Consider the following 72,089-nt stretch of genomic DNA (forward strand, 5'->3'; position numbering starts at 1 on the left):
CGTGGAACATGCTACTGTAGTACTTACTTTCGGGTGTCTAAATTGCAGCTCCTTCGGCAGTCCCGGAGCTTTTCTGGTGAATTTTCTCCAAACCCTGCCGAACAAAGAAAACAATTACTTGATATATCAGGAAATGAACAAAGTTGCTGATATGGTGGATAATGATCGATTTAACTTACTTCTCGAGTATTTGAGTCATGTCTGCGTAGTCCTGGGGATCTTTTCGTCTTGAATCTAAGACGGTTACTAGTCCCTGCTCAAGCTTAATCTCTAGGAGAATATAGTGGAAACTGCACACGCATGCATAACTCATCAATTACATTACTATAACCTTGACTAATATATAAGGGAAACCGAATACGCACAAGACAGTAACACTCACTTGAAGTTGTAAGGAAAGAGTATTATATCTTTGTTTTCATTTATTACCAACGATCGTAGCAAGTTGGCCTCGGTAGCAGCGGCATGAAATTTAATCTGAGTTGCATCTATGAGATATGTGTTAATGAACCCAATATCATCGACTTGTCTTTTCTTCAATTCGGCGATCTTCAATCTGCATAATATAGTGAGGATGATTATAAATACATGCAATGAAAAAGCTGAGCTATATAGAGAGACTTAATGACAGAAGTAGTACTACTTACAGACAGTAGCAGGCGACCGTTGTTTTATCGAGGGCCAATTGATTGAAAAACTGATAGAACTCCTCAAATGGAATAGGCAACAGTTCAATTCCAACGAGGTCATGCTCCTTTTTAACTTTCACATACAAAGTACTCGCCCCCAGAGTCTCTGCAGATTTTCAAGTATCAATCATGCAATCTTCGCATCATCGTTGATAAAGATCTTTCATCTTTGACGAGAGGCTTCCCGTACTCGTATCTTTGTATCTGCACCTCCATGGGTTCATAATGTACATCGTCGGGCAGGTAATCTGCAAGATTGCTATAACCGGGCACCATCCTCGGATCATTAGCGACGTTGTGGCTAGGCACCTTGAGCGGGGGGCACGATTGCTTTGCTTGTTCACCGAGCTGGGCAATTTGTTTCCCAGCTTGTCATTCTTTCAGCCTTTGATCACTGACAGTACTTCCTGACCGCTCCGCTTCGGCAAATTCCTTTCCAATAATACGCTCATAGTTTCCTTTCGGCGGAGACTTGGGTGGTTTTGTTAGGGAAGCCAGAGTGCGCTTCAATTTCACCGGATCTACCTTCTCCTCCGGAAGTGGATGTCTCTTTGCTTTCAACCCTTGAAACCAGTCATCCACTTCGGTTCGTGCGATCTCGGCGTTCTCCTCCGGGGTCCTCTTGTATGGTAACTTCTCTGGAGTCTTCAGAGAAGGACCGAATCTGTATGTCCTCCCACCTCTGGTGGTACTGCTAGACGCCGGCCGAGCAGACGGAGCGTTTGTCTTCTTTACTTGCTTACGAGGCGGAGGAGAAGGACTACGACGCGCCGGAGCAGCCGGAGCGGCGGCAGGTCTCTTCCGTCCTTGCTGACGAGGCGGAGAAGGAGGAGGCTGGCTGCTCGGGCGCGTCGGCGTAGGCGGAGAAGGAGGCGGATTGCCGCCACGCGCTGGAGAAGGAGCCGGTCGAGTGCCCTGATCGTCACTCGCCGGAGGAGGAGGCGGTGGAGGAGGCGGAGTGCCCTGACTCGCCGGAGGAGGAGGCGGAGTGCCCTGACTTGCCGGAGGAGGAGGAGGAGGCGGAGGCGTCCAGTTCGAAAGGTTGATGAGCTCCTTCCGCCATAGGCATGGAGTCTTCAGAGCAGACCCTAGCCTAGTCTCCCCTTCAACGGTAGGGTGGTCAAGCTGGAGGTCCTCAAATCCCTCCGTTATTTCATCCACCATCACCCTAGCATATCCTTCTGGAATCGGCCGGCAGTGAAAAGTTGCGCCGGGTTCAGTAGGATAAACAGAGCCAACAGCCGCCTTGACCTTCAAATTCATCCATTGCGTCATAAGGTGGCAATTTTGAGACTCCGTGATAGCATCCACGGGATAGCTGGCAGGAGCCGTCAAGGCATGCTCCAGCTGAAGCAGCTCGGTGGAAGCCACGCTGCTTCTCCGCTGAGATGGCGGGGTAGCTTTGGGGGAAGCTTCGGCAGTACGTTTGCTGCGATTTGCTTCTCGTTCCTCTATCGCTTGTACCCTTGCTTGCAGCGCCTGCATTTGGGTCTGCTGCAATTTTTTCCTCCTCTATTGGGATTTGTAACCGCCTGTCTCCGGAAACCCAACCTTCCACGGAATGGAGCCTGGCGTGCCTCGTGTCCGTCCAGGGTGCTCAGGATTCCCGGGGGCCATTGTGAGCTTGTCGCTCTCTATCTAGAAAGAACGTCCCTTGTTGCGCTGCTTCAATATACTGCTGAAGCTTCCTGACTGGTATGTCCATTTGATTGTTTGTCCAAATGCACTTCCCTGTTACAGGGTCCAAGGTTCCGCCAGCTCCGAAGAACCAAGTCCGGCAACGGTCTGGCCAGTTAATTGTCTCTGGTTCGATCCCTTTATCAACCAGATCATTCTCAGTCTTGGCCCACTTAGGCCGGGCTACGAGGTAGCCACCTGACCCCGTGCGATGGTGATGCTTCTTCTTTGCAGCATTTTGCTTGTTTGTCGCCGACATCTTCTTACTCTTTTCCGATGTCTTGTGGGCCACAAATGCGGGCCAGTGATCTCTGATCTTCTCATATCTTCCCTTGAATTCTGGTGTCTCATTATTTTCGACAAACTTATTCAGCTCTTTCTTCCACCTCCTGAATAGTTCTGCCATCCTCTTAAGAGCAAAAGACTTGATTAACTGCTCTTTAACTGACTTCTCTAGATTATCCTCTGGTGGTAGGGTGAAATTTGACTTCAGCTCAGTCCAAAGATCATTTTTCTGCATATCATTGACATAAGACACCTCAGGGTCTTCTGTAGCCGGCTTAAACCATTGCCGGATGCTGATCGGGATCTTGTCCCTAACCAAAACCCCGCACTGAGCAACAAATGTGCTCTTTGTCCGGAGAGGTTCAATCGGTTGGCCGTCGGGCGCGATTGCTATGATCTCAAACTTTTCATCCGAGCTCAACTTTTTCTTCGGGCCTCGTCTCTTTACCGAAGTTGTGCTCGATCTGGAGGGCTAGAAAAAAGAACAAAGACTTAATTAATATGTGTACATACCAAAACAATGAATGCATCAATTAGCCAGTCAGCAGAAGCTTAACTAATATATATACCTGGCCGGACTCGGTTCGGTCACCGGAGACGTCATCATGGTCTCCTTCTTGCACCGGCATTGGGTCACCTGAGCCGTCCTCACGGTCTCCTTCTTGCACCGGCATTAGGTCACCGAAGCCATCATAATCAGCTGCTTCCAGACCATCGGTCTCGTTGAGAAACAACGAGCAGATGGCATCACTTCCTCGTGCGATTATGTCCCCCAACAACTCTTCTTGTACTTCGTCTCGGGCGGTGTCCATAGTTTCTACAAATATTGACAACATGGCAATTATTATTCAAACATGACAGATGGATATATTAGTGGCAAAAACGTAGAACTAATATTAATTAGTGGCCTCGACGCTACTTCTCTAGGGTTTGGGGTGGCCTCGACGCTGCTTCTCTAGGGTTTGGGGTGGCCTCGACAACGCTTCAAGGATAAGAAAAGAAGAGGAAGAAGAAAAAAAGAGGAGAAGAAAGAATAGAGGAGTAAGAACTCCAGAATAGAGGAGTAAGAACTCCTCTATTCTTTCTTCTCCTCTTTTTTTCTTCTTCTTCCTCTTTTTTTTTATCGGGAACGAGGGTCGTCGATGGTCACCGAGCGATAGAGGAAACCCTAAATAGCAAGTATCGTGGGTGTGAGATACATGTGGCTGTCGGTGTCGGACACTACATCCACGTCCCACAAGTGATGTGGGCGTCGAAGCCCGCGCCACTTGTGGGACGTGGATGTAGTGTCCGACACCGACGGTACATGTATCTCACACCGATGATACTTTCTATTTAGGGTTTCTCCTCTACCGCTTGGCGACCCTCGACGACCCTCGTTCCCGATAAAAAAAAGAGGAAGAAGAAGAAAAAAAAAGAGGAGAAGAACTCCTCTATTCTTTCTTCTCCTCTTTTTTTTCTTCTTCGTCTTCTTTTTTTATCCTCTTCTTCCTCTCATGTTCGAGAGGATCGCCGAGGGGTCGGGAGGTTGCCTAGTGTCAAAGGATTCAACAAACCATGTCTTCATCATTAGGCGAAAGTAACAGGTGCATGACGGTACGAAGCTGTCCAAAGTTATTTTGGAACGAAGTCCCAGATAAGATAATTCGCTTTTTGGTACAAAGTTCAGCAAGAACCTTCCAAATATCGTTATTTGGAAGGCCTTTGCTGAAATTCATACAAAAAGGCAAATTATCCTATCCGGGACACCATTCCAAAATAACTTTGGAGGACTTCGTCATGCCCTGGTTACTTCTGGCTAATGATGAAGCCATGGATTTCTTCAATACTTTGACACTAGGAAACCTCTCTCGACCCCTCGAACCCTCGACGACCCTGGAACCCTCGACCCCTAGACGACCTTGGAACCCTCGACCCTCGATCCCTCGACCCTATAGAACCCTCGAAGAAAGGAATAGCTAGAGGAGAAGATCGAAGAAAAAAAGAAGAAAAAAAAGAGGAGAAGAAGAAAGGAATAGTGGAGAAGAAGAGAAAATAGAATATTCTTTTCCTTCTTTTTTCTTCTTCTTATTTATTTCTCCTCTTCTTTTCCTCTCCTCTTCTTCTTTCTTTCCTCTTCTTATTTTCTTCTTTCCTATCCTTCTTTTTCTAAAATTGTAACTTTTTCCTATATAAAACTTTTCTAAAATTGTAACTTTCTATATATGAACAAAAAACTTTCTATGAACAAAAAAATATTTTTAACATATATATTTAGCAAATTCTAGCCACATACATCACATACACATATACATTATAGCGACATACACATATACATCACATATGAACAAAAAAATAAACTAGTAAAAATAAAAAAAACATATTGCAACATATGAACAAAAACATATAGCCACATACATACACATACATTATATATATATGAAAAAAAATAAACTAATAAAGGCAGGGGCGCGGGAGTGGTGGCGCCGGCGGGGCAGAGGGGCATGGCGGCAGCGGTGGCATCGGCGGGGCAGGGCAGGGCAGGGGCGCGGGAGCGAGGCAAGGCAGGGGCGCAAGGCAGGTGCTCACAGAGGGGTGGCGGAGCACGGCGGGCGGCGTCGGGGCGCGGGGACGACGGTGAGGAGGCGGGCGGCGTCGGGGCGGCGGCGACGGCAAAGTTGAGCAGCCTGACGGCGTCGGAGGCGGCGACGACGGTGAGGTGGACCAGCCTGACGGCGTCGGAGGCGGCGGCGACGACGAGGTGGAGCAGCCTGACGGCTCGGCGGCGACGGCGACGAGGCAGAGCAGCGGGCGTCGGGCGGAGAAGAAAGGGATGGATTTGGTCGAAAACTGCTAAGTGCTGTATATATAGCAAGATCATTGGCCTCGGTTCGTGAAACCAACCGGGACTAATGCCACCTTTAGTCCCGGTTGGTGCCACCAACCGGGACCAAAGGCCAATTTTCAGCAGCCCAAAGGGCGGGAAGCGGCGGCCTTTGGTCCCAGTTGGTGGCACCAACCGGGACTAAAGAGGGGCATTGGTCACGGTTCGTGGCACCAACCGTGACCAATGCCCCCTTTAGTCCCGGTTGGTGCCACCAACCGGGACCAAAGTGTTGGGGAACGTAGTAATTTCAAAATTTTCCTACGCACATGCAAGATCATGGTGATGCATAGCAACGAGAGGGGAGAGTGTTGTCTACGTACCAACGCAGACCGACTGCGGAAGCGATCACACAACGTAGAGGAAGTAGTCGTACGTCTTCCCGATCCGACCGATCCAAGCACCGTTACTCCGGCACCTCCGAGTTCTTAGCACACGTACAGCTCGATGACGATCCTCGGGCTCCGATCCAGCAAAGCGTCGAGGAAGAGTTCCGTCAGCACGACGGCGTGGTGACGATCTTGATGTTCTACCGACGCAGGGCTTCGCCTAAGCAATACAACGATATGACCGAGGTGGAATATGGTGGCAGGGGCACCGCACACGGCTAAGGAACGATCACCAAGGATCAACTTGTGTGTGTAGAGGTGCCCCCTGCCCCTGTATATAAAGGATCCAAGGGGGAGGGGCTGGCCGGCCATAGGGGGTGCGCCAGGAGAGTCCTACTCCCTCTGGGAGTAGGATTCCCCCCCAATCCTAGTTGGATTAGGACTCCTCAAGGGGGGAAAGAGAGAGAGGGGGCCGGCCCCCTCTCCTAGTCCTAATAGGACTAGGGGAAGGGGGGCGGCGCGCGGCCACCTATGGGCTGCCCCTTTTCTCCTTTCCACTAAGGCCCATTAAGGCCCATATGGTTCCCGGGGGGTTCCGGTAACCTCCCGGTACTCCGGTAAAATCCTGATTTCACCCGGAACACTTCCGATGTCCAAACATAGGCTTCCAATATATCAATCTTTATGTCTCGACCATTTTGAGACTCCTCGTCATGTCCGTGATCACATCCGGGACTCCGAACAACCTTCGGTACATCAAAATGCATAAACTCATAATAACTGTCATCGTAACGTTAAGCGTGCGGACCCTACGGTTCGAGAACAATGTAGACATGACCGAGACACTTCTCCGGTCAATAACTAATAGCGGGACCTGGATGCCCATATTGGCCCCTACATATTCTATGAAGATCTTTATCGGTCAGACCGCATAACAACATACGTTGTTCCCTTTGTCATCGGTATGTTACTTGTCCGAGATTCGATCGTCGGTATCCTATACCTAGTTCAATCTCGTTACTGGCAAGTCTCTTTACTCGTTCCGTAATACATCATCTCACAACTAACATATTAGTTGCAGTGCTTGCAAGGCTTATGTGATGTGCATTACCGAGAGGGCCCAGAGATACCTCTCCGACAATCGGAGTGACAAATCCTAATCTCGAAATACGCCAACCCAACATCTACCTTTGGAGACATCTGTAGTACTCTTTTATAATCACCCAGTTACGTTGTGACGTTTGGTAGCACCCAAAGTGTTCCGCCGGCAGACGGGAGTTGCATAATCTCATAGTTATAGGAACATGTATAAGTCATGAAGAAAGCAATAGCAACATACTAAACGATCGGGTGCTAAGCTAATGGAATGGGTCATGTCAATCAGATCATTCAACTAATGATGTGACCTCGTTAATCAAATAACAACTCTTTGTTCATGGTTAGGAAACATAACCATCTTTGATTAACGAGCTAGTCAAGTAGAGGCATACTAGTGACACTCTGTTTGTCTATGTATTCACACATGTATTATGTTTCCGGTTAATACAATTCTAGCATGAATAATAAACATTTATCATGATATAAGGAAATAAATAATAACTTTATTATTGCCTCTAGGGCATATTTCCTTCAGTCTCCCACTTGCACTAGAGTCAATAATCTAGATTACACTGTAATGATTCTAACACCCATGGAGTCTTGGTGCTGATCATGTTTTGCTCGTGGAAGAGGCTTAGTCAACGGGTCTGCAACATTCAGATCCGTATGTATATTGCAAACCTCTATGTCTCCCACCTGGACTAGATCCCGGATGGAATTGAAGCGTCTATTGATGTGCTTGGTCCTTTTGTGAAATCTGGATTCCTTTGCCAAGGCAATTGCACCAGTATTGTCACAAAAGATTTTCATTGGACCCGATGCACTAGGTATGACACCTAGATCGGATATGAACTCCTTCATCCAGACTCCTTCATTTGCTGCTTCCGAAGCAGCTATGTACTCCGCTTCACATGTAGATCCCGCTACGACGCTTTGTTTAGAACTGCACCAACTGACAGCTCCACCGTTTAAAGTAAACACGTATCCGGTTTGCGATTTAGAATCGTCCGGATCAGTGTCAAAGCTTGCATCAACGTAACCTCTTACGGTGAGCTCTTTGTCACCTCCATATATGAGAAACATATCCTTAGTCCTTTTCAGGTATTTCAGGATGTTCTTGACCGCTGTCCAGTGATCCACTCCTGGATTACTTTGGTACCTCCCTGCTAAACTTATAGCAAGGCACACATCAGGTCTGGTACACAGCATTGCATACATGATAGAGCCTATGGCTGAAGCATAGGGAACATCTTTCATTTTCTCTGTATCTTCTGCAGTGGTCGGGCATTGAGTCTGACTCAACTTCACACCTTGTAACACAGGCAAGAACCCTTTCTTTGCTTGATCCATTTTGAACTTCTTCAAAATCTTGTCAAGGTATGTGCTTTGTGAAAGTCCAATTAAGCGTCTTGATCTATCTCTATAGATCTTTATGCCTAATATGTAAGCAGCTTCACCGAGGTCTTTAATTGAAAAACTCTTATTCAAGTATCCCTTTATGCTATCCAGAAATTCTATGTCATTTCCAATCAGTAATATGTCATCCACATATAATATCAGAAATGCTACAGAGCTCCCACTCACTTTCTTGTAAATACAGGCTTCTCCGAAAGTCTGTATAAAACCAAATGCTTTGATCACACTATCAAAGCGTTTATTCCAACTCCGAGAGGGTTGCACCAGTCCATAAATGGATCGCTGGAGCTTGCACACTTTGTTAGCTCCCTTCGGATCGACAAAACCTTCCGGTTGCATCATATACAACTCTTCTTCTAGAAATCCATTCAGGAATGCAGTTTTGACATCCATCTGCCAAATTTCATGATCATAAAATGCGGCAATTGCTAACATGATTCTGACAGACTTAAGCATCGCTACGGGTGAGAAGGTCTCATCGTAGTCAACCCCTTGAACTTGTCGAAAACCTTTTGCGACAAGTCGAGCTTTGTAGACAGTAACATTACCATCAGCGTCAGTCTTCTTCTTGAAGATCCATTTGTTCTCAATTGCTTGTCGATCATCGGGCAAGTCAACCAAAGTCCATACTTTGTTCTCATACATGGATCCCATCTCAGATTTCATGGCTTCAAGCCACTTTGCGGAATCTGGGCTCACCATCGCTTCTTCATAGTTCGTAATTTCATCATGATCTAGTAGCATGATTTCCAGAACTGGATTACCGTACCACTCTGGCGCGGATCTCACTCTGGTTGATCTACGAGGTTCAGTAGCATCTTGTTCTGAAGTTTCATGATCATGATCATTAACTTCCTCACTTATTGGTGTAGGTGTCGCAGAAACAGTTTTCTGTGATGTACTACTTTCCAACAAGGGAGCAGGTACAGTTACCTCGTCAAGTTCTACTTTCCTCCCACTCACTTCTTTCGAGAGAAACTCCTTCTCTAGAAAGGATCCATTCTTAGCAACGAATGTCTTGCCTTCGGATCTGTGATAGAAGGTGTACCCAACAATCTCCTTTGGGTATCCTATGAAGACACATTTCTCCGATTTGGGTTCGAGCTTATCAGGTTGAAGCTTTTTCACATAAGCATCGCAGCACCAAACTTTAAGAAACGACAACTTTGGTTTCTTGCCAAACCACAGTTCATAAGGCGTCGTCTCAACGGATTTTGATGGTGCCCTATTTAACGTGAATGCGGCCGTCTCTAGAGCGTGTCCCCAAAACGATAGCGGTAAATCAGTAAGAGACATCATAGATCGCACCATATCTAGTAAAGTACGAGTACGACGTTCGGACACACCATTACGCTGTGGTGTTCCGGGTGGCGTGAGTTGCGAAACTATTCCACAATTTTTCAAATGTACACCAAACTCGTAACTCAAATATTCTCCTCCACAATCAGATCGTAGAAACTTTATTTTCTTGTTACGATGATTTTCAACTTCACTCTGAAATTCTTTGAACTTTTCAAATGTTTCAGACTTGTGTTTCATTAAGTAGATATACCCATATCTGCTTAAGTCATCTGTGAAGGTGAGAAAATAACGATATTCGCCACGAGCCTCAATATTCATCGGACCACATATATCGGTATGTATGATTTCCAACAAATCTGTTGCTCTCTCCATAGTACCGGAGAACGGTGTTTTAGTCATCTTGCCCATGAGGCACGGTTCGCAAGTACCAAGTGATTCATAATCAAGTGGTTCCAAAAGTCCATCAGTATTGAGTTTCTTCATGCGCTTTACACCGATATGACCTAAACGACAGTGCCACAAATAAGTTGCACTTTCATTATCAACTCTGCATCTTTTGGCTTCAACATTATGAATATGTGTATCACTACTATCGAGATTCATCAAAAATAGACCATTCTTCAAAGGTGCATGACCATAAAAGATATTACTCATATAAATAGAACAACCATTATTCTCTGATTTAAATGAATAACCATCTCGCATTAAACAAGATCCAGGTATAATGTTCATGCTCAACGCTGGCACCAAATAACAATTATTTAGGTCTAATATTAATCCCGAAGGTAGATGTAGAGGTAGCGTGCCGACCGCGATCATATTGACTTTGGAACCGTTTCCCACACGCATCGTCACCTCGTCCTTTGCCAGTGTTCGCTTAATCCGTAGTCCCTGTTTCGAGTTGCAAATATTAGCAACAGAACTAGTATCAAATACCCAGGTGCTACTGCGAGCTCTAGTAAGGTACACATCAATAACATGTATATCACATATACCTTTGTTCACCTTGCCATCCTTCTTATCCGCCAAATACTTTGGGCAGTTCCGCTTCCAGTGATCAGTCTGCTTGTAGTAGAAGCACTCAGTTTCAGGCTTAGGTCCAGACTTGGGTTTCTTCTTCTGAGCAGCAACTTTCTTGCCGTTCTTTTTGAAGTTCCCTTTCTTCTTTCCTTTGCCCTTCTTGAAACTAGTGGTCTTGTCGACCATCAACACTTGATGCTCCTTTTTGATTTCTACCTCCGCAGCTTTTAGCATTGCGAAGAGCTCGGGAATAGTCTTGTTCATCCCTTGCATATTATAGTTCATCACAAAGCTCTTGTAGCTTGGTGGCAGTGATTGGAGAATTCTGTCAATAACGCAATCATCTGGAAGATTAACTCCCAATTGAATCAAGTGATTATTATACCCAGACATTTTGAGTATATGCTCACTGACAGAACTGTTCTCCTCCATCTTACAGCTATAGAACTTATTGGAGACTTCATATCTCTCAATCCGGGCATTTGCTTGAAATATTAACTTCAACTCCTGGAACATCTCATATGCTCCATGACGTTCAAAACGTCGTTGAAGTCCCGATTCTAAGCCGTAAAGCATGGCACACTGAACTATCGAGTAGTCATCAGCTTTGCTCTGCCAGACGTTCATAACATCTGGTGTTGCTCCAGCAGCAGGCCTGGCACCCAGCGGTGCTTCCAGGACGTAATTCTTCTGAGCAGCAATGAGGATAATCCTCAAGTTACGGACCCAGTCCATGTAATTGCTACCATCATCTTTCAACTTTGCTTTCTCAAGGAACGCATTAAAATTCAACGGAAAAATAGCACGAGCCATCTATCTACAATCAACATAAACAAGCAAGATACTATCAGGGACTAAGTTCATGATAAATTTAAGTTCAGTTAATCAAATTACTTTAAGAACTCCCACTTAGATAGACATCCCTCTAATCTTCTAAGTGATCACGTGATCCAAATCAACTAAACCATAACCGATCATCACGTGAGATGGAGTAGTTTTCAATGGTGAACATCGTTATGTTGATCATATCTACTATATGATTCACGCTCGACCTTTCGGTCTCTGTGTTCCGAGGCCATATCTGCATATGCTAGGCTCGTCAAGTTTAACCTGAGTATTCTGTGTGTGCAAAACTGGCTTGCACCCGTTGTAGATGGACGTAGAGCTTATCACACCCGATCATCACGTGGTGTCTGGGCACGACGAACTTTGGCAACGGTGCATACTCAGGGAGAACACTTCTTGATAATTTAGTGAGAGATCATCTTATAATGCTACCGTCAATCAAAGCAAGATAAGATGCATAAAAAGATAAACATCACATGCAATCAATATAAGTGATATGATATGGCCATCATCATCTTGTGCTTGTGATCTCCATCTCCGAAGCACCGTCATGATCACCATTGTCACCGGCGCGACACCTTGATCTCCATCATAGCATCGTTGTCGTCTTGCCAATTTTATGCTTCCACGACTATCACTACCGCTTAGTAATAAAGTAAAGCATTACATCGCGATTGCATTGCATATAATAAAGCGACAACCATATGGCTCCTGCCAGTTGCCGATAACTTGGTTACAAAACATGATCATCTCATACAATAAAATTCCGCATCATGCCTTGACCATATCACATCACAACATGCCCTGCAAAAACAAGTTAGACGTCCTCTACTTTGTTGTTGCAAGTTTTACGTGGCTTCTACGGGCTTAAGCAAGAACCAATCTCACCTACGCATCAAAACCACAATGATAGTTTGTCAAATAGACTCCGTTTTAACCTTCTCAAGGACCGGGCGTAGTCACACTCAGTTCAACTAAAGTTGGAGAGACAGTCGCCCGCAAGCCATCTATGTGCAAAGCACGTCGAGGGAACCGGTCTCGCGTAAGCATACGCGTAAGGTTGGTCCGGGTCGTCTCGTCCAACAATACCGCTGAACCAACGTATGACATGCTGGTAGGCAGTATGACTTATATCGCCCACAACTCACTTGTGTTCTACTCGTGCATATAACATCAAACCATAAAACCTAGGCTCGGATGCCACTGTTGGGGAACGTAATAATTTCAAAATTTTCCTACGCACACGCAAGATCATGGTGATGCATAGCAACGAGAGGGGAGAGTGTTGTCTACGTACCAACGCAGACCGACTGCGGAAGCGATCACACAACGTAGAGGAAGTAGTCGTACGTCTTCCCGATCCGACCGATCCAAGCACCGTTACTCCGGCACCTCCGAGTTCTTAGCACACGTACAGCTCGATGACGATCCTCGGGCTCCGATCCAGCAAAGCGTCGAGGAAGAGTTCCGTCAGCACGACGGCGTGGTGACGATCTTGATGTTCTACCGACGCAGGGCTTCGCCTAAGCACTACAACGATATGACCGAGGTGGAATATGGTGGCAGGGGGCACCGCACACGGCTAAGGAACGATCACCAAGGATCAACTTGTGTCTCTAGAGGTGCCCCCTGCCCCTGTATATAAAGGATCCAAGGGGGAGGGGCTGGCCGGCCATAGGGGGTGCGCCAGGAGAGTCCTACTCCCTCTGGGAGTAGGATCCCCCCCAATCCTAGTTGGATTAGGACTCCTCAAGGGGGGAAAGAGAGAGAGGGGGCCGGCCCCCTCTCCTAGTCCTAATAGGACTAGGGGAAGGGGGGCGGCGCGCGGACACCTATGGGCTGCCCCTTTTCTCCTTTCCACTAAGGCCCATTAAGGCCCATATGGTTCCCGGGGGGTTCCGGTAACCTCCCGGTACTCCGGTAAAATCCCGATTTCACCCGGAACACTTCCGATGTCCAAACATAGGCTTCCAATATATCAATCTTTATGTCTCGACCATTTTGAGACTCCTCGTCATGTCCGTGATCACATCCGGGACTCCGAACAACCTTCGGTACATAAAAATGCATAAACTCATAATAACTGTCATCGTAACGTTAAGCGTGCGGACCCTACGGTTCGAGAACAATGTAGACATGACCGAGACACTTCTCCGGTCAATAACCAATAGCGGGACCTGGATGCCCATATTGGCTCCTACATATTCTACGAAGATCTTTATCGGTCAGACCGCATAACAACATACGTTGTTCCCTTTGTCATCGGTATGTTACTTGTCCGAGATTCGATCGTCGGTATCCTATACCTAGTTCAATCTCGTTACTGGCAAGTCTCTTTACTCGTTCCGTAATACATCATCTCACAACTAACATATTAGTTGCAGTGCTTGCAAGGCTTATGTGATGTGCATTACCGAGAGGGCCCAGAGATACCTCTCCGACAATCGGAGTGACAAATCCTAATCTCGAAATACGCCAACCCAACATCTACCTTTGGAGACATCTGTAGTACTCTTTTATAATCACCCAGTTACGTTGTGACGTTTGGTAGCACCCAAAGTGTTCCGCCGGCAGACGGGAGTTGCATAATCTCATAGTTATAGGAACATGTATAAGTCATGAAGAAAGCAATAGCAACATACTAAACGATCGGGTGCTAAGCTAATGGAATGGGTCATGTCAATCAGATCATTCAACTAATGATGTGACCTCGTTAATCAAATAACAACTCTTTGTTCATGGTTAGGAAACATAACCATCTTTGATTAACGAGCTAGTCAAGTAGAGGCATACTAGTGACACTCTGTTTGTCTATGTATTCACACATGTATTATGTTTCCGGTTAATACAATTCTAGCATGAATAATAAACATTTATCATGATATAAGGAAATAAATAATAACTTTATTATTGCCTCTAGGGCATATTTCCTTCACAAAGGCCTTGTGCTGCCCCGCGTCCAAATGTTTAGTCCCACCTCGCTAGTTGAGAGGGAGCCGCACCTGTTTATAAGGTGCGGTGCGCCTTCCCTCTCGAGCTCCTCTCTAAAGTAGGCTTTCGGGCCTAACCGTGCAATCTGTGCCTGTGGGCCTACTGGGCCTCCCGCGGGCCTGAATCCTGGCCCATGGTAGGGTTTCTAGTCGTATTCAGGCCGTGGGTGCCCAGTAGATGGCACTTTTTTTGTTTTTTTGTTTCTACTTACAACAAAATACTTATTGTTGCTATATTTAATTTTTTTCCAGTTTTTTTGTTTTGTTTTCTGCATTATTTATTTTCTTTTGTTTTTTGCTTTATTTTTTAATTCTTTTTGCTTCTAGTTTTAGAAAAATTATAAACTTTCTGTTAGTGCCATTAGTTTTCAAATTTGAAAACACTTTTTTTGTTTTCTTTGTTGCTTTATTTATTTTATTTTGTTTCTACTTACAACAAAATACTTATTGTTGCTATTTTTATTTTTTTTCCAGTTTTTTTGTTTTGTTTTCTGTATTATTTTTTTTGCTTTATTTTTTAATTCTTTTTGCTTTTAGGTCAGCAAAATTACAACTTTCTGTTGCTTTATTTATTTTATTTTGTTTCTACTTACAACAAAATACTTATTGTTGCTATTTTTTCCCAGTTTTTTGTTTTGTTTTCTGCATTATTTATTTTCTTTTGTTTTTTGCTTTATTTTTTATTCTTTTTGCTTTTAGTTTTAGAAAAATTATAAAATTTCTGTTAGTGCCATTATAAACTTTTTGCTTTTAATTTGAATTCTTTGAAAATTGTTTGAATCACAAGTTTGTGATTAACTTACTAAAAAATGAGAATAGATGCGCTTATAGAGAAAATTCAACCTAAATTCCTAGTAAATTTCTATGAATTTCAGAGAAATTCACTATGAATTTAGGTTAAACTTTTCTCTATTAGGGCATCTATTTTCACTTTGAGAGGAGCTCAACAAGGCAGAGAGGGAAGGGCTTATAAACCAGTGTGAGCCCCCTTCGGTTGGCGAGGTGGGACTAAACTCTGCCCGCAACGAGGACCAACCCTTTAGTCCCGGTTTGTGGCACATATCGGGACTGATGGTCATGGGCCAGGGGCGAGGAGCAAAATTATAAACTTTCTGTTAGTGCCATTAGTTTTAGAAAGTTGAAAGTTGAAAGTTGGCATGGGCCAGGGACTAATGGTCATGGTATTACGAGGGCCGAACCATAAGACATGAAAGCATTTCAAATGAACTCTGAAAAAGTTGAAAGTTGGCATGGTATCATAATTTCACCCACATAGCATGTGCATGTACAAAACGGACAATGGTAGCATGTTCGTGTGTTACAAAGTTGGCATGGTATCATCATAATAGTTGCGGGAGAAAGTCTTCACTTTTTCTTCGCTTGTGTCATTTGCTTATTGCGCCGTAACCATGGATAATCTTCATTGTTTATCAGGATGCTTGGGTCAGCCTTGACATTGAAGGGAGGAATTTCATGAAACTTTTCATAATCTTCAGACATGTCTGTCTTACCGTCCCCTCCCAGGATGTCCCTTTTTCCTGAAAGAACTATGTGACGTTTTGGCTCATCGTATGATGTATTCACTTCCTTATCTTTTCTTTTTCTCGGTTTGGTAGACATGTCCTTCAGACAGATAACCTGTGCCACATCATTGGCTAGGACGAATGGTTCGTCAGTGTACCCAAGATTTTTCATATCCACTGTTGTCATTCCGTACTGTGGGTCTACCTGTACCCCACCGCCTAACAGATTGACCCATTTGCACTTAAACAAAGGGACCTTAAAATCAGGTCCGTAGTCAAGTTCCCATATGTCCACTATGTAACCATAATACATGTCCTTTCCGCTCTCGGTTGCTGCATCAAAGCGGACACCGCTGTTTTGGTTGGTACTCTTTTGATCTTGGGCGATCATGTAAAATGTATTTCCATTTATCTCGTATCCTTTTTAAGTCAATACAGTCAAAGATGGTCCCATGGACAACAAGTACAACTCATCACAAACAGTGTTGTCACCTCTGAGACGTGTTTCCAACCAACTGCTGAAAGTCCTGATGTGTTCACATGTAATCCAGTCGTCGCACTGCTCCGGGTGTTTGGAGCGCAGACTGTTCTTGTGTTCATCGACATACGGGGTCACCAAGGTAGAGTTCTGTAGAACTGTGTAGTTTGCTTGAGACCAAGAATATCCGTCCCTGCATATTATTGAGTCTCTTCCAAGAGTGCCTTTTCCAGCCAGTCTCCCCTCATACCGCGATTTAGGGAGACCTATCTTCTTAAGGCCAGGAATGAAGTAAACACAAAACCCGATAACATCCTCTGTTTGATGGCCCATGGAGATGCTTCCTTCTGGCCTAGCGCGGTTACGGACATATTTCTTTAGAACTCCCATGAACCTCTCAAAGAGGAACATATTGTGTAGAAATACGGGCCCCAGGATGACAATCTCATCGACTAGATGAACTAGGACGTGCGTCATGATATTGAAGAAGGATGGTGGGAACACCAGCTCGAAACTGACAAGACATTGCGCCACATCACTCCTTAGCCTTGGTACGATTTCTGGATCGATCACCTTCTGAGAGATTGCATTGAGGAATGCACATAGCTTCACGATGACTAATCAGACATTTTTCGGTAGAAGCCCCCTCAATGCAACCGGAAGCAGTTGCGTCATAATCACGTGGCAGTCATGAGACTTTAGGTTCTGAAACTTTTTCTCTGGCATATTTATTATTCCCTTTATATTCGACGAGAAGCCAGTCGTGACCTTCATACTGAGCAGGCATTCAAAGAAGATTTCTTTCTCTTCTTTCGTCAGAGCGTAGCTGGCAGGACCTTTATACTGCTTCGGAGGCATGCCGTCTTTTTTGTGCAAACGTTGCAGGTCCTCCCGTGCCTCAGGTGTATCTTTTGTCTTCCCATACACGCCCAAGAAGCCTAGCAGGTTCACGCAAAGGTTCTTCGTCACGTGCATCACGTCGATTGAGGAGCGGACCTCTAGGTCTTTCCAGTAGGGTAGGTCCCAAAATATAGATTTCTTCTTCCACATGGGTGCGTGTCCCTCAGCGTCATTCGGAACAGCTAGTCCACCGGGACCCTTTCCAAAGATTACGTAGTGTAAATCATTGACCATAGCAAGCACGTGATCACCGGTGCGCATGGCGGGCTTCTTCCGGTGATCTGCCTCGCCTTTGAAATGCTTGCCTTTCTTTCGACATTGATGGTTGGTCGGAAGAAATCGGGCATGCGTTCAGATCCTTGTATGCACCGCGGTAGAGGATGCAGTCATTAGGGCATGCATGTATCTTCTCCACCTCCAATCCTAGAGGGCATACGACCTTCTTTGCTGCGTATGTACTTTCGGGCAATTCGTTATCCTTTGGAAGCTTCTTCTTCAATATTTTCCGTAGCTTCTCAAATCCTTTGCCTGCCACAACATTCTCTACCTTCCACTGTAGCAATTCCAGTACGGTACCGAGCTTTGTGTTTCCATCTTCGCAATTGGGGTATAACCCTTTTTTTTAATCCTCTAACATGCGATCGAACTTCAGCTTCTCCTTTTGACTTTCGCATTGCGTCCTTGCATCGACAATGACCCAGCGGAGATCATCATCATCGGGCACATCGTCTGGTTCCTCTTGATCTTTAGCAGCTTCACCCGTTGCAGCATCATTGGGCACATCGTCTGGTTCCTCTTGATCTTCACAAGCTCCCCCCGTTGCAGCATCACCGTATTCAGGGGGCACATAGTTGTCATCGTACTCTTCTTCTTCGTCGTCTTCCATCATAACCCCTATTTCTCCGTGCCTCGTCCAAACATTATAGTGTGGCATGAAACCCTTGTAAAGCAGGTGGAAGTGAAGGATTTTCCGGTTAGAGTAAGACCTCGTATTCCCACATTCAGTGCATGGACAACACATAAAACCATTCTGCTTATTTGCCTCAGCCGCATCGAGAAACTCATGCACGCCCTTAATGTACTCGTGGGTGTGTCTGTCACCGTACATCCATTGCCGGTTCATCTGCGTGCATTATATATAATTAAGTGTCCAAATTAATAGAAGTTCATCATCACATTGAAACCAAAGTGCATACATAGTTCTCATCTAACAACATATAGCTCTCCAGAGCATCTAATTAATTAAACCATACATTGAAACTATGTAAAACATTTCAATGCGAAAACAAATGCGATCATAATCGCAACCAAGGTAACAATTGATCCAATGGCATAATGATACCAAGCCTCGGTATGAATGGCATATTTTCTAATCTTTCTAATCTTCAAGCGCATTGCATCCATCTTGATCTTGTGATCATCGACGACATCCGCAACATGCAACTCCAATATCATCTTCTCCTACTCAATTTTTTTATTTTTTCCTTCAACAAATTGTTTTCTTCTTCAACTAAATTTAACCTCTCGACAATAGGGTCAGTTGGCATTTCCGATTCACATACATCCTACATAAATAAAATCTATGTCACGTTGGTCGGCAGAATTTTCATAAACAATAAATGAACCAATAGTTATAAAGATAATATATATACCACATCCGAATCATAGACAGGACGAGGGCCGACGGGGGCGGATACCAAAACCATCGCACTATATAAGATGCAATAATAAAAGTAAGAAAATAATACAAGTATCTATGTAAACATACAAGTAAGAATATTTTTCCTTTCAGAAAGAAGATAAGAACAAGAGGCTCACCACAGTGGTGCCGGCGATGAGCTCGGCGCGGGTGATCGACGGCGGTGAAGACAGGGACGGGGCGTGACGGACCGCTAAACCTAGACAAATATTATGGAAAATGGAGCTTGGAGGTCGAGCTTGGAGAGGAGAAAGCTTAAGTAGTGTGGCTCGGTCATTCCATCGAACACCTTGTGTGCATAGGAGGTGAGCTAGAGCACCACCAAGCCCTCTCCCCCTCGGCCAGAGAAAAACAGAGCACTGGGGTGCTCTGCTCGCGAGCGAGGGGTATATATAGGCACCTCATTGGTCCCGGTTGGTGACATGAGCTGGGACTAAAGGGGAGCCTTTAGTCCCGGTTCAAGCCACCAACCGGGACCAATGGTGGTGGGCCAGGAGCGAGGCCCATTGGTCCTGGTTCATCCCACCAACCGGGACCAAAAGGTCCAGATGAACCGGGACCAATGGCCCACGTGGCCCGGCCGGCCCCCTGGGCTCACGAGCCGGGACCAATGCCCACATTGGTCCCGGTTCTGGACTAAACCGGGACTAATCGGCTGACCCGGCCTGAACCAAAGCCCTGTTTTCTATTGGTGGTGGCGGGGAGGATGTTGGAAGCCGCCCGAAATTTGGGGAGGATAGGGTTGGAGAAGTTTGGGGAACCCCATAGGAGTTAAGCGAGGTGTGAGAGAAGTTGAGGTCTATATTCACATACATATTTGTTGGTGTCTGGCTCGCTGGCTGGCCTGATGGAGGTTGGTTAATAGTTATATGCCAAATATCTGTATTTGGATTTGAATTTTGGAGGTCTAAAATTTTAGGTTCTAACGACTAGATCCTTAGAGGTTGGTGATAAGTAATACTGTTGTTGTCTTCACTTTTATTTCCCCTCGAATTAAAATATGATTAGCTACGAAAGCTTGCCTATCGATTAATATATATAAATACGAGGCCGTGCCGATTTTAAGAGCATAGTGTATGAATTATTGCGTTCAGTTACAACTACGAGGTGATTGAACTCATTTCTCCAGAAACAAATGTCAGGACTATTAACGTCGTTCCAGTTTGAAGCATAGGATTTACATTTAAATATTATAGTCCCTATTCTCTTTCAGTGATTTTAGTTATAGTCAAATTCGAATATGTAAATCTTGAAATACCAAAACCTCACTATTTTCTATGCACATATTGTTTTTGCATGTGTTATATGTTGAAACTGCTTCCAGCAGAGCTTATCTTTGGCATGTTTTCATGTTGCATGGCATGGGCATGACTTCAGTTTTCTGCTACTAGGTGATTCAATGAGAGAGCTACAATCAATGTAATCTTTTTTCCTTGATAACAGATTTGGCGCCCTACAAATTTGGCTCATGTCTTATTTGCTTTCACTAGGAGAGTGATTATGTCTATTGGACTTTCCAGCATTGTGCTCATCGTATTCTGGTGATGCCAAATCAGTCTGATGACATGTTAGCAGTGGAGTCGAGCAGGCCATACAAGTTCTAAACAGTGACTGTGGTACGTTTTTTCTTCAGAACCTGAATTCTCTTGACTTTTCGAGAGATCACTAGTGTGCTGATCAAATTGTAACCATACTTTTGCTCCATAATTACTGCAGCCTTGGTATTTGGAAGGTTCATAAGCTGCTCACTCTTTGACAGCTTGGACACTGGAGGATCACTAAGAAGAAAACCACCTTAGTGATAAAAATGGTGTTGTCACTTCAGGATAGCGTCTTTCAGTTCCTTCATTTTATTGTTCGTTGCCATTGCAGGAGCAAGGAAGTGGCTTCAACACAAGATCTTATATATACACACTAATCGGGGGCACCATAGGAGCTCCCACATTAATCCTAGGTAAAGTCATAAAAAAGAGATCTGCCCATTTAATTCAACGGATCAATAGGTTAGATTTAATGATATTTGGGCATCTCGTTCCTGAAACCGGCTCTGCTCCTTCCCAAGGAAACATGGTTTCTCAATTATAAAAACACTCGTGTGTTCCCCTCCTTCTTTCTCCTGTGTACCCTCCTTCGACATACTAGCTAGATCGCGTCATTCTCCACCAGGTTTCCTTCTCTGACCCGGCAGCCAGTGCAACATGCTACCAGGTCTGATTCCAAGTTTCCAACAGCTTATGCCAACTATGGTTGTGTTGTGCTATGCCGCTGGCAGGCAACCAGGCCCCATTGTCGGCTGGCCCGACATGTCTGCTGAGTTCTCCACATCAGAGAAAGGGGAAAGATAAAACACGCCAAGGAACAGGTATGCTGGTCGGTTATTTGTCTAAGATTGATGGGTTACCTATATTGATTGCAGATTTTTGGGTGTTTCTCATCTAACAGAAATATTGTGTGTAATTCGGGCGTAGATACCTTCGATAATGCCACATCTTTCTCATAACTATTAGTACAGGTTGTAGCACTCGGTGGAAGGTGATGCAAGTTCAGCTGCATATGAACTAATTGGTGCATCATATATGACACACACTCCTGCAGAATAGCATATCAATCCTACAGTGCATACACACAAGACACATTATCACATATATCTCTTCCTTTGTCCTGTATCCTCACCCTCTGTAGTTCCTCCACTATATGATCGTTGCTCTTTCAGGTCAAGCCCTTCTCGTGAAATCCTCAGGTATATTTCCATATTATTGCAAATAAGGTAAACACAAGAAGCTAGAAATATTCATTCTAAAAAAATGCTATCCATCATCTGGCTGTTTATTTAATCTGTTAACCCTGTGTGGCTGTAATTTCTCTATCTTTTTCCGCTCCATTGCTATAAACGTTTAGTCTACAAAATGCTACATTTGTTCAGTCTGCCACTTGAAGTGTTAATGGGAAGTAACCAAGGTTTGTGCAATGCAAATCAGTAGCATAAGGAAACTTTCGAGATTTGGTCCAAGCAAGGTATATTGTGATGCAAGAGTGCTTGATGTATATTATTATATGCTTTGTTGCTTTCAAATCAGGTTTATTTACTTTGTGACATACTAACTGGGAGATGTTAATGTTTTCCATTATTTATTCGTAGTCAGTTATACAACTCATAGATCATAGCTCAGGGCTAAAATTAATATGTTAATATTCTTGTGCTCAGTGAGAACCAGAATAAAAGGATGAAAATCTAGGAATACACCTTTCGAATTACCAAAAAAGGCTTTCACCCTGCTTTTATATATAAAGCAATGATCACACAGAGCACCGCCATCGCCTGATCCGAGGACCAGAGTTTCCCCTGGAGCAACACGACGGGCAATGAGAGTTGTGACGACGCCTTCAAGAAGGGAACGAGCTTCGCTGCCGCCGGTCCGTCCAAAGATAGAGCAGGTTTTCACCCCCGCCACCATTCACCGCCACTGAACGCCACACCCCGGCCCCACGCCGCCGACACAGCCGTGGCAACCGGGCAGCACCAAGCCACGGCCCTGCCCATGAGCCCCACGGACCCACCACCACGGCGCCCGCCCCGGCATCCAAGGCCTTGACACCCCCTCACGCGAGATCCGATGCTACCCCAACCAAAGACACAAGCGGAAAGGACCCGCCTTTCGCACCCCTGGGCTGCCCCCAGTGCCGAGAACCAATAGGCCGGCTAAAACTGACCTCCATCGTCCCGTCCTGCGGCACCAGGCGCGAGACGGGCTCGGTCCTGCTGGCGGGCGCGAGACGAGCATGGTCCTGCTGCCAGGCACGAGACGATCTCGGTCCTGCTGCCGGTCACGAGACAAGGTCAGTCCTGTTGTCGGGCGCGAGACGAGCTCCGTCCTGTTGCCGGGTGCGAGACGAGTGACGGACCGCAGCTGGGGGAGGGCTAACCATTGACGAAGATAGCGGACGGATGAGCGAGAAGAAGGATTGGTGGTCGACACAGGCCGCACACCGACGGCCGACGCCGGAGAAGTCCAGCCGCCGCCGTGAACGACCCAAACCACCGCCATGAGCCACCACCACTCCGTGGCAGCCCACATCCACGCGCGGGACCCCTAGGCGGAGCCCCGCACCGCCGTACCGACCTGCACCACTGGAAGAGGCCAGCCCAGCCATAGACGCCCCCGCTCCGGCCACCTCCAGCATCCAAGGACTGCCGGAAACAACCGTACCATGCCGCCTTAGCCCGGGCCGCCCGCGATAACAGCCGGCCGGAGGAGCAGCCTGCCAGATCTGGATCAGACTACCACAGCCCCGACGCCACCCACCCTGTGCAAGCACACTCCGCCGACCCCAGCAGCCCTCCACGCGTCGCTACCCGCCGCCACCATTGTCTCGCCGCTGCGCATACACCCAAGGTGACTGCCCCGCGCCGGCCAGGCTTTGCTCGGCGGTGGCAGGGGGAGGACACTACTAGGGAAAAGCTTATAGGCAGACGCTTACTAGTAGCGAGGGTTTATGCCCCTCGCTACTGCTACTTACTAGTAGCGCGGGTTGTAACTCCTCGCTACTACTAAGTTGATAGTAGTAGCGCGGGTTTTTAACCCTCGCTACTGCTAAGCGGTTTCTACCGTGCCCCCCGAGACATGCCATAGTAGTAGCGAGGGGTATAAACCCACGCTACTACTAAGCGGTTTCTACCGTGCCCCCCGAGACATGCGATAGTAGTAGCGCGGTTTTATACCCCTCGCTACTACTAAGTACGAGGTAGGTGAAGTCGCCATATCCTCGGCCGAATACCATCTCCTCCCCAAATCCCTCCTCTCTTCCGCCACTCTCTCCTCTCACTTTCGATACAATCTCACATGGACCTCTTGCCCATGCGCCCCTCCTCCTCCGTGGCGCCGAAAGAGGCCGCCGCCTCGCGCCACCGGCGTTTAGGAGCTCGCCGGTCTTCCACCGACGTCTAGGAGGCCCCCGCCCCGCGCCACCACACTGGAGCACCCCACCACCGGTGACTAGCTCCGCTGCTCCCTCCATCACCTTCCTCTCTCCCTCGGTTTTCCTTTTCTCTCTCTCCCTCTAGTTTGACTCACCCTCCCATGTCCATGCCTGTGCAGGTCGTCGCCATGGACGACCCGGAGCTATCTGGCATGGTCGGCAAGAGGAGCCCCACGCCGCGGCCTGGCTCTTCCGTAGAAACGGGCCCTCTCCAACAGCCACCGCCGGATCTGGTCTGCCGCTGTCCGTTCATGCCTCCGGCGACGCCAACCGTCGCTAGATCGAAGGTATGCTGCCATTGACAACACGCACGGGATTGAGATTTTTTTTGTTTTTGAAAGTAATAGCAGTAGCGTGGGGTATAGGACCCGCTATAGATAATTAGCAGTAGCGCTGTCTGCAATGCACGCTACAGCTAACCATGTATAGCAGTAGCGTGTGTCAACACGCGCTACTGCTACAAGTTAACTGTGGCGCCGTATCAGTAGCGCGGGCACCCGCGCTACTGATACATCCAAAACCCGCGCTGCTGCTAGGGTTTTCCCTAGTAGTGGGAGGATGGTGGTGGCCAGGGTTGGGGTAGGGTTTCGCCCCCCGCCCCCGCCCCCGCGCTAGCGGGGCGGAAGCTGTATGTAGTCATCTTTCATTACAATGGGCTATTTTATAAAACAACCAAGTTTACTCTGTCCGCTAAGTTTAATTAGTTTTTCAAACTATCTTAGTAGCACCATTACCATATATTATTACCACATGTCACATGTAGTCAGCTTCTTATTTGAACTATTACCACATTTCACTTGTGGTCAGTATCTTAGAACCAGTAATTAGTATCAAATTCGCTATCAATAATTTCCATTTCATGTTTACTGCATTCCCTGTTGATAAATTATCCTACTCAGTTACTAATTCATAACCTAACATGGGCACTAATAGTAATGGTAAGCCTGCCGAGCTAGCACACAGGAATTTCCCCACGGGACATGCTACCTACTACTAACTCTACTAGGACTAAGCTAAGACCATGTGTACAAGTCTGACTCAAATTGCTACTGACTTGTATGGACATATTAACTTTATCTCTAACAGCCTTGGTATTTGGAAGGTCCATAAGCTGCACACTCTTTGACAACCTGGGCACTGGAGGATCATAATTTCCATTTCATTTTATTGTGTTCTTTCTATAGCAGAAGGGAAGAAGTGGCTTCAACACACATGATAACAGGGGTTAGCAAGTGGCTTCACACGCCCTCCCTTGATGCAAAACAACATTGTTGGAATGAGGATGGGATGGGGATGGTTCAAAAATGTGTTTGCGACAGGGTTTTTTAACCGTGTGTGATGGCCCAATCTGCACTAGTACAAGAGGTAGTACAAGCTTTGACTCTATCGCAGGATATGTGGATACCTAAGATTGTTCTGATTCGAATCGAATATGTCAAAAGATAGACTTCCAAAAGTATTTTATTTTTATTACATAGTAGAGACTTCGTCATTACTCCATGTATTCGAAAAATACACAGGAAAAGGGTTTTGTTATTATGATGTACTTTTATGATATAAAAAATCATAACCAGAAATAGGCTTCTCACACTTCGACAATTTGGACACTGGAGGATCACCAAGAGGAAAACTATTGGTACTTTCCATTTCATTTTATTGTGTTGGTTCAATACTTCTATAGCAATATCCAAGAAGTGTCTTCAACACACAAGACAGCAGGAGCTAAGAAGTGGCTTCGACACAAATCGGTATGTTCTTCCTTCCTCTGCTTTCTCGTGAGCAAGTGATCTCACGAGAAAGCAGAGGAAGGATCAGAATTGCGATTTTGAATCGGATCGGAGCTCCGTTGTAAGATCGCAAATCGTAGAATCTTCACTATCAGGATCGTAGAAACGTAGATTCTATGAACTAAAATCGTAGAATCATAGGGGTTAGTTTGGATCGTAAAGTCGTAGAATCGTATAACAGAATCGTGATTCCGACAACCTTGATCACTTGTGCCTTGATCGAGTTGTAAGCCATACTTTTTCTCGAAATTAGTGTAGCCTTTGTTTTGGAAGATCCATTAGCTGCTCACTCTTTGACAACCCAGACACTGGAGGATCACTAAGAGGAAACATATCTTTGATATAGAAATGTCATTGCGAGTACATGATAGCATCTTTCAGTTCCTTCTCCCTTGGGTCGTACTCCCTAAACCAGTCAACAAAGACCATGGCTTTTTTTTCATCCGATTCGTAACTTAAAACAGATGATGAACTCCAACCTTTACAGTTCAGTTTTCCGCTCTGTTTTCTGCCAAATTACCAGGACAGTTCTCTCTTTTCTTAATTATTGAAAATGCAAGTCTTTTGCCTCGCTAAAAAAAATTTACAGTCAAAGGTAGAGAGAGGGAAGCTGTTAACAATATTAATGTATCTCTCCTGGCATAGGAGCATGCCATTATCTTTCACAACTGTTTCAGGTTCGATGATTGTTGCACATTTTGTAAGTACTTAAGTTTATCTTTTTTGCTGGTTTGGATTCCTGTACAAACAATTCACTATTGATAATTTCCATTACATGCTTCCTGGATTTTTGCTATAGCAGGATCCAAGAAGTGGCATCAACACACAAGATAGCAGGAGCCAAGAAGTGATTTCAACACACAAGTTATGCTCGACTCGGGTTGACTCAACTATATGCATATCCTTCACATCTCGCGTCGAAATATTGTCGAAACAAAACACATATGTAATATATTCAACTCTCTCTGATCCCTAAAATGAATCCGAGCATTTGGAGATAGTCTGTTCATAACATCCATAGGCTTAGGTTCCTTAGAAGTCCATCTTCTGTTCTAGCTAGAAGGGACATGAAACTCCATTAAGTAGAGCACTCATGCACAAACAAAGAACATGGCAAAGTTAACATCTGCTATGTTATCTGAATAGTTTCTCACTACTACTTGCTAGAGATGTTTATTAATCCACTCACCCATACTATCAACTGGATTGTCGTTCGGCTTGCTTGGAACATGGCTCATCGGTGACTTAAAATGATGCCAGATGTGGCAAATAAATAATTTTGAGTAAAACTCAACATAACGATGAATAGAGAGTAACACCTAAGGTGATAGAAACAAATACTCGGATAATTTCAACTGAACAGTATGTGTAGCTGGTGTAAGTAGGGAAAGCATTTAATGACATCAATGACATGATTTTGCTTCAGAGCCTCGCTTCCATGATCATGAGCTACAAGATCTTTACATTATGCAACAATGGCATCACATTGTTGTCAACCATTGCCTGGATCAAACATGAAGACAATAAAAGGTTGCAAGCAGATACATAGAAAACTAGGTTTTAAGAAATAAATTGACATCATGTTCCTGTGCAGCCAACCCAAAATCTGATGTTTTGGTGCAACCACGACACGTATGATTTGTGGACTGTTACCTTGCCACTGCTACAATCAACGGAATCGTTTTCTCTTATATCTGATTTGGGGCTTCACTTTTGGCTCAACCGTTTACTTTGCTTTAATTAGAAGAGTGATTATGTCTATTGTGCTTTCAAGCATTATGCTCTTCATACTCCGTTGATGTGAAGTAAGTCTCGTGACATACTCCCTCCGTTTTTATTCACTCCACATATTAGAGTTGGCTGAAGTCAAACTTCCTAAAGTTTGACCAACTTTATAAAAAGAATATAAATATTTGCCATAAAAATCTATATGATGTGGAATTACATTTGATAATGAATCTAATGGTGTTGATTTGTTATTGCATATGTTAATATTTTTGTCTATAAACTTTGCCAAAGTTTATAAAGTTTGACTTTGACAAAAGCTAATATGCGGAGTAAATAAAAATGGTGGGAGTATTAAATAGTGATGTTGAGCACGTCATATAAATTCTAAATAGTCACAGAGGTATGTTTTTTCTTATTTGCCTTCTCGGGAGATCACTTATCTCCTGATCGAGTTCTAAGCCTTACTTTAGCTCCAAAATCACTGCAGCCTTGGTATTTGGAAGGTCTATGAGCGGCTCACTATTGGACAACTTGGAACTGGAGGACCACAAAATGGAAAACTATTCAAGTTTCCATTTCATTTTATTCTGTTGTTGGTATAGCAGGAGCCAAGAAGTGGCTTCAACACACAAAATAGCAGGAGCTATACCTGTGCTTTCTGCCTTGTAAAGTTTATTACCTCACTGCTTGGTCCAGAGTCCGAGGCCCCAAACTCAAGTGACATGTAACCCCCATCCATGCTTCCCAGTGGTAGTGATTCAGATCGTGACGCTGTATGATTGAAAACTTATTTCATTTTGTTCACAGTATTAGATGCACCCTGCTGCTGCAGGGAGGATTTGCAATCCAACATTGTGCCAATTTTCCCATGTGGTACAATGTCGCTCATGCTGAGGAAAGACCAAATTGAATTAGGAGAGATGTGTAGCACTGCAGGTGATGAAGATCTTATCTGAGGTTACATACAAAACAAGCACAGAACTGTCAGTATAAGTGATTGCAACAATTCATGAACTGCGACTGAGCTCAGCCATGTGGTACACTCACCGCATCCATCAGGCAGTCGATGGGCTTCTTAGATCATCTCCAGCTGCCCCCCCCCCCCCCGGGCTAGAAAAAAGCACCGCTTGGTGGTGAACCGGCGATATTTTTGGCGTGGGGGCGATCGGGTTCCTAGCCGCCGCTTCCAGACGCCCATTTTGTAAAAAAAATATCAGACAGAAGCGGCCAAAATTTGGCAAACACGGCATAGATTCGGCCGTATTATGGGTTCCACAGTTTTTGTACATATAGAAAACATAAAATCTACTAAAAAAAGAAAACAACGGCGTGCTGCCATGCCACCTACAGGTCGAAGAACTTGCTAAAAGCGGCGTAGTCGCCGTCGTCGCCGTCCTCCTTCTCCTTCTTCATGCGGCCGTCCCTGCTGGACCCCTGCCCGGGTTCACCCTGACAGACTGGTTTGGTCGGCAGCGGCGCCTTGTCGTCGCTTTCCTCGAGAACGATGACGCCTCCCTCGTCGCGGCCACGGCGCCATGCCGCGATCTCCTCTAGGGAGCGGTGCTGGCGCTCCATCTCCAGCCGCGCCCAGTCCTCCCACACCCACTTCAGGGCGGCCTTGTCATCGAGTGCGGCGTCAGCGGGCTCGCTCTTCACGGCGCGAGCCCCGGCTCCGTCTTCGGCTTGATGAGGCGGGACGTAGGATACGAGGAGGCGCTGCCTCCCTTGTTGATGATGAGGGCGGCGCTGCAGGTGCGCCGACCTTGACGCTGACGAGCGCCGGCGATCCGAAGGAGTGGGAGGAGGAGGACCCGCCCAACATCCTCCTTGGCAGCCACGGGATGCCACTCTGGCAGGGGGCCGGGGCCGCCGGGTACTCGAGTGGCGGATCGTTGCCGCCCTTGAGGTACTCGAGGACGGCGTGGAGCGTGCGGCCGGGGGTGCCCCACCACAGGCAGCGACCGTCGCTGTTTTTGCCCCCCCTTACCACCGGCGCGTTGTTGATGGAGGCGAGCCACTCCGCCTGCCGGTGTTCGAAGTACGCCGCCCACGCCGCGTGGTTGCCGGCGTCGTACTCCGGGAGGACCCGCTCCTCCTCCGACAGGGAGGCCCGCACGCGCTCGATCTCGGCATGGAAGTAGTAGAGGTGTTCGACCTCGGGCAGAGGGGGGATTGGGATGCCCCCGGCGCTGAGCCTCCACCGCCCCGGCGTGCGCATGTCAGGGGGTGCCAGGTAGTTCGCCCCGTGGAGGAGGTGGGCTTCCCACTCATGTAGCGAGCGGCGGCCGGAGCCGTTGGCCGCCGCCGCGTCGTCGGGGAACCATTTTACCCATCGGGGCTGTGCTTGCATGGGTGGCTAGACGGGGAGAGAGGGAAAGAGAGGGCGTTGGCGGCGACAGGGGGGCTACGGGCGGGTGCCTCCACCGGCGAGCGAGGGGCCGACTTTTATAGCGGCAGGGGGGTGGGTGGGTGGTGGCAACGTGTGTACGTGTGGCGGGAGGGGCGCGTCGCCGCACTGCGCCGCCTGTGATGAATCAGTGGAAGGCTGGCCAGCATCAGCCTTGGCATTGATTCCCCGCGGGAAACCGAGGCGATGAGGACGATGAGGCGCAGGGGGTCGCTGACTCGGCGGGCCCATCGTTCTTTCGAGCGCCCTAAGCGTGCCGGGTTCGGCCTGGGTCCGCCGACGCCAAAATCGGCCCGAGCCGGTGAAAAAGGGCTTTTGGGTCGCGGCTGGGCCGAATTTTCGGCGCCGGCGACAAAAAAGTGGCATGTTAGGGGCGTGGCTGGAGATGCTCTTAGTCACCGGTGTTCTGTCTCCACCTTGCACCCGAACCTATCCATGACCAGCTGCTATGTCTTCCTGAAGCGATGAGGGTGGTGTTATTGGTTCGGTAGGAGTGACTTGGTTAGAACCATTTGCTTTTGGTGGCGATGGTGGTGGTGCTGTGTTGCCATTCATCAAGATGGCAGTTATGCTGTCAACGTCCATTGAGATCATGGACACTGGAGCACAGGGTGATGGAGGGGCTCAAGGACTCGAGCATACTAGAAGACCAAGACTGCAATGATCCTGGTGAAGATAAGGAAGGACTTGGCATTCCTAGCAAGTGGTTGACATTGCTCTGCTGACGAGGTGGTGGTCTTCTAGCCATAGTTCTTTGCCCTGACTGCAAAATGCTTGCATCTGCAGGTTGCTTTTTCTGTCTACTGACAGTGAAAAAGGCTAAGCATAGTAACTAAATTGGATAAGGGTAAGCAGAACTGGTAATGACATCGGTCACTTTACAATGTTATAAACAAAAAGAAAGTACTGTTTGGGCTATTAAGGATGACATGTTTTGTTGACAGTTTTAGCTATTCAATATATCTTAGCGTTCTATTATGATATCTCAAAACAAATACATAGAATTGCAGCAAAAGGAATAGTTGATCTTAATATCGCTTCTACCTACCTTTTATTACCACCACTGGTTGGGCATGCATTGCCAGTAAAATTGATGACTTTAGTCTGCTCTTCACAATTCTGCAACTGATATCATGTATTCATCTTTGCTTGGCAAGTTTTATTCCTCTCAAGAAGAGCCAGGAAATGATGTATGTATTTTTCATACTTGGGGAGGTCCACTTTCAAACCCTCGTGCACATCACTCTTCTGCAACGACATTAAATTCAGTATCCTTCTGATTGATTTCTTGAAATCTGCTTTGCGTTTGTATTGATTAGCTTTTGCTTCAGATAGTGATGAGAATTGTTCCTGTATGGAGATGGAACCAAGGGTTTAAGTGACAAAGATGCGCAAAATCATCAATGAATGAAGATTTATCTCTAGGAAAAGGACAAGTGACCTCTGTTAGTGTTGGAAGAACGACTCTACGATCCAGTTCCAAAAACTGAGAAAAATAAGCATCTTTCCAAGACTTCATCTGCAATGAAATATTGCAGCAATACAATTAGGCCGAGCAGTACAAATTTAACAAAATAACCATCAACAACTCATCTACTTGATTTGGTCATTCAGCTAGTAAGGCTTCTGCATTGAAATACACGTTCAAGTAAACATAATATCCCAGTACATATACAAGAACCTTAATTACTAAATTGGGTTTACTAAAGCAACCGTGCATAACTACCACATATTAGGAGTATACCTATAGATATAAGAACAGATAATACACACATACTCCCTCGTACAAAAAAATACAGGACTTTTTTGTAGGCTAAACTAGCCTACAAAAATGTCTTATATTTTGATGCAGAGGGGGTAGAAAATGAAGGATTCTCCCACCTTACAAAATATTTCCTTCTTGAGATGATATTCTCTGGCACACCCCGTAGTAGCTGAAATATCAGACACTGTAACTTGAGAAAAACAAAAAAAATCAAAGGAAAACAATGATTGAAGTTATATGGAATTCACATTGTTTGTTAAATAAAGCAGCTTAAGTACCTGGAATCTGAGAGTTCTGACAAAGCGAAGTGCTTTGCTGAGCACCGGGAATCTGTTGTCCAGGTGGAGTCATGGGCTCAGGTTCACATGCCTTGAATGGCGGACATAATAGACCTATTTGCCTAGCACCCTGCTGATTATTCCATCTTGTAAACTGACCAGGCTGCATCTTGGAGAAATCAGCTTGTTGTGCTCCAAGCATTTGGTACCTTTGCATGCCCATCTCTTGTTGGTTGGCTCTCAAAATTTGATTCAAACTTGTCATCTGCGGCTGTCGCACTCCTATAGCACTATCATTTTCACCAAGTAGGTGATTTTGCTGAGAATTTGGACGAGTAAGTGACTTCAACCAACGGCGGTATGTTCGTGTGCGGATTTTTGGAGCTGAGCTCCACGGAGCTTGGTATTTTGAAAATATCAAAAAGCATATTTAGAAGTTTCAAAAAATCTGAAAAAAAATCCATGGAAACATATATGTATTCCGCAAGAACGTGTTAAATTTCATTTATAAATGTTGTGATTTGTAGGCTGTACAAAAACAAATTTCAGCCCAACAACAAAAACAAAAGGCCCGTTTGAAAATGTGAATTTGTCTTTTTTCTGTATGCCACATGTTAAAGTATAATGCTGTGAAATTTTACACATACGTAGTATACATGTGTATGTGTGTTCACAAATGAATTCAAAAATATTTGCACTCTGGAAAAAATGAAATTTGAAAATGAGCTCCCTGGAGCTCAGCGTCCATTGGCATTTTCCGCAGTATGTTCTTCCTTCCTTGCCTTCTCGAGAGATTACTTGTGTACTGATCCTACCGCTATTGAATTTCTGTGCCTATATCGGGAAACAAGACATATCTCCGTGAAGACCTCCTATTTTTGAATAAGATCGGACATTTCCACATTGAGATGAAATGACATTGAGGAAAATAATACTGAGTTGACCGTCTAAGTTCTAATACCAGACGTGGTGTCCTCTAGTCATGCATTATGTTTGCTATAGCCAAGGGTTGATGCGGACATGGATTAATGATCGGAGGGAGCTTGGAGAAGAAAAAGTGACAAAAAGATAGATATTTCCCTTCACACGGGCCCAACAACGTGCACACTGCACACGACTAACGAACAAGGAAAGGCCATGCCGGTGGCCCAAGCACAGGCTACACAAACATAGAAGGACCTGCATCCCTGAAATGCTACAGAAGGGCTCTGTCTAACTTACGTGTTACACCAAGTTAGACAACACAGCAGTGGTTCGCCCATAAGTTTGCGTGAAATTGAACTAACAGTGCTAATGCGGGCAGAGTGAGCCAAATTATTGGCCGTTGTCCAAACATGCGCCCAGTAAGAACAACTCCAACGCGGCAACCCAAATGGACGCGTGATTTATCCGCTTTTCATCCGTTTGGGTCGGTTAGGTGGACGGGCACGTCTGATTTTCGATCTGGGTTGGCTGGTGCGCCCAACTGGAGGTAGACCAAAATTGCCGGGGTCCAAAGAAAAAATATAAATGATAAACCTGTGGCCAGAATGAAAACTTAATAAAACATAAACATCCGGTCAACCGCTGGTCAAAGTCCACTTAAACATTAATTAAACACTAAAAAGAGTTTTGGCGCAAGTTGCCCAAGGCGTCCGCGTTGCCCTTGCCCTTGCCATCGTCGTCGCCGGTGGTGAGATTGATGAAGAGGGGAGGCAGCCCAGCCCACCCAAACGCCGCTTGATATGGCGCCAGGGCAGCCTCCTTCGGCGTCTGCTGCTATGGCGACATTGCGGCGAGGCGGGCGCACTCCTCCTCCTCAAGGCGCAACTCCTACTCCCAGCGCATCTGTTGCTCGCTGTCGGCCTCCTCCTCGGCAAGCCAATGCGTCTTCCAGCGCTCAAGGTGGGCCGCCTCCTCCTCCTGTGTCGCGGAGTTGTGGGCGGGAGGCGCTCACCCAGTCGCAGAACTGGCCGGTCCATGAGTAGGACTCCTCGGGCCAAGTGGGCGGTAGCTGCGACTGCTTCCATGTGTGCGTGGGCTTGGGCTCCGGTTCCTCCTCCGGTTTCGCCTTGGGCTTGGCGAAGGGTGGCGGTGGCGGGACAAACAGCGAAGCATGGACGGAGTCCCCTGCCGCCGACAAGGCGACTGACTGGTCAAGCCCATCCCAATGGGCATCCTCCTCGAGCTGGCTTCGCCTCCAGCGCGTGCTCCAGGGCCTCCTGGAGGGCGGGTTGGTACGCCACCTCCGCCTCCTCCTCCTCTGGCAAAACCTCTAGGGGCAGCAGGCGAACGTCATGGTCGATGTGGAAGCCCCGGTGGTGCTCCTCCTCGTGCTCTGGTGCAAACCAGTGCTCCTAGTTGGCGGAGTTTGGCACGTAGGCACGCATCGCGCGCTACTCCGGCGTAAGGAGCTCGCGATGCCGGTGAACCTCCTCGGCGTGCGCCCGCGCCATGCGCGACACCGCTAGAACCGAGATTCGGTGCGGGTCCAGATGCCAGCCACGTGGCAGGTTGACATCTGGATACTGCAGGGGCTAGCAGTACTGCCAGTGCCATCACCCCTGGTAGACTCGTATGTACAGCCGCTCCCGCTCCCGCATTGGTGAGCCGCGTCTAGCTGGCAGAGGAGGAAGCGCGTGGGAAGAGCTCGCGCCGGAGCTGAACCTCCCCTTCCCCTTCCCGCTGAAGAAGTCGATGGCTGGTGGCTGGCTAACTAGGGTTTCCGGCTGGCTGGCTCAGGTTTTCTGGTCGCTGGCGAGGGAGCAATTGTGGCTAGATGTGGACGGGGAGATGGAAGTGGATGAGGCCGGCCCTGCCGCACGCTTCCATTAAAAAGGACAGCCACACGGCTATTCCACGCACTGCTAGGCAGACCCGAGGTAGGTGTTGGCGTTAAATACAACCGCTGCGTTGGTTGGCCGGCCGACATGTGAGGCCGCGGCGGACACCGAGGGAACGGGCGGTGCGTCCGCTTTGTTTCCACGCCGGCCCAAATTTGGGCCTGAAATGCGTCGACACGGACCCGAAGCGGATACATTTTGGGTTTGGGTCGGTGCGTTGTGCCGGCGTTTTTGTCCGTGGCTACCCAAGCAGACATGAGCAGACTAAATGAGTTGTCTGGTTGGAGTTGCTGTAAGTGTTTTGAAGTGTGGCCGAATTTCGGCCATCTCGGATGGGACCGGAAAATGCCATTGTTGGCATCAGTTTGAATTTGGCTGGCCCGATCGAACTTCTGGAGCCTTGCGTTTTCAAAATTTTGATATATTTGACGATTTAATCTTTAATAACCTCTCATCACTGCTCAAGTGTGGAGCATTCATTCTAAATCGTCTAACTTCCTGGCCGGTCACCCATCCTCTCACCACTCCAGCCTGAGCACGGTTAACATCCGAGTTCCATTTCATTTTATTCTGTTGTTGGTATAGCAGGAGCCAAGAAGTGGCTTCAACACACAAAATAGCAGGAGCTATACCTATGCTTTCTGCCTCTTAAAGTTTACCTCACTGCTTGATCCAGATTCCGAGGCCCCACACTCAAATGAGATGCAACCGCCATCCATGCTACCCAGTGGTAGTGATTAAGATCGCGACCCTGTATGATTGAAAACTCGCTTCACTTTGTTCACAGTATTAGATACACCCTGCTATTGCAAGGAGGATTTGGAATCCAACATTGTGCCGATTTTCCCATGTGGTACAATGTCACTCATGCTGAGGAAAGACCAAATTGAATTAGCAGAGCTGCGTAGCACTGGAGGTGATGAAGATCTTATCTGAGGTTACATATCAAACAAGCACAGAACTGTCAGTAGAAGTGATTGCAACAATTCATGAACTGTGACTGAGCTCAGCATGTGGTACACTCACCGCATCCATTAGGCGGTCGATGGGCTTCTTAGTCACCGGTGTTCCGTCTCCACCTCGCGCCTGAACCTCTCCATGACCAGCTTCTATGTCTGCCTGAAGTGATGAGGCTGGTGTTATTGGTTCAGTAGGAGTGACTTGGTTAGAACCATTTGCTTTTGGTGGTGCTGGTGGTGGTGCTGCTGCGTTGCCATTCATCAAGAAGGCAGTTATGCTGTCAACGTCCATTGAGATCATGGGCACTGGAGCACGGGGTGATGCTACCACTGGATATGCAACTGGTGAGGGGCTCAAGGACTCGAGCATACTGGAGGACCAAGATTGCAATGATCTAGGTGAAGAGAAGGAAGGACTTGGCATTCCTAGCATGTGGGTTGACATTGTTCTGCTCATGAGGTGGTGGTGTTCTACTGTCTTCTTTCTATAATTGGTCTCTAAGTGGTACTTTCCTGGGCTATAGACTATCACCTGCTTCAAGGTATCCTGCTTTAGCCATAGTTGTTTGCCCTGACTGCAAAATGCTTGCATCTGCTGGTTTCTTTTGCTGTCTACTGCAAGTGAAAAAGGCTAAACACAGTAAATAAATTGTGTAAGGGTAAGCATAATTTCTAATGAAGCCAGTTACTTTACAATGTTATCAACAAAAAGGAAGTATTATTTGAGCTATTAAGGATGACATGTTTTGTTGACAGTTTTAGCTATTCAATATATCTTGGCGTTCTATTATGATATCTCAAAACAAATACATATAATTGCAGCAAAAGGAATAGTTGATCTTAATACCACGTCAACCTACCTTTTGTTACCACCACTGGTTGGGGATGCATTGCCAGTAAAATTGACAACTTTAGTCTGCTTTTCACAATTCTGCAACTGATATCCTGTATTCATCTTGGCTTGGCAAGTTTTATTCCTCTCAAGAAGAGGCAGGAAATGATGTATGTATTTTTCATACTTGGGGAGATCCGCCTTCAAACCCTCGTGCACATCACTCTTCTGCAAAAACATTAAATTCATTATCCTTCTGATTGATTTCTTGAAATCTGCTTTGCGTTTGTATTGATTAGCTTTTGCTTCAGATAGTGATGAGAATTGTTCCTGTATGGAGATGGAACCAAGGGTTTAAATGACAGAGATGTGCAAAATCATCAATGAATGAAGATTTATCTCTAGGAATAGGACGAGTGACCTCTGTTAGTGCTGGAAGAACGACTCTACGACCCTGTTCCAAAAACTGAGGAAAAAAGCATCTTTCCAAGACTTGATCTGCAATGAAATATTGCAGCAATACAATTATAGGATGAGCTGTGCAAATTTAACAAAAAACCATCAACAACTCATCGACTTGATTTGGTCATTTGGCTAGTAAGGCTTCTGCATTGAAATACAAGTTCAAGTAAACACAATATCCCATTACATATACAAGAACCTTAATTACTAAATTGGGTTTACTAAAGCAACTATGCATAACTACCACATATTAGGAATATACCTATAGATATAAGAACAAATAATACACATATAGTCCTATGTCATATATTTTGATGCAGAGGGAGTATAAAATGAAGGATTCTCTCACCTTACAAAATAATTCCTCCTTGAGATCATATTCTCATACACTGCAACATGAGAAAAACCAACGAAGTCAAAGGAAAACAATGATTGAAGTTTTATGGCATTCACATTTTTTGTTAAATAAAGCAGTTGAAGTACCTGGAATCTGAGAGTTCTGACAAAGCAAAGTGCTCTGTGGAGCACCGGGAATCTGTTGTACAGGTGGTGTCATGGGCTCAGTTCACATGCCTTGAATGGCGTATATAATAGACCTGTTTGCCTAGCACCCTGCTGATTATTCCATCTGGTAAGCTGACCAGGCTGCATCTTGGAGACATCAGCTTGTTGTGCTCCAAGCATTTGGTATGTTTGCATGCCCATCTCTTGTTGGTTGGCTCTCAAAATTTGATTCAACCTTGTCATCTGCGGCTCCCGCACTCCTATAGCACTATCATTTTTGCCAACTAGGTGATTTTGCTGAGAATTTGGACCAATAAGTGGCTTGAACAAACGGCGGTATGTTTGTGTGCGGATTTTTGGATGCCGAGCTCCACGGAGCTTGGTATTTTGAAAATATCAGAAAGCATATTTAGAAGTTAAAAAAATCTGAAAAAAAATCCATGGAAACATATATGTATTCCGCAAGAACGTTTTAAATTTCATTTAAAAATATTGTGATTAGTAGGCTGTACAAAAAAAAGGTCCAGCCCAACAACAAAATAAAATGCCCGTTTAAAAATGTGTATTTGTCTTTTTTCTGTACGCCACATGTGAAAGTATAATGCTGTGAAACTTTGCGCATACATAGTATACATGTGTATGTGTGTTCATGAATAAATCAAAAATATTTGCACTTTGGAAAAATGAAATTTAAAAACGAGCTCCCTGGTGCTCAGCTTCCGTTGACATTTTCCGCGGTATGTTCTTCCTTCCTTGCCTTCTCGAGAGATCACTTGTGTCCTGATCCTACCGCTATTGAATTTCTGTACCTATATTCCAGAAACAAGACAGATCTTCATGAAGACCTCCTATTTTTGAATAAGATCAGACATTTCCACATTGAGGTGAAATGACATCGAGGAAAATAATACTGAGTTGAGCGTCTAGGCTCTAATACCAGATGTGGTGTCCTCTAGTCATGCATTATGTTTGCTATAGCAAGGGTTGATGCGGATATGGATTAGTGACCGGAGGGATCTTGGAGAAGAAAAAGGGACAAAAAGATAGATATTTCCCTTCACTCGGGCCCAACAATGTGCACACGATTAACAAACAAGGAAACGTCATGCCGGTGGCCCAAGCACAGGCTACACAAACCAAGTTTTGACAAAGCAAGGACCTGCATCCTTGAAACACTACAGAAGGGCTCTGTCCAACTCACATGTTACATCAACTTAGACAACACAGATGTGAGAAGCAGCCAAAGATCCACTGTCGAGTGGACGCCTCAATCCTGGCTGCCCCTCGACCGAATGTCCCTGCCACTCACGCTCATGGATCATAGCCGACCGTTCTCCCAATTCACCCTCCGCAATCTTTACCAGGTATGATCTTCCTCGTTACTCTCTACATTTTTTAGATCTATAATTCTACATCTGTTTCAGGAACGGGACTGGATCCAAATTCTCGCTTAAGGATGAGCGCTCTATCACCGATGTCGCACCGACTCTCTTCTCCTTTGTACGTGACTCTTGTGGCTTGGCGGCAGCTGTCAAAAATGCCTTGATTAGAGATATCTCATGTGAGATTTTGTTGTGCAATTCTTGAGAGTTTGGGACCTTTCTCAAGAGATCGTTCTCTCTCGCTAGCGCATCCACATGATAGTCAATGGTGATTCTTGTTGCCTCTTCTTTGCGGCCAGTCCTTGCTTCGCCTTTGTTAATGCGATCTGCAAGTCAGTCGAAGGAAACTGCTAGGTTTAAGTTCTTCAGGTGCTTAGTTGTTCACAAGCACTGCCTCACCCCCGACAACTGGCTTTCCGAGCAACTCATCCTTCCCAGTCTGCTTTGCTGCCATGGTGTCCCCAAGACGTGCACTCATGTTCATGCACTGCCTCTTCACCCACTGGGTCTGGCTCTGGCAGTGTTTCCATGAATGGACGACCACGGACTTCCCTATGCAAGATATGGACTCCACTGATTCTGAGAATTGGTATCTTAAGGCCAAAAACCCCCCCTCCAAAGAATATACGGCACAACTTGGATACGATCACTATCCTAATCCATTGCAGAACATAGAAGGAGCCTAATGCGAGGATGTTTTAGAACACTAAGAGCAGTGCTGCCTGCCTAATCGCGCTCCTCAAGGAGAGCATCCAAGCCAGGAGGGCCGCTGGCTGCATCATCACGCACTATGTTTGTGCTCTATCCTTTTGACAGTGGACTTTTTGTGGGTGACATCTCGTCACCCCTTTGAAAAAAAAATATCTTCACATATAGGTCGACCTATCACACATGGTTGTTCTCTATCGTGTACTATGCAAGGCGATGATTCGAAACTATGTTTGTGACAGGTTTTTTTTAATCATGTGCGATGACCCAATCTGCACTAGTGCTCGTATCAACAATTTCTCTCCACGTGGCCCCAACAACCACATGGCTGACAAATGAGAAAATCGACTACGGCTCACGCACACGTATACAAAGAATCGGCATCAATCTTCTGAACGCTATATGAATGCTATATGACTCCACTTTCACATGTTAATTACACCAAGCAGCAGAGGTAAGTACCAGATCCAGCATCAAGATTGTTGTATGCCCTAGAAGCTACCGCCAACGCCTCAATCCTGGCCGCCCCTGTGCTGAACGTGCATGGCTGCCCATCGCCGTTCCTCCTGTTCACTAATGTCCATAACCGTTGCGCCCTCAAGGACCAACGTCCGCGACTGTTGTGCCTTAAAAGTTGCGCCTTCAAGGTATGACTTGATCATTACTCTCTAGATTCATAGATCCGCGATAATTCTACATGCATTTAGACACCTAAGGATCACCAAGAGGAAAATTATTGGTACTTCCCATTTCATTTTATTGTATTGGTTCTGTAGTAGTATCCATTAAACACGCGCGATGGCAGGAGCTAAGAGGTGGCTTCAATACAGAGCAGTATGCTCTTCCTTCCTCGCCTTTCTCGAGAGATCACATGTGTCATGTTCGAGTTGTAAGCCATACTTTTGCTCAAAAATCACTGCAGTGTTTGTATTTGGAAGGTCCATAAGCTGCCTACTCTTTGTAAATCGAGACTGGAGGATCACTAAGAGGAACATATCTTTGTGACAGAAATGTCATTGCCAATACATGATAGCATCCTTTTCCCTTGGATTATATTCCCTAACCAGACAAAAAGGACCATGGCTATTTTTTTGTCCGGTTCATAACTAACCAATGCTGAACTCCAACCTTTACAGTTCTATTTTCCGCCCTGTTTGCTGAAAATTAATAGGTAATTCTAACTCTTTTCTTAATTAAGCAAAATTGCAAGTCTTTTGCCTCATTAAAAAGAACTTTATAGTCAAAGGTAGAGAGAGGGAAGCTGTTAACAATATTAATGTATCTCTTTTGCATATGAGGATGCCATTATCTTTCACAACTGTTTCCAGTTCGATGACTGTTGCACATTTTGTAAGTATATGTTTATCTTTTTCGCTGGTTTGGATTCCTGTACAAAAAATTCACTATCAATAGTTTTTATTACATGTTTACTGCATCTTTTCTGTGGCAGGATCCAAGAAGTGGCCTCAACACACCAGATAGGAGGAGCCAAGAAGTGGCTTCAACACACAAGTTATGCTCGACCCGGGTTGACTCAACTATATGCATATCCATTATATCTTGTGTCAAAATATTGTCGAAACAAACAAATATGCAATATATTCTGCTCTCTCTGATCCCTCAAAATGAACCCGAGCATTTGGAGAAAGTCTGTTCATATCATCAATAGGCTTAGATTCCTTAGAAGTCCATCTTATGTGCCAGCTAGAATGGACATGAAACTCCATTGAGTACTTTCTCACTACTATTTTCTAGAGATGTTTGTTAATGCACTCAAAACAGTACTATCAACTGGATTGGCGTTTAGATTGGTTGGATCATGGTTCATTGGTGGCTGAAAACGAAGCCAGATATGACAAATAAATAATTTTGAGTAGAACTCAACATAGGGATGAATAGAGAGTAAAACCTAAGGTGATCGAAAAAAAATACTCAAGACACTTAACTTCCAACTGACAAGTATGTGAATCCTGTGCAAGTACGGAAAGCATTTAATGATGTCAATGACATGATTTTGCTTCAGAACCTCACTGCTTCCTCAATCATGAGCTACAAGATCTTTACATTATTAAACAAAGATATCACATTGTTATCAACCATTGCCTGTATCAAACATGAAAGACAATAGAAGGTTGCAAGCAGATACAATAGAAGATCTCATTTTTCTGTTGGTTTGTTAGCGAGTTAGGTGCAGATTCGAACTGACCATTGGATGGCATGATGCGGTGATCACGGAGGACGTGCACATCTCACACGTGCATGACCGGTAAGCTAGAGTGCTCGAATGTAGCAGTTTTTTTCCTTTTAGTAATTCGAGTATAAATCCGAACAGAGACTGAAGGAAACAATAAGTTTTACTCGATGTACAAGTCGTCTTCTTCCCCTTGCAAAAACACGTGACATCATCCTGATCACGCTTTGGCAACATGTCTTCTAACAGGGAGAACTCAGGTGCGGGGCGCTGGCTCTCACACTCCACCATGTACGCGGCTGGTGAGGCACGGGCAGAGCAGGACAAGGTGAGGCAGGATGCTGAAAGTGGTGCAGCACACCATGAATGAGCACATGCCCCTAGCTTCTTCTCCACTATCACTTGGTGCTTGCATCAACTTTCTATTCGCCTATATTTATAGGTGCATATAACTGTACGTCCCCTACACTACTGGAATCTGGCATTTTGCCATCCGCCGCCCCTTTGCCGTCTGCTAGCTGACGGCAAAGAGGTCCTTTGTCGTCCGCTATGAGGAAGCGGACGGCAAAGAGACAGCGTACGGCGAAGAGGTCCTTCGCCATCAGCTAGTTCTTTGCCGTCCGCCAGCTGATGGCAAAGTTTGTTTGCCGTCAGCTGGTGGACGGTAAAGAGGTGGGTGGGGTCCAGTGGAGGTCTAAATCGTAACGACCCAACGGCCCTACCTCTTTGCCGTCCGCCAGCGGACGTCAAAGAGATGGGTACGTAAACGGCCGTCTCGCCCTGTCCTCTCTCTCTTCTCTCTCTGTACCCGACACCCTCGACCCACACCCGCGCCACCGCCGCCGACCCTGTCCGCCGTAGCCGGCCGCCCCGCACCCCTCCCCTGCGCCGCCCCGACCTCCACCGCACCCCAGTCGCCCCTTCCACGCCGCCCGCCCCCTCCCCTGCGTCGCCATCCCCGATCCACGCCGCCGACGCCGACCCCGTCCGCCGTAGCCGGCCGCCCCGCCGGCCCGCACCCCTCCCATGCGGCACCCCGACCTCCACCGCACCCCCGCCGCCCTTTCCACGTCGGCCAGCCACGCCGCGGCCGTCCAGCCACCCCCTCCCCTACATCGCCGTCCCCGCACTGTCTCGCCGCGGCCGTCCGGGCTCCCCCTCCACCGGGCCGCCGCCTCCTCCAGCGGCCGACCTCCCATCCACCGGCCGCCTCGCGCCTCCTCCGGCGATCCCTGCAGGTGAGTTGTCCCCCATTTTTTAGTTTAGTTTTTTTAGTTTCTTTTAGTTTAGTTTCTGTTTTAGTTATATTTATAGTTTTACTTTGAGTTTAGTTTTAGTTTATTTTAGTTAGTTTTAGTTTAGTTTAGTTTAGTTTAGTTTATTTTAGATTAGTTTTAGTTTCATTTTAGAAGAAGAAGAAGAGTATTTTAGTTTAGAAGAAGAAGAAGATTAGTTTTACTTTAGAAGAAGAAGAAGAGTATTTTAGTTTTAGTTTATTTTAGATTAGTTTTAGTTTAGTTTTAGTTTCTGTTTAGTTTTAGTTTTAGTTTAGAAGAAGGAGGAGGAGGAGGAGGAAGTAAGAGGAGGAGGGAGAAGAAGAAAGAAGAAGAAGAAGAAGAAGAAGAAGAAGAAGAACAAGAAGAAGAGAGGAGGAGAAGAAGAAACTAAGAAACTAAATCAACCCCCCCCCCCCAACCTGACCGCGACCCCCGACACCCTGACACCACACCCCGACCCCGACCCTGACACGCCGACCCCGACACGACACCCCGACCCCGACACCCTGACACCACACCCTGACCCCGACACCCTGACACCACACCCCGACCCCGACCCCCCCCCACCCCGACCCCGACCCCGACACCCTGACACCACACCCCAACACCCTGACAGCACACCCCGACACCGTGACACCACAATCACACCCCGACACCGTGACACCACAATCACACCCCGACCCCGACCCCGACGGGGTCATATATTTGTGAATTATGAGTTAGGTTGTATATTTTTCGATTTTGTTATGCAAAACATCATATATATATATGTCGATCACGTGTATTTTTACTATGTTCATGATGATGATACACTTAAATTATATACATATTATTATATTCATGTCAAGTATCCAAATTTTTTATGTTATACTAATTTCGTTTACTTTTTGTCATTGCAGGTGTTGACAGGATGGTGGGCAAGGGTCCAGAGCGCCCCGAGCCTCCTGCGAGCGCTACTGGGATGGGTGGTTCCATTATTCCATCCCAGCCCCTCCAGAGAGCGCTGCTAGATAGTATGCAGACAGCTGCGGGGGGCGCTTCTTCTACGGCTGGGAGAGGTTGGGGGAGGACGAAGAAGACTGGTAGAGGTGGACGTGGCAGCGGGAGAGGTAGGAAGGCTGCTACGCCTTCCTCGCCGCCACCCTCAACTGATTCACCCGACCACAGGACTGCTCCGTCTAACGTGGACCCATCTCGGACTCCGGTCCATGAGCCTCCGGTCGCCGATCCTTCGCCCCAACAGACTCGGGTCGCTGATCCTTCGCCCCACCTGACTCGGGTCGCCGATCCTTCGCCCCACGTGAGTCCGGTCTCGGAGTCTTCGTCCCAGAAGACTCCGGTCACGGGGTCTTCTTCCCAGAAGACTCCGATCCCGGAGGCTTCTTCCCACGAGACTCCGGAGGCTAGTGGCCCTACTGATGGTAGCGAGGACACCTTTTCTGATGATAGCTACAGCGACGATGAGCTGGATGAGAAGGGCAAGAAGGTCTACAAGCGTGGCTATATAAAGCTCCCGCCCGTGCCGGCGACCCCTGACCAGAGGTGGTTGATTGCGCCTAAAGGGTTGAAGTAAGTGCATTTAATATTTTTTAACCTTTTGCCTTCATGTTCCTTCAAATTAATATTTAATCCGTTGGCTTTGTCATACTGCAGGGGCTGGGTACACCCCCGTGGTGTCCGTAGGCCCAACCAAGTCCTTGGTGTGATTTGCCGGTAGCACTTCCCTGGGTGGGTCACGTTGCCCGGTGAGGGTCAGGTTCCACAGCTAGCACTAAGCTTGGAGCTGTACTCGGTTGCCCCGGCCCCGCCGGGGGAGATGGTCGGCGGTGTCTTGTGCGAGACGGTGGCCGACATGGTGTTCCGTCGGTTTTGGGTAATTTCTCCTTATAGAATTGAAAGTCAACACTACCTAGTGATTACCTAGTGATTGTACTAATCAGTGTTGTCTTGTTTGATTGCAGACCTTCTACAGGGTTTTAGAGGGAGAGCAGGAGGCCGCGTCTATGGTTGTCGAAACCGAGTGCAAGCACCTACTTCAGAACTTATGGCACGAGGCTCGGGTGCAGGCCGTTCGAGACTACTACGCCTCGAAGGGTATTAGGAGGGCCAAGACGAAGTGTCGCAGCAAGTTTTTTAGTAAGGATAAGTACATGCAGGTAATTACCTATTCTTAAGGCCTTGAACTTAGTTTTCTTGATTTGATTCGTAGGCGTAGCGCTGAAATTTCTCTTGACTAACTTAGGTGCCCCCGGGATGGTGTGTGGATAAGATGGACTGTTGGGAGGCGTTGGTGGATGCGTGGTGCTCTCCTGAATGGCTAGTCGAACACCAGAGGGCCAAGGATAAGCGCGACCAAATGGAAGGTGTGCCACACCATCAAGGGAGCTCCAACCTGTTTGAGTACGGGGATAACTGGGTATGTGGTTTGCTACATGATTCATGCAATTTCATTCTTCATGCTAGCAATTATCCCTTCCAAATTGACTCAATATGCTTAGTTAGTTATAAAATGGCATAACTACCTTAGATAGCTCTATAAAATGACTTTATATGCTTTAGTTAGTTAAAAAATGGCATAACTACCTTCGATAGCTCAATAACGACCTAAACTAATCTTAGCTAGTTCATTCATGACACAATTTGCTATAAAATGACATAATAACCTTAGATAGCTCTATAAAATGACTTAATATGCTAAGGTTACTAAAAAATGGCATAACTACCTTCGATAGCTCAATAACGACCTAAACTAATCTTAGCTAGTTCATTCATGACATACTTAGCTCTAAAATGACATAATAACCTTGGATAGCTCAATAATGACATAATTAGTATACTTTGGTCAAAAATGGCATAATAATCTTGGTTACCTCGAAAATGACCTAATGATACGTCTCCGTCATATCTATAATTTTTGATTGTTCCATGCCAATATTCTACAACTTTCATATACATTTGGCAATTTTTTATACTATTTTGGGGACTAACATATTGATCCAGTGCCCAGTGCCAGTCCCTGTTAGTTGCATGTTTTTGTTTCGCAGTAAATCCATATCAAACGGAGTCCAAACGGGATAAAAACTGGCGGAGATTTTTTTTGGAATATATGTGATTTTTGGGAAGAAAAATCAACACGAGACGATGTCCGAGGGGGCCACGAGGCAGGGGGCGCGCCCTGGGCCCTCGTGGCCACACCGATGGCCGCATGAAAGTCGTGGTCGAGAAGCTTGGGGACCACGGAGAGGGACTCCTTACTGGCGTCGTAGACCAGGTAGCCTCCTATCTCTACCATACCGGTGCCAGGGCGGCAATCGCCGGCGCAGAGGGCGACCAGGTTCTTGTCCGTGCTGGAGATAAAGGCCGAGTGCATGTCCTGGAGTTGCGGTGGGAGCCCGACGTATTCCGTCGGCACCAGTATGTGGAGGGAGGAGAGTTCCGGCGGGTCGGCGATGACTGCACGGGCCTTGAAGGTCCCCATGTACTCGGTGACTGCGTCACGAAGCTTTGCTAGTAGGCCTTTGGCCCAAACCCCAACTAAAATTCTCAAATTCTCTTGGCCCATTCATACACACATGTGAGTGGAGTGAGTGAGGCTAAAGTTTAGTCCCACATTGGAAGTTGAGAGAGAGTTGCACCTCTTTATAAGGTGAGCTCTTCTACCACTTGTATGAGCATGAGAAGAGGAGACCTACACGCGCGCTCCTCCTCCTCGCCACGCCTCGTCGCGCCGCGCCGCGGGTTGCGGGATTGAGCCGAGCCGAGGACAGAGCTATGCACGTTGTCTATATTTTTGCTGCATGGGAAAATTAATGAGTCATTAATTAATAATTAACGGACGCGTTAATTACTGAACCGTTTCCGATTCTTTTGGATCGTGATGACTCGGACGTGGGGTTTACTCCCACGACCTACCCGGCCCGCAACATATAGTCAGGCAGACGTCTACCCTAGCCGCCGCTTCGTATGGTTTCTCATCACCGTTCCAGATCATTGCGCCGCCAAGCTAGTCTTCTCCATCCCTCCTTCCGGCGTGCACCGCGAGAAGGGACAGCTGGCCTCCGGAACCCCGCCTCTCGTGATCCTGTACGGGAGAGGGGCGATCAGGTTTTTGGGGAGCGCACTCGCGCGACTGCTGGCAGCGACGACTTCGCGAACGACGACTTCTTCCCCGACTCGGCAACCTCATCCTCGACGACATGGGCGACAACATCAACGCCGGCGGTGCTGCACCCGCTGCACCGTATGTGATTCTATCCTTCCTGTTCGAGATCGTGGTAGAATTCATGTTTCTAGTATGTGCCCTAGATGTGATATGTTCATCTGCTATGCTAGTTCGCATGATTAGTTTAATATCTGTTGTTGTGGTCATGATTTATATTCTGTTTATTCGGATTAGATCTCGTAGTAATTTGCTCATATTTCCAACAATCCAAAAACCTGATTATAGGCAATTTACTCCGAGTGGTTTTGTTGCGCATCAGAAACCACCTGCCTTTAAGGGGGCGCAATATAAGAGGTGGCGCACGAGAGCAGTCTACTGGTTTCAGACGATGGGCTGCTATGATGCCACCAAGGGCAAGCCTGAGGGCGATCTTAATCCAGCACAGCTGGAAGCTTTTGAGAAGATCGATACCCTCTTTAAAGGCGCTCTTCTGAGTGTTCTTGATGACTCCATTGTGGATTCGTATATGTCGTTTGACAACGACAAGGACATGTGGGCTGCGCTCGAGGCCAAGTTTGGTGCCTCGTACGCCGGCAGCGAGTTGTACGTCATGGAGCAATTCTATGACTATAAGATGACTGATGAGCGCCCTGTTGTACAGCAGGCTCATGAGATACAGTCGCTCGCAAAAGAACTTGAGTACTTCAAGTGTGTGTTACCGGACAAATTTGTTGCCGGAGGCATCATTGCCAAGCTTCCACCTTCGTGGAACAATTTTGCTACTTCCCTGAAACACAAGAGACAGGAGTTTTCCTTTGCGGATCTCATTGGTACTCTTGATGTTGAAGAGAAGGCGAGACCAAAGGACACACGTGCTCGAGTTGCTGAAGGAGGTTCTAGTGCCCACATGATACAGAAGAAGAACTCCCAGCCCAACAAGTACAAAAACAATAAGAACAAAACTCAGGGCAAAGGCAAGTTTGATACAAAGAACAAGCCATCACATTCTACCAACTTCAAGAAGAATTCTCATAAGAAGGGGAAGGGACTTTGCCATGTCTGCGGTGATCCTAATCACTGGGCTCCAAAGTGTCCTAACCGCTTTGAGGAGCGCGAACATGAGAAGAGCGGCAAGTCCGCTAATGTTGTCATCGGTGATACTGATATGAAGGAATCAGGGTACGGTATTTTTCCTACCATCCTTTCAGTATTTCAATCCCCTGATTGGTTAATTGACACCGGTGCCAATGTACATGGTTGTGCTGACGCCTCCATGTTTTCTTCTTACCAGGCAACAGGGACTTCACCCGTGCTGATGGGGAACGGGTCACATGCCATCGTTCGAGGTGTTGGTACGGTCGATCTGAAGTTTACTTCGGGGAAGACTGTGCGTCTGAAGAACGTTCATCATGTGGCGTCCATTAATAAAAATCTCGTTAGCGGTTCCCGTTTATGTCGAGATGGTTTTAAGTTGGTTTTCGAATCCAATAAAGTTGTAATTTCTAAGTGTGGACAGTTTGTTGGAAAAGGCTATGAGTGCGGAGGCTTGTTCCGCCTATCTTTGTCAGATATTTGCACTAAAGTTATTAATAATGTTTGCCACAATAATGAGTCTGATATTTGGCATTCACGACTCTGTCATATTAACTTTGGTTGCATGACGCGGTTAGCCAATATGAATTTAATTCCGAAAATATCTACTGTCAAAGGCTCCAAGTGCCAAGTATGTGTGCAAGCTAAGCAACCTCGGAAGTCCCATAAGACTGCAGAGGCAAGAGACTTGGCGCCACTAGAGCTTATACATTCTGATCTTTGTGAGATGAATGGCGTGTTGACAAAAGGTGGAAAGAGATACTTCATGACGTTGATTGATGACTCCACTATATATGGTTATGTGTATCTTCTGAAATCAAAAGATGAGGCTTTGACTTTCTTTAAAAACTATAAAGCTGAAGCAGAGAACCAACTTGATCGAAAAATTAAACGGCTTAGGTCCGATCGTGGTGGAGAGTATTTTTCCAATGAATTTGATCTATTTTGTGCGGAACATGGTATAATCCATGAGAGGATGCCTCCCTACTCACCCCAGTCAAATGGGGTAGCCGAAAGAAAGAACCGAACTCTAACTGATATGGTTAACACCATGTTAGACACTTCGGGTCTATCCAAGGAATGGTGGGGGGAGGCGCTAATGACTGCGTGTCATGTCCTAAACCGAGTTCCCACAAAGCATAAGACCATGACTCCATTTGAGGAATGGGAAAGGAAAAGGTTGAAACTCTCTTACCTACGTACTTGGGGTTGTTTGGCGAAAGTCAATATACCAATTCCCAAGAAGCGCAAGCTTGGACCAAAAACCGTGGATTGTGTCTTCTGGGCTATGCTTTTCATAGCATCGGCTATAGATTTTTGATAATAAAATCTGAGGTATCCGACATGCATGTTGGTACGATTATGGAATCAAATGATGCAACTTTCTTTGAGGACATATTTCCTATGAAGGATATGTCGAGTTCATGAAATCAGGAGATACCTACTCCATCTAGTGAGGAATTCACTGTAATTCCTGAACCCACCATTGCGATGGAACACGTTGAGAATCCTGTTGAGGGTAACAATGGAACTCCTGTGAGGAGTAAGAGACGGAGGACTGCAAAGTCTTTTGGTGATGATTTCATTGTGTACCTCGTGGATGACACACCCAGGACTATTTCAGAAGCCTATGCATCTCCTGATGCTGACTACTGGAAGGAAGCTGTACGTAGCGAGATGGATTCCATCTTAGCTAACGGTACCTGGGAGATCACTGACCGTCCATATGGGTGCAAACCTGTAGGATGTAAGTGGGTGTTCAAGAAGAAGCTTAGACCTGATGGTACGATTGAAAAGTACAAGGCACGGCTTGTGGCCAAGGGTTATACCCAGAAAGAAGGTGAAGACTTCTTTGATACTTACTCACCCGTGGCTAGACTGACCACAATTCGGGTGCTACTATCACTGGCTGCCTCACATGGTCTTCTCGTTCATCAAATGGACGTTAAGACGGCTTTCCTTAATGGAGAGTTGTAGGAGGAAATTTACATGGATCAGCCAGATGGTTTTGTAGTACCTAGTCAGGAAGGAAAGGTGTGCAAGTTATTAAAGTCTTTATATGGCCTTAAACAAGCTCCTAAGGAGTGGCATGAGAAGTTGGAAAGAACATTAACTGCTGCCGGCTTTGTAGTAAATGATGGTGACAAGTGCGTGTACTATAGCTATGGTGGGGGCGAAGGAGTTATTCTTTGTCTGTATGTCGATGACATATTGATCTTTGGAACCAAACTTGATTTAATCAAGGAGGTCAAGGATTTCTTATCTCGCTGTTTTGAGATGAAGGATCTAGGAGTAGCTGATGTTATCTTAAACATCAAGCTGTTGAGAGATGAGAATGGTGGGATCACACTGCTTCAGTCTCATTATGTGGAAAAGGTCTTGAGTCGTTTTGGGTATAGCGACTGCACGCCTTCTCCAACTCCATATGATGCTAGTGTGTTGCTTCGAAAGAATCGGCGGATTGCTAGAGATCAACTGAGGTATTCTCAGATTATTGGCTCGCTTATGTATTTGGCGAGTGCCACGAGGCCTGACATCTCTTTTGCTGTGAGCAAGCTGAGTCGGTTTGTGTCAAAACCGGGAGATGATCATTGGCATGCACTTGAGAGAGTTATGCGCTATTTCAAAGGCACCGCGAGCTATGGGATTCACTACACCGGGTATCCAAGGGTACTGGAGGGTTATAGTGACTCAAACTGGATATCTGATGCTGATGCGATCAAGGCCACAAGTGGTTATGTTTTTACACTTGGTGGTGGCGCTGTTTCCTGGAAGTCTTGCAAGCAGACCATCTTATCAAGGTCAACTATGGAAGCAGAACTCACAGCATTAGACACTGCCACTGTTGAAGCAGAGTGGCTTCGTGAACTCTTGTTGGACTTACCTATGGTTGAAAAACCAATACCCCCTATCCTGATGAACTGTGATAATCAAACTGTGATCGTCAAGATAAACAGTTCTAAGGACAATATGAAGTCCTCAAGGCATGTGAAGAGGAGACTAAAATCTGTCAGAAAATTGAGAAACTCCGGAGTTATTACGTTGGATTATATCCAAACGTCGAAAAACTTGGCAGATCCCTTCACAAAGGGTCTATCACGTAATGTGATAGATAATACATCGATGGAGATGGGTTTGAGACCCACTGCATGAGTTGTCCATAGTGGTAACCCACTCTATGTGATCGGAGATCCCGTGAAGTAGAAGTGGGAGACAAGCTGTTGGTCAGCTGGGAGGAGAGTATCCCTATATTAATTATCCCACTCCGTAAAGATGCAATACTCTCCTGATCTGCATGGCAGGTTGATAATTATCTTAATGTGTTCCAAGTGGCTTATTCGGGTAAGCAGAGATGTTGTCCTGCAGAACATCTTCTGAGGAACACACCTATATGAATTTGACTGTCAACGTCGCAGTCTGTGAGAATCGGGTGTTCTCTAATAAATTTATGAAAGGCCCTGGAGTATGACGTATACGCTCCACCTGCAGGGAAGCCTTGCGGCAGCCCAGTATCGGTCAAGAATTTGTGTGAAACTAGTTTCACATAAAACTTGTAGTTCAAGGCATAGTCCACTATTCAAGTTGTGATTTAGTGTAGCATAAATTTCTAAGTGGAAGTTCAACTTCACAGTCTCCACTAAGCACCGATATATAAAACAATGTTTTGGAACTAAATGATGAGATGTGCCAATGAGACTTTGTGGGGGATTGTTGGAATTTTGCTAGTAGGCCTTTGGCCCAAAGCCCAACTAAAATTCTGAAATTCTCTTGGCCCATTCATACACACATGTGAGTGGAGTGAGTGAGGCTAAAGTTTAGTCCCACATTGGAAGTTGAGAGAGAGTTGCACCTCTTTATAAGGTGAGCTCTTCTACCACTTGTATGAGCATGAGAAGAGGAGACCTACACGCGCGCTCCTCCTCCTTGCTCGCCTCGCCACGCCACGCCTCGTCACGACGCGCCGCGGGTTGCGGGATTGAGCCGAGCCGAGGACAGAGCTATGCACGTTGTCTATATTTTTGCTGCATGGGAAAATTAATGAGTCATTAATTAATAATTAACGGACGTGTTAATTACCGAACCATTTCCGATTCTTTTGGATCGTGATGACTCGGACGTGGGGTTTACTCCCACGACCTACCCGGCCCGCAATATATAGTCAAGCAGACGTCTACCCTAGACGCCGCTTCGTATGGTTTCTCATCACCGTTCCAGATCATTGCGCCGCCAAGCTAGTCTTCTCCATCCCTCCTTCCGGCGTGCACCGCGAGAAGGGACAGCAGGCCTCCAGAACCCCGCCTCTCGTGATCCTGTACGGGAGAGGGGCGATCAGGTTTTTGGGGAGCGCACTCGCGCGACTGCTGGCAGCGACGACTTCGCGGACGACGACTTCTTCCCCGACCTCGGCAACCTCATCCTCGACGACATGGGCGACAACATCAACGCCGGCGGTGCTGCACCCGCTGCACCGTATGTGATTCTATCCTTCCTGTTCGAGATCGTGGTAGAATTCATGTTTCTAGTATGTGCCCTAGATGTGATATGTTCATCTGCTATGCTAGTTCGCATGATTAGTTTAATCTCTGCTGCTGTGGTCATGATTTATATTCTCACTACAAGAAATATGTCAACTTATGACCTTCTGTCAGTGACCCTCGAAGAATTGGTCATAAATTTATGACCATTTTAGACCAATTGGTCGAAAGCTGTTCAGGGGGCTCCAAACCCTAAACCATTGCGACCATTTTGGTCAGAAAGGTCGTAATTTCCTTACACGAAATGGTCACAAAGCAAACAGTGCTAGTCCGCTGCCTTATTTCTAATTGTTAATGACCTATATAGATGGTGATTGCCTTGTAGATTGTGGTGGGTTGTGATGACTAGACGCCATCTCATCAGTTTTGCCTATGTGTCATGTCCATGTGGCAGTTTTTGCCCTAGGTTGTGAAGCAACCTATATTTCTATCATTCCCAAAATTCCCAAAAAAATCTCATAAATTCTTTGGGGCATATATTCATCAAATATGTAAAAATCCTTCCTTGCCTAGTTCAAAACTAATTCAACAATATTCATTTTCCTATTCTGTTCACAACAACACTTTATGAAGGAAGTGCTATTTATATATTCTTGATTGCCCTCAGAATTTTTGGGCACTCTTTTCTATCCAAATCATTACCGCATGACAAAATTCAGCTCCATTTGCCTAGCAAATCGTCTTCGGCAAATTTCCAAAGTTTTTGTCCACCTAGAAGCATTGTGAAGAAAGTACCTTTTTTGTATCTCTAAATGACATGAAATTTATACAGTTCCTTCATATGCCCAAATTATCACCCTCCTCCAAATTGCAGCTCAGTCAAATCATCTATGTGAGCCCAAGTTCAATTTATATTTTATGGCCAAATTGGTACGTTGCAAAGCAAGTGTTATATAGACCCCTCCTATTACCCTCAAACTTTTCGGGCACTCTTCCATACCCAAATCATTGCCACATGATAATATTCAGTTCAATTTTCCTAGTAAATCTTTCTCGGGAAATTTCCAAAGTTTCTACCTCGAGAGAAGCTTTGTGAAGTAAGTACTAGCTAGGCTTACCGAAATGATCTGAAAATTTACCAGCGCATGACCATACCTAAGTAACTTACCTACACCAATTTTGAGCTCATTTCATTCATCCAATCTCTCTCACTAGTTTTCCCAAGTTTCTGTCCATAGAAGAGCATAGTGAAGGAAGTACTACTTTGGCATGTCCAAATAGTATCCATTTTCTACAGTGCTTTCCTATGCCCAAATAACCATCCTCCACCAAATGCCAGCTCAATCCATTTATTATTTTGAGCCGAGCTTCAACATTCGTAGTCATGTCCAGCGTGGTAGTTTGCAAAGCAAGTACCACATAGGCTCCTCCTTTTGAGCTGAAAATTTGTGAAGAAGGTCTCCTTAGTAGCTGATCATCCTCAGCCAAAACTCACGCCCATTAGCCATGTACATTTCCCGTACCGCTAATCAAACACTTGGCTACTAATTCATGATTGAGCATCGATCGGTCTCCTCGTGAGAATCTTATGTTGTAATTTTCTTCCTAGCACCTACCTGGGAGTGCCCAACCCACTAGACATGCCTAGGCCGCCCAGAACACATGGCAACACCACAGTCACGCGGTGACCACGCGGCGGGCATGCGAGTTTACGCGCTCTAGAGTTGGGGCCCTCGGCCACCACCCAAACCTCGACGTATCGCCACCAAGCCATGTATTTATGATTAAATAGGTACTTATGTAACTAGAAATGATTTTTGGAAAAAATAAATAGCAAACTATGAGGCAGCTGCAGTTCAAATTTGACCCGCTTCCAGCTGAATCGGAAGAAATTTGTCTTTTTCACGAGAGGTGGATAAAAACATTTTACACCCAACCATTTTGTCAATTGTGCATTAAATATGGCCTAGTATTTTATAAAAATGATTTGGTCCAATTTTGCAACAATTATTTGGTAGTTCTTTCACAAAAAAACCTCCTTTCGGGCACTCAAAAATGGAAAATGGTTTTTTCGTCCAAAGAAAATGAAAACTTACTTAGGCAACATTGTTTGCCATTCCAATATGCACCCTTGTGCACAATATGAGATCATTTGAACAAACTATGCCATGGATGTGGCCATAAGATTGATCATTTGGCTTGAAAGCCATTGATCTCCACACATGATAGCTCGTTTCTGAGAACACTTTTTAAAAATAATTGCCGTATTACAAGTTTGTTATTTTTCCTAGGAACTTGGCCACATATGATGACACAATGCGAAGGTTTCCCAATTTTTTGATTTTTTTTGAATTTTTTATGCCCATTTCAAAATGCGGTCAAAACGGCGGGAATGGCCGTTCCTAGCTAGTGGTTGAATCTTGGAATTTTGTTGGTGTTTCTCTGATTAAAAAGATACTTATGTACCTAGAAATGATTTTTGGAAAAAATAAAGAGCAAACTACGAGGCAGCTATAGTTCAAATTTGACCCGCTTCCAACTGAATCGGCGGGAATTTGTCTTTTTCACCAGAGGTGGATCAAAACTTTTTACACCCAAAAATTTGTTCAATTGTGCATTAAATATGTCCTAGTATTTTATAAAAATGATTTGGTCCAATTTTGCAACAATTATTTGGTAGTTCCTTCACAAAAAAACCTCTTTTCGGGCACTCAAAAAATGGAAAATGGTTTTTTCGTCCAACGAAAATGAAAACTTCCTTAGGCAACATTGTTTGCCATTCCAATATGCACCCTTGGGCACAATATGAGATCATTTGAACAAACTATGCCATGAATGTGGCCATAAGATTGATCATTTGGCTTGAAAGCCATTGATCTCCACACATGATAGCTCGTTTCTGAGAACACTTTTTTAAAATAATTGCCGTATTACAAGTTTGTTATTTTTCCTAGGAACTTGGCCACATATGATGACACAATGCGAAGGTTTCCCAATTTTTTGATTTCTTTTGAATTTTTTATGCCCGTTTCAAAATGCGGTCAAAACGGCGGGAATGACCGTTCCTAGCTAGTGGTTGAATCTTGGAATTTTGTTGGTGTTTCTCTGGTTAAAAAGATACTTATGTACCTAGAAATGATTTTTGGAAAAAATAAAGAGCAAACTACGAGGCAGCTACAGTTCAAATTTGACCCGCTTCCAGCTGAATCGGCGGGAATTTGTCTTTTTCACCAGAGGTGGATCAAAACTTTTTACACCCAACCATTTGGTCAATTGTGCATTAAATATGGCCTTGTGTTTTATAAAAATGATTTGGTCCAATTTTTCAACAATTATTTGGTAGTTCCTTCACAAAAAGACCTCCTTTCGGGCACTCGAAAAATGGAAAATTATTTTTCCATGCACAGAAAATGAAAACTTCCTTAGGCAACATTTGGTCAACTGAACATTAAATATGACCTAAGATTTTATAAAATTGATGTGGCCCAAATTTGCAACAAATATTTGCTAGGTTCTTCATAAAAAATCATTTTGGGCACTTGAAAAATAATTCTTTTACAGAAAACTTATTTCTGAGAACACTTTTTTATGATATTTGCATTATTCAAAGTTTGTTATTCTTACTGAAAAGTAGGTCACACTTGGTGACACAATGCAAAGTTTTTTGATTTCTATTTATTTTTATAAATTTTCTAGGCCATCAAATAGCAGACATATTTTAACATCTTATTTTCTATCGATTATGACCAATTTAAATGGTCTTAAAATCATTAAAGGGGTACTGCGTTTTGATTGGTCCAAAACCATCTCACACGGATCATGGATTACCACCGTCGGATGCGCCCGGATCCAACGGCAGCCCACACACACCCCCTCGTCGCTCTCCCCCTCCCTCTCATCCTCATCCAGCCACGAAAACCCTAGCTCACTTATCCCCATCGCCGCTGCCGCTCCCGCTCCCTTTTCCCCCCGCCGCCGCCTGTCTCCTTCCATCGTACTCCTCCTACCTCGTCCTCATCTCGTCGCCACTGCCACCTCCTCCCTGTCCCCGGACTCCTTTCCTCCCCGTCCCCGGCCTCCTCCCGTGGCGCGTGATCCCCTCTCCCCTACCCTCCCCTCCCGATCCCACCCACCGAACCGATCCCGGCCGGATCTGCCACCGGCCTACGCCGCCCCTCCCACATCGCCGCTGCCGCCACACACCGCAGATCCCCTCACATCCGGCCGGTGGCCATGGCCTCCCGTATCTCCCCGACAGTCGCCACTCCCGTACCCTCTCTAGTCCCCTCCCTCCCCTCCCCTCACCAGAAGAGGAAGAGAAGAGGTAGGGAGACCGAGCGGCCGCCATGGCGCGACCAGATCCACCATGGTTGCCCATGGTTTCTTCGACCTGGGCCTCGACGGAGGTCGCCATGGCCTGCTCCGTGCCGATCCTCTCTTCCTCACCTCACATCAGGCGACGGCCAGATCGAGGCGGATTCGCGCCATCGTCAATGGCCTCGACGGAGGTGCTCGCGTGCCGGCTTCTTCCTCCTGCTTCTGCTCGACCGCTGCCGACGACACGGAGCTTCCTAGCCTAGCAGGAAGGAGGAAGAAGAGACAGCGGGACGGAAGGAAGGAGGCCACCGGGGAGCGACGTGTTGTACTCGACGGAGATAGCTGACGCCCGGGTAACCCCATCCTCCCAAGGTAACCCTTTCCTCTTCTCCTCCAGTCCATTCCCCTGCATTGCAACCTATCGCTAGCACTGTTAGATTAATCAGCACTGTTAGATTAATTATGGATTTGCTTGGGTGACGTATGACGCCCATGACTATGTGTTTCATAGTCTGTTTGTGTAATACAGAGGTCTGCTCTGCCGCTCATAGTTATACCTTACCATCTCTTTTAGATTAACTCTGTAAGTGGACAAACGACCATGGGTTATGGATGGGATCTTGTTTGTACCCTCGCCTCCCATCCATGGCAGCCTCTTTCTCCTAACACAACTAGTATTTGTCTATTATTTACAATTCTAAATGGCTTCTTGTGGCATTCTTTGTTGAATAAGGGATTGCCGATCTGTCGACGACTCAACTGAGTTGGGCTTTGGTTTGTGTGTCCCTTTCAGGTGGCTCGATTAGTATTGCTGCAAGTCATCCAGTTTCTGTGTGATGGATGGTGGCGACGTTATCTATGCTGTTGTAGAGTTGTTTATAGGGTTGAAAATTAGGAACGAACGATTCATTTAATTTGGTAGTACCAGTAAGTATTGTTATTAAAATACCTAGTAATTTCTAGGTTTTGTAAACTGACGCATGTGAGATATTATGGTATTTGTGACGTGAACTTGTAAAATCTCAACTTATTTGTTAGTTCTCGTGAGTGGTTGGCAGATGAATACATATGTGGGAATGTGAGTCTGCTTACAAATAGTTCTCTACCATGCCAGAATAGTGGTACTGAGGTCTGTTCATTTAGGGATATTTGCTGTTTTGAATAGAAATTCATTTCCACATATGTTTTGTATGTTTATTATGTTCTAATTCTGGTTGATCCAACCATGAGCTTGAATGGTCTAGTAGCAGAACAACATCAAGTTAATTTGTAGCAGCTAGGTCATGGAATTGTTTTCTATGCCATGGTACAATTATGATTGGAATGAGCCACTTTACAGAATGCACAAGTTTATTACATTCTATCTAGGTTTGTGAGCAATGGATGATTGGCACTGATAATCGTTTACATTTGAAAGTTACATGGCATGTTCCTAGTTCTCACCTTTGTTGCGCCTGAGTAACTGGAACAAAATCTGAACCTCTTGGTCTAAAGAGCCACATCTCACTTTTTTCTTTCTTTCACCGCAGCTTGCGTTGACCATAGAGGCGCCCCACAGAATCGAGCCAGGACCTACATCCTTGAATCAGAAGGTGAAGCCATACACGTAAGTTTGACCGCAGCCATACAATATCTACAGCACATGATCATGCATTACTATTCTCTAGGAATGTTGCCATGGCTAGCAATGTGTGACCTTTCTGAGACTTGTTGCACCTTCAAATGTGCTCTTGTTTGCTTGAAGGAGTAATTAACTGAAACATTTTTAGTTAATTAAAATTTGGTCGGACGAGCCCCAGATGGAGTAACTTTTATTCGATTCTTCTTGTTTCCAAGCAGAGCACGGATCTGGGGTGCCCATCAGGGGACGAGTCTGGGCGAAGGTCGGTGGTTCGTTCGAGCAAGATCGCGTCGGGGTGGGCGCCGCGTGAGCTTCTCCTCGTCAGGTGCCCTTCTGATGCGGTTGGCCACCAGTAATATTACTCTACTGTATTTTTTGTTTCTAGCAGAATGAGACCATTGGTTGTTTGCTTCTGTGGCTTCCTGTTTCATGCTTCAGACTTGTATCTTGCAGGGTGTGGAGGAGGGCAGAGTTGATTTTCTCAAGATTCTGAAGAGTGCCAACTCCGTTTTTCGCCATGCAGTGCTGGGGAGCACCATTCTTGCCCTGCTGTACCCACCTTCATTTACATGGTTCACAACCAGGTCGGTCTTGCAATGTTTTTGCTGCTTGCTTTGATTTTCTCAAGATTCTGAGAGTGCCAACTCCGTTTACATGGTTCAGACATTGATAGGCTAGGGCGTGTGCTTGTATTAGCATGGAACAATTACTACTCCTACTAATTAATGAAGGAAGCACACTTGTTCACATAAATGAAGATATGTCTGTGTTAGTATTAGTGTTCTTGATCTTACCTAATAGACTTGTTTTACTAATATAAACAAATAAAATCAGATTGTTTGCATAGAATCAAATCATTCTCACTTTCAGTTGAGTTCTAAGTACGTAGTGTCTTTAGTTCTTTGCTTATATTATAGTCAGATTTATACCGTGTGACTGAATCATGTGTTATTTAGTTAGCTGAGCAGTATCTTTAGTTTTCTAATGATTGCTCAACTCTCAATTCTAAATAAGTAAGTAGCTGACCCTATTGGTTCTTTCTTTCTTCAGGGCTATGAGTTGATGGCCACGCTGCTGTTTTGCCCTGCTTGATAATTCTTTTACTGTCCGGTCTGCTCTGCATAGTTTCCAGTTGATTATAAAACGATAAAACAGTGGTGATGTGAGGTCCGACAATGGTTTGTAATTTTGGTTACATCCCCAACCTCTCCAGCTAGCTTCTTCTTCACATCATATCATATCTGCACCTGCTGCTACATCATGGATTGGATGGTCACCTACTAGCTAAGTAGATTAGCTTGTATTGCCATCGAATTAGTCAATACTGTTTCACTTTGCTTGTTTCTTGTACTAGGTCTGTCAGTTACAACATAAACAAACAAATTGATTAGCTCTCAACTATGAATACATATCTAGCTAAAACTGTTCTTTCTTTCTCTCTTCAGAGCTATGACTTATATGGGTCAAGCTGCTGTTTTTCTGTGCTCGATGATACTATTGCTGCCTGTATACTGATACATGTAGTGATATTTACCTGAACTGAAGTTGTCAATGTACCATTATTTTTCTGCTCACAAGCATATGCACCTGCACGTCTAGTCTGTTGTAATTTTTTTAGTCCGTGGTGGATCTCTCCAACTCTTGCATGCTCTGGTTGATCATGGCTGGAACATTTGGCCATTTGCTATTATAGTTTGTAACTTGTAAATTATCTTCTTGTTCGCACTAGTCTAATTGCCCTATGCATTACACAACTTAATCATCAACATGAATTGTTTGTGGAAATGCTTGTGTCATTGTCCAACTGTCTTATAAGTGTATTAGTGTGGATGAGGTGTGCTGTATGTTATCAATTGGCATCTAAATTAGTTCATCTTCCCACTTCCCTACCTGCTATAATGTGCTTGCAAGCTGAAAATTTGTGCTTCTATTACTACATGCTATAATGTGCCTGCGTGCTTAAATTTTATGCTTCTATTGCTATGGGCCGGTCTTTTGCAGTAAAATAATGATGTTAGATGTCTGTTGGTTGCTGTATATGGGGAAGACGAATTGAATCCTACAGTGTACTTGTCAAATACATTGGTGTTTTTCGATCCTGTTCTAATTAATGTGTATAGTTCAAGCCCTTGTTTCTATCTAAATATGTGCACTGATGTTCAGTTGCCTTCTGAAAAATTATTGGTGCATTTTTTGTTTCTCAAATACAAAATAGCTTGCTCATTACAGCTATGGCATCCCTACTGTTAGCTTTCATATTGTTTCTCTGTTTTCTTGTATGAGAGTTTCATTTTAACTATCTGGAGAACAAAAAGCATGGTACTAGCTCAATTTGTGTTATCATTCTAAATAACTATCCTTTTCTTGAATGGTCTGTTCATAATATATTTGCCCCAGTTTTTTTGATCCTTCTCTACTGATTCATGTAACAGGGAAACCGAGGAAGGCATGTTGTCTGTTTTCTAGAAGGTTGTTTTGTTTGTTCCCAGCCCTAACTATGGTTGTCCAGCTAGTTCGGCATGTTGTTCATCTTACTATGGTAGTCCAACGAGTTTGGCATGTTTTGAGTTTGGCATGTTCATGACGGGAGCAGGTGCTAGTTTGTGATTGCTTGTAAGGATCTTGTAAAGCTTGTAAAGTATTGTATTACACTAGTAACTCATTACTGTGATTGCCACTGTATTACACTTGTAAGGATCTGGCTGCTCTCATCTAAAGTATCACGTGTGTTTTCTGTGTCTGCCAATTTAAATACTAGTTGAAATATGAAAACTATGAGCCTGATAAATGGGACCCACTTACCAGAACATGACAAATGGGACCTAGTTACTAGAACCTGACAATAGGGACCCACCTGACCCATTTTATAAAAATCAAAAAATGAAACTGCTGAGACAAAAAGGCCACGGCCTAAAATCAAAAAGGCTGCCATGTTGGGCTTGGCCCATGAAGCCGATCAAAAATTGATAGAAAAAATACATTAAAAAGGCCGAATTGTTGGGCTAGGCCCATGTAGAAAACCGAATTGGACTGGGCTGAATCTTGTGCCACATCAGCTTGCCACACTGGATGCCTACGTGGCCTGGGGAGGTTGCTAGTGACCAAAATGCCACAGTAGACGTATTTTGGTCATAAACGTCTACGACCATTTCAGAAGAAAGGTCGCTATAGTCAGTTTACGACGGCCAGCTTTTGACCTTATGTTTTTGGTCACAAAAAGGTCAGAAATGGAAATTTGTGACCATTCAGTGACCAATAGTGGTGGTCACAAGTTGACATATTTCTTGTAGTGTCTGTTTATTCGGATTAGATCTCATAGTAATTTGCTCATATTTCCAACAATCCAAAAACCTGATTATAGGCAATTTACTCCGAGTGGTTTTGCTGCGCATCTGAAACCGCCTGCCTTTAAGGGGGCGCAATATAAGAGGTGGCGCGTGAGAGCAGTCTACTGGTTTCAGACCATGGGCTGCTATGATGCCACCAAGGGCAAGCCTGAGGGCGATCTTAATCCAGCACAGCTGGAAGCTTTTGAGAAGATCGATACCCTCTTTAAAGGCGCTCTTCTGAGTGTTCTTGATGAGTCCATTGTGGATTCGTATATGTCGTTTGACAACGACAAGGACATGTGGGCTGCGCTCGAGGCCAAGTTTGGTGCCTCGGACGCCGGCAGCGAGTTGTACGTCATGGAGCAATTCTATGACTACAAGATGACTGATGAGCGCCCTGTTGTACAGCAAGCTCATGAGATACAGTCGCCCGCAAAAGAACTTGAGTACTTCAAGTGTGTGTTACCGGACAAATTTGTTGCCGGAGGCATCATTGCCAAGCTTCCACCTTTGTGGAACAATTTTGCTACTTCCCTGAAACACAAGAGACAGGAGTTTTCTGTTGCGGATCTCATTGGTACTCTTGATGTTGAAGAGAAGGCGAGAGCAAAGGACACACGTGCTCGAGTTGCTGAAGGAGGTACTAGTGCCCAAATGGTACAGAAGAAGAACTCCCAGCCCAACAAGTACAAAAACAATAAGAACAAAACTCAGGGCAAAGGCAAGTTTGATACAAAGAACAAGCCATCACATTCTACCAACTTCAAGAAGAATTCTCATAAGAAGGGGAAGGGACTTTGCCATGTCTGCGGTGATCCTAATCACTGGGCTCCAAAGTGTCCTAACCGCTTTGAGGAGCGCGAACATGAGAAGAGCGGCAAGTCCGCTAATGTTGTCATCGGTGATACTGATATGAAGGAATCAGGGTACGGTATTTTTCCTACCATCCTTTCAGTATTTCAATCCCCTGATTGGTTCACTGACACCGGTGCCAATGTACATGTTTGTGCTGACGCCTCCATGTTTTCTTCTTACCAGGCAACAGGGACTTCACCCATGCTGATGGGGAACGGGTCACATGCCATCGTTCGAGGTGTTGGTACGGTCGATCTGAAGTTTACTTCGGGGAAGACTGTGCGTCTGAAGAACGTTCATCATGTGTCGTCCATTAATAAAAATCTCGTTAGCGGTTCCCGTTTATGTCGAGATGGTTTTAAGTTGGTTTTCGAATCCAATAAAGTTGTAATTTCTAAGTGTGGACAATTTGTTGGAAAAGGCTATGAGTGCGGAGGCTTGTTCCACCTATCTTTGTCAGATATTTGCACTTAAGTTATTAATAATGTTTGCCACAATAATGAGTCTGATATTTGGCATTCACGACTCTGTCATATTAACTTTTGTTGCATGACGCGGTTAGCCAATATGAATTTAATTCCAAAAATCTCTACTGTCAAAGGCTCCAAGTGCAAAGTATGTGTGCAAGCTAAGCAACCTCGCAAGTCCCATAAGACTGCAGAGGCAAGAGACTTGGCGCCACTAGAGCATATACATTCTGACCTTTGTGAGATGAATGGCGTGTTGACAAAAGGTGGAAAAGAGATACTTCATGACGTTGATTGATGACTCCACTAGATATTGTTATGTGTATCTTCTGAAATCAAAAGATGAGGCTTTGACTTTCTTTAAAAACTATAAAGCTGAAGCAGAGAACCAACTTGATCAAAAAATTAAACGGCTTAGGTCCGATCGTGGTGGAGAGTATTTTTCCAATGAATTTGATCTGTTTTGTGCGGAACATGGTATAATCCATGAGAGGACGCCTCCCTACTCACCCCAGTCAAATGGGGTAGCCGAAAGGAAGAACCGAACTCTAACTGATATGGTTAACACCATGTTAGACACTTCGGGTCTATCCAAGGAATGGTGGGGGGAGGCGCTAATGACTGCGTGTCATGTCCTAAACCGAGTTCCCACAAAGCATAAGACCATGACTACATTTGAGGAATGGGAAAGGAAAAGGTTGAAACTCTCTTACCTACGTACTTGGGGTTGTTTGGCGAAAGTCAATATACCAATTCCCAAGAAGCGCAAGCTTGGACCAAAAACCGTGGATTGTGTTCTTCTGGGCTATGCTTTTCATAGCATCGGCTATAGATTTTTGATAATAAAATCTGAGGTATCCGACATGCATGTTGGTACGATTATGGAATCAAATGATGCAACTTTCTTTGAGGACATATTTCCTATGAAGGATATGTCGAGTTCATCAAATCAGGAGATACCTACTCCATCTAGTGAGGAATTCACTGTAATTCCTGAACCCACCATTGCGATGGAACACGTTGAGAATCCTGTTGAGGATAACAATGGAAATCCTGTGAGGAGTAAGAGACGGAGGACTGCAAAGTCTTTTGGTGATGATTTCATTGTGTACCTCGTGGATGACACACCCAGGACTATTTCAGAAGCCTATGCATCTCCTGATGCTGACTACTGGAAGGAAGCTGTACGTAGCGAGATGGATTCCATCTTAGCTAACGGTACCTGGGAGATCACTGACCGTCCATATGGGTGCAAACCTGTAGGATGTAAGTGGGTGTTCAAGAAGAAGCTTAGACCTGATGGTACGATTGAAAAGTACAAGGCACGGCTTGTGGCCAAGGGTTATACCCAGAAAGAAGGTGAAGACTTCTTTGATACTTACTCACCCGTGGCTAGACTGACCACAATTCGGGTGCTACTATCACTGGCTGCCTCACATGGTCTTCTCGTTCATCAAATGGACGTTAAGACGGCTTTCCTTAATGGAGAGTTGAAGGAGGAAATTTACATGGATCAGCCAAATGGTTTTGTAGTACCTGGTCAGGAAGGAAAGGTGCGCAAGTTATTAAAGTCTTTATATGGCCTTAAACAAGCTCCTAAGGAGTGGCATGAGAAGTTCGAAAGAACATGAACTACTGCCGGCTTTGTAGTAAACGATGGTGACAAGTGCGTGTACTATCGCTATGGTGGGGGCGAAGGAGTTATTCTTTGTCTGTATGTCGATGACATATTGATCTTTGGAACCAAACTTGATTTAATCAAGGAGGTCAAGGATTTCTTATCTCGCTGTTCTGAGATGAAGGATCTAGGAGTAGCTGATGTTATCTTAAACATCAAGCTGTTGAGAGATGAGAATGGTGGGATCACACTGCTTCAGTCTCATTATGTGGAAAAGGTCTTGAGTCGTTTTGGGTATAGCGACTGCATGCCTTCTCCAACTCCATATGATGCTAGTGTGTTGCTTCGAAAGAATCGACGGATTGCTAGAGATCAACTAAGGTATTCTCAGATTATTGGATCGCTTATGTAATTGGCGAGTGCCATGAGGCCTGACATCTCTTTTGCTGTGAGCAAGCTGAGTCGGTTTGTGTCAAAACCGGGAGATGATCATTGGCATGCGCTTGAGAGAGTTATGCGCTATTTGAAAGGCACCGCGAGCTATGGGATTCACTACACCGGGTATCCAAGGGTACTGGAGGGTTATAGTGACTCAAACTGTATATCTGATGCTGATGAGATTAAGGCCACAAGTGGTTATGTTTTTACACTTGGTGGTGGCACTGTTTCCTGGAAGTCTTGCAAGCAGACCATCTTAACGAGGTCAACTATGGAAGCAGAACTCACAGCATTAGACACTGCCACTGTTGAAGCAGAGTGGCTTCGTGAACTCTTGTTGGACTTACCTATGGTTGAAAAACCAATACCCCCTATCCTGATGAACTGTGATAATCAAACTGTGATCGTCAAGATAAACAGTTCTAAGGACAATATGAAGTCCTCAAGGCATGTGAAGAGGAGACTAAAATCTGTCAGAAAATTGAGAAACTCCGGAGTTATTACGTTGGATTATATCCAAACGTCGAAAAACTTGGCAGATCCCTTCACAAAGGGTCTATCACGTAATGTGATAGATAATGCATCGATGGAGATGGGTTTGAGACCAGCTGCATGAGTTGTCCATAGTGGTAACCCACTCTATGTGATCGGAGATCCCGTGAAGTAGAAGTGGGAGACAAGCTGTTGGTCAGCTGGGAGGAGAGTATCCCTATATTAATTATCCCACTCCGTAAAGATGCAATACTCTCCTGATCTGCATGCCAGGTTGATAATTATCTTAATGTGTTCCAAGTGGCTTATTCGGGTAAGCAGAGATGCTGTCCTACAGAACATCTTCTGAGGAACACAGCTATATGAATTTGACTGTCAACGTCGCAGTCTATGAGAATTGGGTGTTCTCTAATAAATTCATGAAAGGCCCTGGAGTATGACGTATACGCTCCACCTACGGGGAAGCCTTGCGGCAGCCCAGTATCGGTCAAGAATTTGTGTGAAACTAGTTTCACATAAAACTTGTAGTTCAAGGCATAGTCCACTATTCAAGTTGTGATTTAGTGTAGCATAAATTTCTACGTGGAAGTTCAACTTCACAGTCTCCACTAAGCACCGATATATAAAACAATGTTTTGGAACTAAATGATGAGATGTGCCAATGAGACTTTGTGGGGGATTGTTGGAATTTTGCTAGTAGGCCTTTGGCCCAAAGCCCAACTAAAATTCTGAAATTCTCTTGGCCCATTCATACACACATGTGAGTGGAGTGAGTGAGGCTAAAGTTTAGTCCCACATTGGAAGTTGAGAGAGAGTTGCACCTCTTTATAAGGTGAGCTCTTCTACCACTTGTATGAGCATGAGAAGAGGAGACCTACACGCGCGCTCCTCCTCCTCGCTCGCCTCGCCACGCCATGCCTCGTCACGACGCGCCGCGGGTTGCGGGGTTGAGCCGAGCCGAGGACAGAGCTATGCACGTTGTCTATATTTTTGCTGCATGGGAAAATTAATGAGTCATTAATTAATAATTAACGGACACGTTAATTACTGAACCGTTTCTGATTCTTTTGGATCGTGATGACTCGGACGTGGGGTTTACTCCCACGACCTACCCAGCCCGCAATATATAGTCAGGCAGACGTCTACCCTAACCGCCGCTTCGTATGGTTTCTCATCACCGTTCCAGATCATTGCGCCGCCAAGCTAGTCTTCTCCATCCCTCCTTCCGGCGTGCACCGCGAGAAGGGACAGCAGGCCTCCGGAACCCCGCCTCTCGTGATCCTGTACGGGAGAGGGGCGATCAGGTTTTTGGGGAGCGCACTCGCGCGACTGCTGGCAGCGACGACTTCGCGAACGGCGACTTCTTCCCCGACCTCGGCAACCTCATCCTCGACGACATGGGCGACAACATCAATGCCGGCGGTGCTGCACCCGCTGCACCGAATGTGATTCTATCCTTCCTGTTCGAGATCGTGGTAGAATTCATGTTTCTAGTATGTCCCCTAGATGTGATATGTTCATATGCTATGCTAGTTCGCATGATTAGTTTAATCTCTGCTGCTGTGGTCATGATTTATATTCTGTTTATTCGGATTAGATCTCGTAGTAATTTGCTCATATTTCCAACAATCCAAAAACCTGATTATAGGCAATTTACTCCAAGTGGTTTTGCTGCGCATCTGAAACCGCCTGCCTTTAAGGGGGCACAATATAAGAGGTGGCGCACGAGAGCAGTCTATTGGTTTCAGACCATGGGCTGCTATGATGCCACCAAGGGCAAGCCTGAGGGCGATCTTAATCCAGCACAGCTGGAAGCTTTTGAGAAGATCGATACCCTCTTTAAAGGCGCTCTTCTGAGTGTTCTTGATGACTCCATTGTGGATTCGTATATGTCGTGTGACAACGGCAAGGACATGTGGGCTGCGTTCGAGGCCAAGTTTGGTGCCTCGGACGCCGGCAGCGAGTTGTACGTCATGGAGCAATTCTATGACTACAAGATGACTGATGAGCGCCCTGTTGTACAGCAGGCTCATGAGATACAGTCGCTCGCAAAAGAACCTGATTACTTCAAGTGTGTGTTACCGGACAAATTTGTTGCCGGAGGCATCATTGCCAAGCTTCCACCTTCGTGGAACAATTTTGCTACTTCCCTGAAACACAAGAGACAGGAGTTTTCCATTGTGGATCTCATTGGTACTCTTGATGTTGAAGAGAAGGCGAGAGCAAAGGACACACGTGCTCGAGTTGCTGAAGGAGGTTCTAGTGCCCACATGGTACAGAAGAAGAACTCCCAGCCCAACAAGTACAAAAACAATAAGAACAAAACTCAGGGCAAAGGCAAGTTTGATACAAAGAACAAGCCATCACATTCTACCAACTTCAAGAAGAATTCTCATAAGAAGGGGAAGGGACTTTGCCATGTCTGCGGTGATCCTAATCACTGGGCTCCAAAGTGTCCTAACCGCTTTGAGGAGCGCGAACATGAGAAGAGCGGCAAGTCCGCTAATGTTGTCATCGGTGATACTGATATGAAGGAATCAGGGTACGGTATTTTTCCTACCATCCTTTCAGTATTTCAATCCCCTGATTGGTTAATTGACACCGGTGCCAATGTACATGTTTGTGCTGACGCGTCCATGTTTTCTTCTTACCAGGCAACAAGGACTTCACCCGTGCTGATGGGGAACGGGTCACATGCCATCGTTCGAGGTGTTGGTACGGTCGATCTGAAGTTTACTTCGGGGAAGACTGTGCGTCTGAAGAACGTTCATCATGTGCCGTCCATTAATAAAAATCTCGTTAGCGGTTCCCGTTTATGTCGAGATGGTTTTAAGTTGGTTTTCGAATCCAATAAAGTTGTAATTTCTAAGTGTGGACAATTTGTTGGAAAAGGCTATGAGTGCGGAGGCCTGTTCCGCCTATCTTTGTCAGATATTTGCACTAAAGTTATTAATAATGTTTGCCACAATAATGAGTCTGATATTTGGCATTCACGACTCTGTCATATTAACTTTGGTTGCATGACGCGGTTAGCCAATATGAATTTAATTCCGAAAATATCTACTCAAAGGCTCCAAGTGCCAAGTATGTGTGCAAGCTAAGCAACCTCGCAAGTCCCATAAGACTGCAGAGGCAAGAGACTTGGCGCCACTAGAGCTTATACATTCTGATCTTTGTGAGATGAATGGCGTGTTGACAAAAGGTGGAAAGAGATACTTCATGATGTTGATTGATGACTCCACTAGATATTGTTATGTGTATCTTCTGAAATCAAAAGATGAGGCTTTGACTTTCTTTAAAAACTATAAAGCTGAAGCAGAGAACCAACTTGATCGAAAAATTAAACGGCTTAGGTCCGATCGTGGTGGAGAGTATTTTTCCAATGAATTTGATCTGTTTTGTGCGGAACATGGTATAATCCATGAGAGGATGCCTCCCTACTCACCCCAGTCAAATGGGGTAGCCGAAAGAAAGAACCGAACTCTAACTGATATGGTTAACACCATGTTAGACACTTCGGGTCTATCCAAGGAATGGTGGGGGGAGGCGCTAATGACTGCGTGTCATGTCCTAAACCGAGTTCCCACAAAGCATAAGACCATGACTCCATTTGAGTAATGGGAAAGGAAAAGGTTGAAACTCTCTTACCTACGTACTTGGGGTTGTTTGGCGAAAGTCAATATACCAATTCCCAAGAAGCGCAAGCTTGGACCAAAAACCATGGATTGTGTTCTTCTGGGCTATGCTTTTCATAGCATCGGCTATAGATTTTTGATAATAAAATCTGAGGTATCCGACATGCATGTTGGTATGATTATGGAATCAAATGATGCAACTTTCTTTGAGGACATATTTCCTATGAAGGATATGTCGAGTTCATCAAATCAGGAGATACCTACTCCATCTAGTGAGGAATTCACTGTAATTCCTGAACCCACCATTGCGATGGAACACGTTGAGAATCCTGTTGAGGGTAACTATGGAACTCCTATGAGGAGTAAGAGACATAGGACTGCAAAGTCTTTTGGTGATGATTTCATTGTGTACCTCGTGGATGACACACCCAGGACTATTTCAGAAGCCTATGCATCTCCTGATGCTGACTACTGGAAGGAAGTTGTACGTAGCGAGATGGATTCCATCTTAGCTAACGGTACCTGGGAGATCACTGACCGTCCATATGGGTGCAAACCTGTAGGATGTAAGTGGGTGTTCAAGAAGAAGCTTAGACCTGATGGTACGATTGAAAAGTACAAGGCACGGCTTGTGGCCAAGGGTTATACCCAGAAAGAAGGTGAAGACTTCTTTGATACTTACTCACCCGTGGCTAGACTGACCACAATTCGGGTGCTACTATCACTGGCTGCCTCACATGGTCTTCTCGTTCATCAAATGGACGTTAAGACGGCTTTCCTTAATGGAGAGTTGAAGGAGGAAATTTACATGGATCAGCCAGATGGTTTTGTAGTACCTGGTCAGGAAGGAAAGGTGTGCAAGTTATTAAAGTCTTTATATGGCCTTAAACAAGCTCCTAAGGAGTGGCATGAGAAGTTCGAAAGAACATTAACTGCTGCCGGCTTTGTAGTAAACGATGGTGACAAGTGCGTGTACTATCACTATGGTGGGGGCGAAGGAGTTATTCTTTGTCTGTATGTTGATGACATATTGATCTTTGGAACCAAACTTGATTTAATCAAGGAGGTCAAGGATTTCTTATCTCGCTGTTTTGAGATGAAGGATCTAGGAGTAGCTGATGTTATCTTAAACATCAAGCTGTTGAGAGATGAGAATGGTGGGATCACACTGCTTCATTCTCATTATGTGGAAAAGGTCTTGAGTCGTTTTGGGTATAGCGACTGCACGCCTTCTCCAACTCCATATGATGCTAGTGTGTTGCTTCAAAAGAATCGACGGATTGCTAGAGATCAACTGAGGTATTCTCAGATTATTGGCTCGCTTATGTATTTGGCGAGTGCAACGAGGCCTGACATCTCTTTTGCTGTGAGCAAGCTGAGTCGGTTTGTGTCAAAACCGGGAGATGATCATTGGCATGCGCTTGAGAGAGTTATGCGCTATTTGAAAGGCACCGCGAGCTATGGGATTCACTACACCGGGTATCCAAGGGTACTGGAGGGTTATAGTGACTCAAACTGGATATCTGATGCTGATGAGATTAAGGCCACAAGTGGTTATGTTTTTACACTTGGTGGTGGCGCTGTTTCCTGGAAGTCTTGCAAGCAGACCATCTTAACGAGGTCAACTATGGAAGCAGAACTCACAGCATTAGACACTGCCACTGTTGAAGCAGAGTGGCTTCGTGAACTCTTGTTGGACTTACCTATGGTTGAAAAACCAATACCCCCTATCCTGATGAACTGTGATAATCAAACTGTGATCGTCAAGATAAACAGTTCTAAGGACAATATGAAGTCCTCAAGGCATGTGAAGAGGAGACTAAAATCTGTCAGAAAATTGAGGAACTCTGGAGTTATTACGTTGGATTATATCCAAACGTCGAAAAACTTGGCAGATCCCTTCACAAAGGGTCTATCACGTAATGTGATATATAATGCATCGATGGAGATGGGTTTGAGACCCACTGCATGAGTTGTCCATAGTGGTAACCCACTCTATGTGATCGGAGATCCCGTGAAGTAGAAGTGGGAGACAAGCTGTTGGTCAGCTGGGAGGAGAGTATCCCTATATTAATTATCCCACTCCGTAAAGATGCAATACTCTCCTGATCTGCATGGCAGGTTGATAATTATCTTAATGTGTTCCAAGTGGCTTATTCGGGTAAGCAGAGATGTTGTCCTGCAGAACATCTTCTGAGGAACACACCTATATGAATTTGACTGTCAACGTCGCAGTCTGTGAGAATTGGGTGTTCTCTAATAAATTCATGAAAGGCCCTGGAGTATGACATATACGCTCCACCCGCGGGGAAGCCTTGCGGCAGCCCAGTATCGGTCAAGAATTTGTGTGAAACTAGTTTCACATAAAACTTGTAGTTCAAGGCATAGTCCACT

The 72,089-nt window shown here is 45.5% G+C and overlaps 1 protein-coding gene and 2 pseudogenes across 1 annotated transcript; 1 reads left to right on the forward strand and 2 right to left on the reverse strand.

Moving 5' to 3' along the window:
* Positions 1–28,126: 28,126 nt before the first annotated feature.
* On the reverse strand, positions 28,127–34,492 carry LOC125534728 (uncharacterized; annotated as a pseudogene).
* A 1,019-nt stretch (positions 34,493–35,511) lies between these two features.
* On the reverse strand, positions 35,512–41,974 carry LOC125534727 (uncharacterized; annotated as a pseudogene).
* A 178-nt stretch (positions 41,975–42,152) lies between these two features.
* LOC147987376 (uncharacterized) lies at positions 42,153–45,712 on the forward strand. Its single transcript, XM_087542360.1, has 5 exons — positions 42,153–42,267; positions 44,094–44,602; positions 45,005–45,067; positions 45,156–45,350; positions 45,437–45,712. Exons 1-5 carry the CDS (start codon positions 42,153–42,155, stop codon positions 45,710–45,712), a joined length of 1,158 nt encoding a protein of 385 aa, XP_087398486.1.
* The last annotated feature ends 26,377 nt before the right edge of the window (positions 45,713–72,089 follow it).

Source organism: Triticum urartu, chromosome 2A, assembly GCF_056163025.1.
Source record: "Triticum urartu cultivar PI428250 chromosome 2A, HENAU_Tu73, whole genome shotgun sequence".
Classification (NCBI taxonomy): Eukaryota; Viridiplantae; Streptophyta; class Magnoliopsida; order Poales; family Poaceae; genus Triticum; species Triticum urartu.

Bases quoted from the DNA above. Each gene is read 5' to 3' on its own strand.
- LOC147987376 (XM_087542360.1), top strand. From the start codon at position 42,153: ATGTCTTCTAACAGGGAGAACTCAGGTGCGGGGCGCTGGCTCTCACAC. The intron at 45,068-45,155 runs GTAATTTCTCCT...GTTTGATTGCAG, and splicing joins TGGTGTTCCGTCGGTTTTGG to ACCTTCTACAGGGTTTTAGA. The intron at 45,351-45,436 runs GTAATTACCTAT...TGACTAACTTAG, and splicing joins GTAAGGATAAGTACATGCAG to GTGCCCCCGGGATGGTGTGT.